The following is a 65,981-nucleotide window of genomic DNA, read 5'->3' as shown; positions in this document are numbered from 1 at the left end:
AGAAATCGGGACCCTGCTGCGCTACTTGTTTTACAAACAGAGCTGGGGCTTACTGAAGAATTTTCTAGGATAAAATTGGGAAAGCTCATTTCCTCGAGCTGCCATCGCTGTACAGACTATTCCACGGCACAGAAATACCTCCGATTCCAATCCTGCAAATGTTTATGCACAGGACAACTTTGGTAGTGTTAGAAATCTGGATCTAACTGTAATTAAACCCAGATGCTAGTGCCCGCTGAGCGGGGAGAATTATTCCCAAGCTACCTGCAAGAACCCACAAGGCATCTTCTCATGTTTGCGGGTGCCAGCCTCCCAATCCACTCCTACGTTGGACTGGACCCTGAAGAACTCATACACTCTGTATGCAGTTATTTTTCTTAAAGCTCCCTTAATTTCCTCCAAGCAAGGTAAGAACTAAGTTGAAATACAACCTAGTGAGGCAGCTGTTTCTACAGTCAGAAAATACTACAACAGCCTCAGAAACGAGCGTCCCGTTTCCTGCGATTTCTAAAGACGGACGTTAGCGCTCTTGAAATCACTGAAGTTCCTTTCAAGTGAGAACCCAGGAGCTGATGCTGCAGCATCACAGGATTCGTGCCTCTTGGGGAAAAGAACCACAGAACAAGTTAAAAATACAAACGTGCTCAATAACACCCAATTCCTGACATTGCTCTTGAGGCCGATCATCACTAAAATTTGAGAAAAAGGAGAAACTTTTAAATTCCACCCTTGTTTTAAGCCTCACCTGCTCTGCTCTCCCCCTCCTACCATTTCCCCTACCAGCTTGATTTCACCAACAAACTTTCCACTCAATTCGAGTCTTCTGACAGCATGAGCAGACTCTCCAAAACATTTGTTGGCGTGGGGGTGGATAAGAAAACGATAAAGAGAATGCAAAAGGTTGAAAACTCGGCCCTAGATCAGGGAAAAGCTTAACGCACGTGAAGAAGCGCACTTCGTTTTAGAAACCTTCTACGTTTTAAGAAAGAATTAGTCATTTTCAGCCTATCGTACCTGAAGAGGATGACTGAAGGAACGCAAAGCCTTAATGCCTGGCTTTTGTTTGTGTGGGGATGGCTGCCCTGGCAGGCAAAGCTCTTCCAGGTCTAAGGACACCGACAGCATCTATTCCCCATCACAAGGCTACCTGGCCGACCGAGGTGATGGCAAACAAAAGCTGTTGGCTCTTGCAAAGCGGATTTTTTAAAACATTTTTTTCTGAACCGTCCAGCTACAAATAACGGGATCAATGAGAACAAGGGGAATTGCAAGGAAGCAATGGGAGAACCCGGATAAAAACCCTGGAGAGCGAAGTTTAGGAGAGGAGAGCGCGGTCCTGTCCCTGATGGGAGGAGGTAGGGATGTAAATCACACCAAAGGGGATGTTTCCACCTCACCTGTGCCCCCCACCCCCCCCACACCCACCCGAGACAGCGGGGAGAAGCCTGCAGGCCCTGGGGGGGGGGGGGGGCGGGAAGGGTCGTGTCGTCGCCCCCGCCCCCCCCCCCAGGACCGACCTTTCCCTCCTCCCCGCTCCCACACGGGCAGCACCGCCCGGCCCCACGCGGGAACCGACGGCCACGGGGGGGGGGGGGGGATGGTTAGCGGAGGCGGGGGGGGGGGGGTGAAGGGGCAGGCGGGCCGCTGCCGCCATTTGCAAACGCGGCGAGAACAAAGCGGCGGCGGCGGGAAATGGGGGTGGTGGTGGGGGGGCTGGAAAGAGAGCACGGCGCGACACCCCGCTCCCCCCCCCCAAAACCGGGCGCGATCCCCCCCCCAGCGCGAGGGGCGGCTCCGGGGGGGGGGGGGAACCTGAGGGGACACACACCCACACGTAGCGCAGTAGCGCAGACCCCCCCCACACACACCCCTTCCAATTCCTGAGCCCCCCCAGCCCTCCCCTCACTCACCCCCGGCCCAACGGCCGCCCGCCGCCATTTTGTCTCCACAGCACAATGGGCCGAGCGGGAGGGAGGGAGGGGAAGGAGGGAGGAGAAGGGGGCCGGGTCACCGCCGGCGCGGCCCGCGGCTCGCCGCCACCCCCCCCCACACACCTCAACCCCCCCCTTACCCCCCTCCTCCGCTGCTTTGCCCCCCCCCCCCCCGCCCCTCACACACACATACACACAACCCCCGCCCCGCTCCAAAACACAGGCCTACCCGCCCTCCTCCGCGGTCCGTCCCCCCGGGGTTGGGAAAGGCAACGCGGTTCCTACCGGCGGCGAACCGGGGTGGGGGGGGTGTGTGTGTATGTGTAATGGAGGGGGGGGGTGGGAGGCCTCCTGCTCCTCCCTCAGCGGCGGCGGCGGCGGGGCCCGGGCCTGGGCCTGGGGCCTGGGCCTGGCCGCGGTGCGGGGCGCGGGGGGTGCGGGGTGCGCGGATGCGGCGGGGCGCGAGACTGCAGCGCGGGGGGCGGAGCCGCCGGCCGGCGGGGGGCGCGCGGCTGTGCGCGAGGAGGGGAGGGGAAGGGAGGGAGGGAGGGAGGGGGGGGGCGGAGGAGGGGGCTGCGGGGGGCGTGCGCGCGTGTGTGTGTGTGAGTGAGTGAGTGTGAGTGTGAGTGTGTGTGTGTGTGTGGCTGGCGGAGGGGCGGGAGTAGGGAGTCACGTGGAGCGCCGCGGTGGGAGCCAATGGGTGAGGCCGGCGGGAGGGTGACGGAGGTGGGAGGTGCTTTGGTGGGACGGGGGCGGCGCTGCGCAGGCGCGGAGAGAGGGACGGGGGGGCGGGGGCGGAGCGGGACCGGTGGGCTGAGGGGAGCGGGCTGAGGGGGCCGGTGGGCTGAGGGGACCAGTGGCCTGTGGGAACCAGTGGCCTGAGGGGAACAGTCTGAGGGGGCTGGTGGGCTGAGGGGAGCGGGCTGAGGGGGCCGGTGGGCTGAGGGGACCAGTGGCCTGTGGGAACCAGTGGCCTGGGGGGAACAGTGGCCTGAGGGGAACAGTCTGAGGGGGCTGGTGGGCTGAGGGGAACAGGCTGAGGGGACCAGTGGCCTGAGGGGACCAGTGGCCTGAGGAGACCAGTGGCCTGAGGGGACCAGCGGCCTGAGGGGACCAGTCTGAGGGGGCCAGTGGCCTGTGGGGACCAGCAGCCTGAGGGGAACAGGCTGAGGGGGCTGGTGGCCTGAGGGGACCAGTAGCCTGAGGAGACCAGTGGCCTGAGGGGACCAGTGGCCTGTGGGGACCAGCCTGAGGGGACCAGCGGCCTGAGGAGACCAGTGGCCTGAGGGGACCAGTGGCCTGTGGGGACCAGCCTGAGGGGACCAGCGGCCTGAGGGGACCAGTCTGAGGGGGCCAGTGGCCTGTGGGGACCAGTGGCCTGAGGGGACCAGTCTGAGGGGGCTGGTGGCCTGAGGGGACCAGCCTGAGGGGACCAGCGGCCTGAGGGGACCAGTCTGAGGGGGCCAGTGGCCTGTGGAAACCAGTGGCCTGAGGGGACCAGTCTGAGGGGGCTGGTGGCCTGAGGGGACCAGCGGCCTGAGGGGACCAGTCTGAGGGGGCCAGTGGCCTGTGGGGACCAGCAGCCTGAGGGGAACAGGCTGAGGGGGCTGGTGGCCTGAGGGGACCAGTAGCCTGAGGAGACCAGCGGCCTGAGGGGACCAGTCTGAGGGGGCCAGTGGCCTGTGGGGACCAGCAGCCTGAGGGGAACAGGCTGAGGGGGCTGGTGGCCTGAGGGGACCAGTAGCCTGAGGAGACCAGTGGCCTGAGGGGACCAGTGGCCTGTGGGGACCAGCCTGAGAGGGCTGGTGGGCTGAGGGGACCAGTGGCCTGTGGGAACCAGTGGCCTGAGGGGACCATTCTGAGGGGGCCGGTGGGCTGAGGGGACCAGTGGCCTGTGGGAACCAGTGGCCTGAGGGGACCAGTCTGAGGGGGCCGGTGGCCTGAGGGGACCAGCAGCCTGAGGGGACCAGCAGCCTGAGGGGACCAGCGGCCTGAGGGGACCAGTGGCCTGTGGGGGCCAGCCTGAGAGGGCTGGTGGGCTGAGGGGACCAGCAGCCTGAGGGGACCACAGCCCTGAGGGGACCAGTCTGAGAGGGCTGGTGGCCTGAGGAGACCGGTGGCCTAAGGGGACCACAGCCCTGAGGGGACTGGTGGCCTGAAAGCACCAGCCTGAGGGGACCACAGCCCTGAGGGGACCAGCCTGAAGGGACCCGTGGCCTGAGGGGACCAGTCTGAGGGGGCTGGTGGCCTGAGGGGACCACCCTGAAGGGACCAGTGACTTGTGGGGACTGGTGGCCTGAGGAGAATGTGGGGCACAAAGGGTCCTGGGGTGCAGGGGAGGGCAGCCCCTGAGGGGCTGAGCGCAGGGGTGCCCACCCTCGGGGCCCTGAGGCCTCGGAGGGGGCAGCGGGCCAGCTGCCCGCCGTGGAGGTGAGCCCTTCGGGATGGGGAAGGGCTGCCGCTTGGATTTGTGCCGACGTCCACCGACATCCCGCCCCCGGGGCCGTGAAGCTCGGGGCAACCAAGAGCAGGGTTTGGCCGAGAGCTCGCTGTCCCACATAGAAAGACAGGAGTCGCCACGATATAGGGTTGATCTATAGCAGGGCACGAGTCCTATAGGCGCAGGGGACATCGATGGGTGTCTGTCACCTTCCATGGAGCAGCCGCCTGCGATGTGTTGGTGTGGCGGCAGAGGGTGCCACCCAGCCACGGCCACAACTCGTTAGAGCGGTAATGGTCGTGGCAGCTGGAGGGACCGGGAAGAGATGAACAACCTCGCCCCGTACTAACTAACCCGGCATCAAGCTCCCAGAGCTTTGGGGGGCAGGATGAGGCCCCGTGGTCGCGGGGGCAAGTTCCTTCTCCCACCATAACATAGAAGGGGAACGATCTCAAAGACATCTTCTGCTTTTGTTGAACTCAAGTATGAACTTAAATGATCGTAAATGTCCAAATGAACGCTCGCTCCTTAAAAAAAAAAAGCCTGTTAAACCTCTGCCGGAGATGGCCATCTTCTGTGGGTCAAGGATTATTTGACAATACCTCGTACTTAGTCAAAAAACCCAAGGCAGCGAAGCCCCAAACTCTGAAAATAGGAAGCGGAGCGTTAAGTTGTGCACTGAAGGAAGCTGTAACGGCCCGTTTTTGGGGCGAAAGCCAGCTGTATCAGTCACACGGACCGTCACGCTCTGCTCTTTCTCCAGCTGTTCTGCACTGCCGGGCAGAAAAACGCTGCGGAGACGAGCAGAAGCCACAACGAAGAGGAACTAATGAGCGCGGTTGGACCAGCGGCACCCCGGAGGTTCCCTCCACTCCCAACGCCTCTCCGAAGGGCTGCAGAGAATTTGGTAAAGGCTTTGCCGTGATGTCAGAGCCCCGTGAGGTCAGAAGGAAGCGCGCGGCGGAAGCGAGGTCCAAACAGGCACTTTTATTTGTGGTTGCAACGCTGACATCAATGGAACCGTCACACACGACATCAGGAACGCGCGCGGACGCTCCTGTCGGAGGTGCGTCCTTGCATAGGAGCCCCGGTGCATAGTAGCGGTAGTTAATGCCTCAGAAATACATTAAAAAAGAAGGAATTTGTTTTGCAGAACATCAACCCTGCAGTTTTTAGCTTTTTTTTTTTTTTTTTTTTTTTTTAGTTTTTTTTACTTGCCCTGGCCCGATTCAGGGAACGGATTCGGAGCATGCGCGGTTTATAGGGACAAAAGTTGCATTTCAGTACTGAAAAGGGCGCGATTATTCCCAAAGACAGACAAATTAATGCCTTTAAATACACAGCTTTACGCGGGAGACATGCTCCAAGTGCACGGATCGCTCCACGCTTGCAGAAACAAATAACCCAAGTCCCAGAGTGAAGCCTTTCCGGACACTAAAATCCCGCTGGACAGCTGCCCTCGCCCGAGTGGCTCTGTTTTTTTCCAAAACCTCCTCATTTACTGGAAGATTTGCCTCTCTGCTTTCCGAAGCTCTCGGTGAGCACAGCGCGTGTAGTTTTCAGCTTTGAAAAGCCGGCTGCTGCTTCGGCTTACTGGAAATGGGAATCCCTAATTCCACTCCTCAAATACCGAGTTTACAGAACGCAGCGGAGCCAGCCCCACGGCCCAAAGAACACATTTTGCTAAATTTATTCTCTACTTCAACATTTGTATTTCCAGACCTAAAAACCTCTACTGTATATGGGCTGTTTATGCAAATAAATCGAGTTACTGATGGTCCTCTGCTATTTCGGACAGCGTTTCCACAACGAAGGTGTCTCGATACAAAAAGAGAACAGCTAAAGTCGAGGAGCGAGAGTAAACTTAACCCTCTACACAAAAATTTCAAACAGGAAATAAAACAAACCACCTCAAAACCTACACAAGGATGAGAGAGGAAAAAATTAAAATAATTCAGGACCAGCATCAGGCTGCAGAAAATATTTTCTCATAGGTGCTCGTATAGCTGTAAACTGAATGTATTCCCGTAATTATTCCCTTAGTTATTCCCCCTGCCCCAAACCAAGAGGATTCTCCTCTTTTTAGCTTTACCTCTACCTTTGCCTTTTTAGCTCTCCCCCCGCGCATTGGATTGGCTACATCGTGATGCGAGGAAAAAGGCGCTTTAGAGAAACGATGGCGTTTGATTCCAGCAAGCGTAGATCTACACCTGCGATCGGCTTAGGGAGACGTCAGCGGTGCTGCGCCGCCCCGGGCCAGGGCAGTTACATCTCAGTGTGCTGCCAGGTAGATATTTCAAAATCTGTCACAAAAATAGTACTGGAAGAGATCAAAATAACGGCTACAGAACTGAAACAACTACTAAAAGCAAAATATACAAAACCCCCAAACCATTTAATAATTCAGATAGAAAACACTCCTTGTATCTTACAAAAATACTACCCGGATCTAAAGATTACTAAGAAATATGTATAAAAGAAGCAAAATATATCCTTCAGCACAAATTAAACGTGGCTAAGCAAACGTTTGCATTTTTTAAGGCAGGGAGGTGCCTGTGACCCCACAAGCCTCCCGCTGTTGCTGCCCCCCAACCCTGTGCTTTGGTAGCTGTTAAATTGTTCACCAAAGCCTGAGTGCATTTATTTTTAAACAAATTAAACCACAAAAAGGTACAATTTGTGGTGGTGACTATACCCGGCTGAGCCTCCTGTTGCTCAGAGGACACTTCGGCAGCTGCGCATATCAGAGGAGGTGTTTTATTTTGTTAAAATTTAAGTTTAATATTTGTGGTTTAGTGACATTTAACCCCCTTCAATCTATTTCTCAGAAACCTTCCCTTTTTTCTCCTGACAGGAGCTGCCAAAGGTCTGGACCTTCCCACTAGAAACAGCAGTCAGCTACAAGTCCAGATGCTGCCGTGGCATCTAAAGGACATAAGGCAACCTGTTGTTTGTCATTTGGTTTGCTTAAAATTACCTAATGTTAAGCTAAAAAAAAAATAAAATAGAATATATATTTATATGTATATATACATTACTCCTTCACCATGCCCGCAGGTGGGGTCTTCCTAAATTTGTCACACAGGCAAAGCATTTTGTTCAACAGTTAGGGAAGGCTTTACTGTAAATTTTTTTTTTAAATATATAATGCAGGTTTTTTGGGGGAGGAATCGGTAGAAGCCGTCAGTCCTAGAAAGATGCAATAACTGTACAGAGCGTCCGTCCGTCCGTCCGTCCCAGGTTGTATCCAAACACAAACCCCTGGTTCAGTGGGATACCCAGCACAGCGCCCTAACGCCCAAGTCCTGCTCATTAACCCCTCATTTCCCTCCACCTTCACCCTTCGCAGGTGGCTACAAGAACACTAATTGGCATATTCCTAAGAGAATTAATTGTCTAAACATGCCCAGCACAACCCCAAAGCAGGGCCCTAAGGCGTCTCCAAAGGGTGGCGAGAGAAGCAAGGTGATTTCAGCATGTTTCAGCTCTCTGGGTAGGAATCAACTACTGCAATTAAATATTGGGGGGGGGGGGGGGGGCTGCAAATAAAAACCAAGTCGAGGAGCTGCTTAAAGCCATCAGCTTGTTCGCTGGGCACCGCAGCACCTGGATTTACCCAGGCACTAAGGGACAGCCAAACACAGCTGACCTGAAGGTAACGTCATCTTTTTTTTACCAGTATAAAATAAAATTACTAAATCCAATTAAACTCACTTCGGTGTCGGTCGACACCCTGGAACACGGAACTTTGCCCTGTGTCAGAGGCATTTCTGCGCTGCTTTTATCGGCACCTGCGCTGGCAGGATTCGGCCGGGAACTCCCCAGCTCAGTATTTGAGCTGGCTGGGGACCAACGGGATGTTAGCTGCGATGAGTTCTGCGGAAGCAGACACGCTAGAGCGGTCTTCGTTTAGCAACCCCGACGATTTAAGGTTGAATCATTAACAATAACCCATTCCACTCTTTAACGAACCCCTCTTCTGCTGCTTGCCCACCGCAGGGGTAAAGGAGATGGTGGTTCGAGCTTCATTAACGAGATTTCCAGGCGGGACAAACGATGCTGAGCGCTGGGCGTTATCCTGCAGCTCTGCTCCCGAAGCGGGAACAGGACGAGGAAGCACGGAAAGGACGAGGGCAAGCTCTAGGCGTCAGGCTGACCTTTGTTCGTCTTCTTCAGGAGCTTTTTCAGGTCGGGTGACATAAAATAAGGCTTTTCGGCCGAACCGTCGTTACGCTCCAGGTCTTCCACTGCAAAGAGAACCCCCCCCCCAGCCCCGCACAGCAGTGCGGGGGGGACAGACACACAGGTTGGCGTGGCAGGAGTCATAGCAGATGCAGCAAGGAGCCTAAAGGCAGAGAGATGCCAGAGGAGCAGCCTTCCTGCTCGTCTAATAATCATCTTTGACAGAAATAAAAGTCTTTCGGCTCATCGCGGGTAGGGGGTATTTTGTCCCTGTGTCACAGCTAAATACCCCTAGCTGTACAAACCACCGCAGCAGCACCTTTCCCATTTTACGGGGACCATCACGCTCTGGAAACAGGCCGCTATTATTTAGAAGAAAGCAGAGCTTTGGGTGGGGTTTTTTTTTTTTCCAGGGGGGGCAGTGGGAAAGTTTAACAGTGCCATAGGAAAAGCGGTCTCCTCGGCGCGCCACTCGAGCTCTGCCAGCCTGGAGCGCGGTTCCCCTCCTCTACGGAGCCAGGCAGCGCGGCTCTCCCTGCTCTTTGTGCAGCCGAAATGGCTCATGACGCGAGCGCAAAGCAATTTCGCTCGGTATTCGCTTGGCGCTGCTCGCCGGGTGCGCGACGCCCTTGTCAACACGCCATGCATACATAATCGTTAGGTGTATTCCCAGCACCGAACACGCTGCTCGGCCTCTCGCTGTTCAAAGCAAAGCAGCTGCGCCAGCAAGATGTGGTAGGAAAATCACAGCCACCAAAAAAACCCCACCAAAACCAAACAAACCCACAAAGCACCAGCTTCAGAGTTGACTGAAAGCGCCTTGGGATATTTTGAGAGGGATTTCAGTGTTTCTCTGTAATGAAAATACAAGCGTTAACACTACAGCTTTGTCCTAAGAGGGCACGACTCGAAAGACGGGCCTCTCTGTCTGCACGAGGATTTGTAATAGGAGATCTGGCCACAGCTACCCGGGCTGTGTGCCGCCAGAATGGCATTTTTTAAAATCTTGATCGTTTCTGGACTATCAAGAGGAGAAAACAAGGTGAGGATCCAGCCTGTGTTTGGCTGCCATTTCTTTAGGGGCCGTAACCCTCACCAGCTGCCTCCCAATCAAACTTATGATTTTTTTGGTCTGATTTCTCTAGCTGTAGAGATGCCGCAATACGTTCCCGGTGTAACACCCGCCAGCGCAACGCACTATCTCCCCGCAGCCTTCCAGCCCGTCAGAGGTGCTCACACCGCTCCTCCAGACATCGCCTTCCCTTGACGGTCCCTCGGCAATTCAGAGTTGCCGTAGCCGGCTTGGGGACTCGCCTTCCACGCAGGCTCCATCTTCCTTCCCGCAACCACCCCAGCCTGCAGGTCTTGGCAAGCGTCTCCACCTACACTCTGCGTTAGCGTGGAAAAGTCTTTGCAGCCCCCCAGCTCCTCCGCCCCGTAGGAGCCCGGACCAGGCAGAAGCCAAACCATCAACTCAACCACCTCAGGGCGGGGAAAAAGCAGAGCCCATCAGGCAGCTCCCAGGACGAGCCACCACCTCCCTGCAGCCATTAAACCTCTGTGCAACCAGCAAGAGAAACCATTTTAAATGAGGGATGCTGCCAGTTAAAGCCCTCTGAGTTTTAACGGCTTGCAACCGGCGACGGCTCTTTTCGGCTTCCCTAAACCGATGGCGCGAGGAAATGGAGTTTTTGGCTGTGAAAAGGGCAAGCTCTGTTTTGTGAGGAAGGCCCGGCTGATGCAACAGACTTAAAAGCAAAAGATCTGCAATCTCACAAAGAAGTCTTTTTAAGTGCGCCAACCCGGTTTTGCATAGAAAGAGTGGGCGAGGAAAGAGGCTCGTTGCTCTTTGCTGGGGGCAGAACAAAGAGGAAAGCGCGGAGAGACCAGTTTTCAGGCTGTCGAACCCACTCAGCCCGTCCTACAAACCACTGCCCTGCAACACGAGGTACCTCCTGCGAGCAGAGGGGCTCTCCCATCCTTTTCACAGCTGGCGGTTAGGAACAAAGATCTCCGCTTCAACGCGAAACACAACTATATATCGGCACCCGTGCGTGTCCAGCCGGTCCCCAGCCGCTCGCCGGAGCGGAGCGCTCCTCGCCAGGCGCTACTGGGACACGTGGGACCCCAGATTAACTCTAGGTGACACTCTAGGTTTGTTCTCTCGATACAAGAATATTCATTATTGGGCAGGAAGGTAGATTTGATACAGCATCGGGCACTGAGGAATCGGCACCCCCTCTACCCTCAAGGCTTTGAAGGACATCCAGGGGAAAGACTTGCACCGTGGCTGCCACCCGCAGGCTTAGGAGAACGCTGCTTGGGTTGGGGGGCCGAGAGCATCCTGCAGCCCCCCCAGGCACGCAGCCTTCCTCCCGGGGCCAGCCCCTAGCCTTGGCTATCGGCGCTTTTGGAAGGCTCTAGGTTCCCCTTCAGCAGGATCTCACTCAGCTCGGGGGACATGTAGTAAGGCCTCTCGGGAGATCCATCGTTCCTCTCCAGATCTTCACCTTTTCACAACCCCAGGAAGAAGCGGCCGTGATGGGGAAGAGTGAAAAATAGCAGTGAAAAAGAGCCAGGGAGAGGCAGGGCAGAGATGAAGGACGGAGAACATGTGAAGAGAGACACGAGGGCGAGAGGGGAAGGAAAAAAAAAGAAAAAAAAGAGGGAAAAAAAAAAAAGGAAAATTGAAGTTAGTTGCAGTTAGGTTCCACCAAGACCAAAGCACCAAAACAGAAAGATCAAGAGAGACCGCAGGAGACCCAAGGACAGGCTCTGGGTTTCCACTGCTAGCAGGCAGGGGGGAAGCAGATGCTGGTAAGAACGCAGGTAGGAGTCGGTAAAGGAAAAAGCGGGAGAAAAACCACACAGAGAGGCCACGGGAATTTGGAGCAAACCCCAAATCTGGACAACTCTGGGGTTCAGCCCCAAAGGGAGGGAGGTTTTACTACCACGAACTCCTGCCCAGCGGAAGACGGACACTCCGAGCCGGACACTTACAGAAGCAGAGGAAGAGGGTGTCCACACACATGCCGTACACGCTGAAGAACCCGTGGGCAATGAGGTAGGAGCCCACGATCACCGTCTGAAAGAGAAATTGTGTGGTCATGCCACGACCTGACATCTTGCAAAGACCACAAAACCCCGATCCCTTATCCGGGAGGAGGAAACCTGCTGAATCCCCTGAATTCCCCAAGGAAAGGAGGAGAAGCGAACAGGGCAGGACTGTTCAGACCAGCCCGCTTCAGGACAAAAGGCCTCAGCGACGACGGTGGATGGAGGCCAATCTGGGCAGCACGGGAAGGGCGAGACGCCTCTTCGTGGCTGGCTGAAACAAAGGGCTTATTTCGACGGGGACAGAGAAAACACCTTCAACAAAGAAGGTCCTTCAGAAGCAGTGAGCGGAGGGGTGTTTTTAAGGCATTTGTGTTAAGAATCTCTTTCCATCGCTTCTAAATTCCCCAAAAAGACGAGAAAGGGGCTCACCAGAATAGGGACCCAGTAGTAATTTAGGGGCGGCGCTGTGTCTTGGACGAGCTTTATCCGCTGGGTGAAGAAAAAGAAGGCAAGGATTCCTGGAAAAACAAATGATGAAAATCACTGTGGGATGCCGGGCAGAAGACAGACAGCAAACAGGTGGTGGGAAGGAGATGTAAAACAGGAGGGAAAGGAACGATCTCACGGGAGGGGTGAAGATAGCGGAGGTTTCGGGAAGGCGTAACTGGCTATGAAAGCCTAGAGCAGCCATACAGCCCGAGGATAAACTTCCACTCCCCAGCACTTACCGACGCTTCCCACGATGAGGAGTTTACCGAGGAAGAAGAGGAAATCCGTGACTTTATCTAAAACTGCCACCCTGGAAACAAGAGAGAGATGAGCATCCGCTCCCCACCCCAAATTCAGAAGGAAGCATGGGAGGAGGTGGCCAATGTGCACACCCGTTGCAAACATGGCATAAAACGCCGTGAAAGCCTGAAAACAAGGCAGGCAGATCAGGGTTGATCTTTGGCAGCGAGAAGGACTTGGAAATAACCAAGCCTGCTGTCCAGAGCAGAGCCCTCGCACCCACCAGGATCTCACCTAATGATGTTCCTCATCAGCAGGAAGAATGCGTTCCTGGCGGAGGTGCAGAAATTGGTGCCATAGACGGCAATCTAGGGTGGGTCCCGGAAAAAAGAGGCAGAGAAGAGAGAAATGGAGCCGCACTGAATTTACCACTAAGAAGAGGGTGCAATTAATCCCATCTTTGAGTAAAACTCGGATAAATCCCACCCTGGAAGTGCGTTTGTCATCCACTGACAGGCCAGGCATCGCAGACACCGAGAGCTAAATCTCCACACCCCGGTGTCTCTGAGAAGGTCCCTCCCAAAGTCAAAGCAACACGGCTGAAGTCAAGGCTTTCCAGTGAAACAGCTGGGAAATGCTGAAAAGCCTCATTTACCCATGACGTTGGGAGACACGGTTCTCAACAGCCACCGAAAGAAATCGCCAAGAGTCCTGAGATGACCCCACTGTAGTCATGACCCTTTGGGCGTTAATGTTGGGAGACTCTTACCATGATGTATGCGTTTCTATTGAGGAATTTGATGAATTTTTCCAGGCACCAGAAGCAGCACTTCAGGCAGCTCAGGAGGAACTTGGCAAACTTATTATCTGCAGCTGGAGAAATGCCACGGGAGAGCATTTCAGCTCAGTGAGCAGCCAAACCGAGACACGCCTTTCCTCACAGAAGCAACTTCAAGGTCCCAACGAGACGTCCCACTGCCCCGTCACAGGCTCCCCCCACCTCTACGCCCTCTTTTCAGCCTCCCTGGGAGGCCAACACTGCTGCAGACAGCGGGATGAGCCTTGCATGCTCTTCCCACGCTTCTGCTCGCTGTTTACATTTCACGATCGATAGAGTCACACGGCCAGACACAGACTTCCCTGGAACCCGTACAGACACCCAGGACTGGTTGACTTAGCGCGGCAGCCGTGGCACATCCCTCGCCTCCTGCCCTGTGAAACATCTCTTGGGGAAAGAGAGATGGCTATGGGATCCCAAAAGGAAAATCTCGATTCTCTACCGAAATACTGAAATTATTCCCCTGGATGTTAGCCCCGAGCTCTGGCACCAAGGAAAGCAGAAGCAGCCAACCTAATTCATCTACTCATTTGCCATTCCAGCTTCGCTACCTTTTAACCTGTGGTCCAGATACTCCAGTGTGACCCTGATGACTTGGACGATGGCGAGGATCAGAGAGCCAAAGGCAAGCGAGCCGGTGTGGTACCTGGGAAAGATTGCTCCGGTTAGAAGGGGACAACCTCAAGAAGCTCGCAAGTCCTCCTCAAGAGGGACATACCGGAGCGCACGGCCGAAGGCAGAGAAGAGGGGGAAGGCGGGCATGTCGTCGGGTTTCTTGAAGGCCCAGTAGTACGACGCGAAGGCCCCTGCCAGCGTCACCTGGCCCAGTGCGATCACGAAGTTGGCGAGCCAGAAGAACATGAAGACGTTGAAGAACTGAAGGATGATGAGATACTTGTGGTATGCCGTCTCGCCCCCGTAGAATGCGAAGAGGCACTGGGCGTCAGGGCACAGCTTGGTGACGTTGCTCGTGTTGAAGGTCTAGAGAGGACAGCAGAGGCTCATGCACTGCGGTGGCCGGAGACGTGCCACAGGGCGGACCGATGGCATCTTTTGGTCAACCCAAAGCAATCTCGACTTTCAGAAGACATTATCCTGCTTAATTTTTCAGTAGCATTTGCTCAGACCGAAAAGTCAGCTTTGTGCACACAACAGCTTGAAGAAAAATAACGACATGACGTAAACGAGTTCAGAAAGGCGGAATTTCACTTGGAAGAGCTTGCAGGCTCGAATAGCCACCAGAATGTTTTTCACGTAATAAACAATCTTATCTCTGACAGATTAAGCATAGCATTTGTATGAGTTTCCCAACGCCCTCACCTCCGGCTTGCAGGTCTGCCCGGAAAACTGGCACGCAGACTCGTTAAAAACCTTATAGATCGCCTCGTTGGAGGTGGAGAGGAAACTGCAGAGCAACGGTTAAGGAGAGATACGCTTTTGCAAACCCCAAACCCTAATCCTAACTCAGTTTTGCTCTCACCAGCCTCCTGCAATTGCTTTTCTATGCCAGGTTTTGTTTTAAGTTAAACTTAGAGACTTAAGCCGGCAGTTTTGCAAACGGATGTGTCACTAATCCTGTGAGATGTTCAGCGGCCTGGAAGACCTTTGACATCTGAGCAGCTTCCTTCCTGGGGAGCAGAGGCGCAGGGAAGGGGAAGAGGAGGAGGAAAGGATACACGGCGGTGCTGGCCCAGTAGGCGATGCAGAGACACAGCAAGAAGAAGGTGCACAATGGGAACAGCAGCGACATCATGATGTGACCGACAGCTCTGCCGAGAAGATGGTTAAGACCCAGTCAGAATCCTCGTGGCAATGGGAGGACCTCAGTGGCCGGAGCCCAGCCGTCCCCGAGTCCTCCCACCGCGACGGGTGACAACGGCCACCTCTGCCTGGGGACGGGGGACACCCGGACCTGCTCGCCTCCTTGATGAGCGCGATGGCAATGAGGATCCTCTTGCGGAGGAAGATGAGCAGCAGTATGATCACCACCTCCACGATGCACAGGATGATCACTGGGAGGAGAAGGGGAGCCCCAGGTAGCGCGAGGGCATGGACGGTGCCCAATGGCCACCTTTGCCTTGCCAAGCAAATCCGTCACGGCACCGAACACTCCTCAGGGGACATCCATCACCCCGGGTTCACGTGGAAAAGCAGCACCCACCCCGTGGCCGGTCATCCCAGCCATAAGCTCAGGCCCGTAGCAGAGGTGGCATCAAGAAAAGCCACCTTCCTTAGCCCAGCTCTTTGCAAAGGGCCATGAAGAGACTGAGAAGACCCCAAATCTCCGTGCTCTCCCCTTCCCAAGCCCTGTCCCTCAAAGGGACCGGGGCTGGGGCACATCCACCGTGTCCCGTCCCGCATCCAGAGGAGGACGGAGACTTACTGAACGCCAGCCACGTCTGCCGCAGGTGGAGGTAGACGCGTAGGTCTGTCTGAAATCCCAGGTCCTTCAGGGAGACATCAGAACCCGCTTCCCCTTTTAGTTTTGCATATTCCATGTAACAGTGGAAGATTCCTGCGGTGAAAAGGAGAAAATTGTCATATTTACACTGAAAAGCAGAGAGTGAGATGCCGGCAGGCTCTGCTCAACCCCACTGATGCCGATGTTCGGATAGAAGACACCTGGAAGGATGCTGTGTACGAACTTCCTTCGTGCAAAGCCCACTTAAAATAGGGAAAGAAAAATGGGGAAAGCCAGGGAGAAGGTCCCGATCACCCGCTCACCGTAGCCCAGCACCAGGATCACCATCACGATCATCACCCAGACCATGATCCCGGCCAGGAAGCGGAGCAGGACAATGAAGATGAAGCTGGCCACCATCGCAATCACGAGGCCTCTGCGGGAGGAAGGCAGCAACGCGTCAAAAAACCAGGCGATGCCACCCCCTCCCCACCGCTTTCCTCCATCAGTCAGCTTGTCCTTTCTCCTTCCTCAAGCTTTAATGATGGGGCAGCCTTAAAAATGGGAATCGTTGATGGCGGAGGGGACAGAGCGCGAGCAGGATCCCAGTAAATTTGCTCCAAAACACCCTCTGGCATCTCTTGTTTTGTCTGAATGGAAATTATGCAAAGGCCAGGGGAAAAAAAAAAAAAAAAAAAAAATCGGTAATTCATGAGCTTTGCCTCATGCTTGAGCATGGCACCAAGCCCGCGGCCGGCATGGCAGAGCATCGGCCCTCGCGGGCTCCAGTCCAGCTGCCCGCGGGAAGGGATGGCCGTAAAGCGTAGCCCGGCCCCTGCTCACATTATTATCCAGTACCAGGAAACCGTGTAATCTTCAAAGATCTTCATAGCCAGTTGTCTGGTTTCCAGGACCACGTTTGCTTTCCTGCAACACAAAAATAAAACGCGAATGAAGCGGAAGCCGGGGGAACGAAGCGGAGGAGCATCAGCCTGGGCTCAGCCCCAGCGAGGCTCTGCCCGCGCCCGCTGCCTGTACTCGCGCTGCCTCAATGGCCCCTTGTCCTCCCCTGCCAAACGGCCCTCTGCCAGACTCCCTGAAAACACGAAAATTCAACAAGACCGAGGATGATTTCCCGGCACTGTTTTGCTTCAAGCTGACCCCGCTGCTTTCCCTTCATCCTCCCTTCCAGCTGCCATTTCAAACACGGGATATGAGTTTTGGTGGAGGATTTTGTGCAAACACAGGACCAGGGCTCCGTGACGGGGCTTTCAAGGCTCTTCTGCAATATAAATCGCTAAACAAATGTGGTGCAGAAGTGCCGGCAGATAAAACCACTCGATTCTCTTCCAGGTGAGGCAGCAATAACAAAGCAGCTCGTTAAGAGTCTCCCCCAGGTACGGTTGCATCCCCGCCACGTTGCCGTCATCACCACACGTGCTCGCTCTCGGGACCGCCCCGGCAAAGATGGAGGTGACCGGCGAACCACGGCACCTGCCCGGCGTGAAGGGTGCGAGGACTCACTTGGCCCCTTCCAGAAGCTCCGTGACGTTCCTCCGGCGCCCGCGGCCGTCGTCGTAAGTGGTCTCGTTACCGACCATGATGACGCCCTTCTTGGCCCGGATGGCCGGGAAGCATCGCCGCGCCACTGGGTGAGAGGAGGGGAAAACTCAGCGTCGCAAACCTCAGCGGGGGAAACGAGCCAAAACCCCCTCCCCGTGGTCACAAACCTACACTGGATGCCCAGAAACCCCAAACAGGAGCCTCCGACCACCCCCCAGAAAATCCCAACAGCCAGCCTGCCAAGCGCCCGCTTCCCCTGACCGCGACGAAAGCGAGCGGGCTTGTTAATCGGCTCATCGCAGCTCGTTAGCCCTCCGGACGTACGTGGGGTGCTGGGGATAATCATGGCTGGGCACTCTTTGTCCTTCAGCACCTCAATGGGAGCCTGGATGGGGACAGACAAGCTGGACATTAACGCTCTGGGCAGGAATTACTGCGCCAGGGAACGCCGGCATCGCCGGGGCCAGCGGGGGAATGCCGACACCAACCCACCTTCTGCAGGTTTTTGAACTCGGGGACGCAGAATTGCCGGTAGTACTCCAGCTCGCTGGGCGTGCGGGAGCCGTAGGCGCTCAGGTACGTCTGGTACCGGTCCGGGCATTTGCTGACGCAGATCTAGATGGGAGGAGAGGACACGGAGTGGGGGGGCTGTACATGAAGGCAGGAGCCCCCTCCACGGGGACGCCGCAAACTGGAGCTTCCCCAAGGAGAAGCACGGCATCGGGGAGCCGCGCCTGGCGCAGCACCTCGAAGCCAGGATTGGTACCTGCGTGGTCGGGCACTGAAACTCCAGCAGCACCAGCGGGCTGGCACACTTCACGATGTCGAAGTAAAAGAGGAAAGGTTTCTTCCTGCAAAGCAAACCAGGCAGAAAAAAAAAAAAAAATCCCGGTTTGGGGAACCGCCTGCCCTGGGAGAAGCGATGGGAAGCACCCGCATCCCTCCGCCTGCTCGGGAAGGGGGATGGAGGACCCCAAAAAACCCCAACCCCCCAAAAAAACCAGGAGCTGCAAGCTGCTACGATGCTTTTCTGCACCTCCCAGGAGCGGGCAGGGTCTCCGCCGCTCCCTGCAGCCAGAGGAGAGAGCAGGCAGCACGGGCAGGGCCAGCGGCCCGTCCCGGCGCCGCGGGGTGCAACACCCCAAGGTTACGGTCTCTCCGGCGACGCCAAGGCGGCGGCGAGCGATGGGCGCGAGCCGGGGCACGTACTCGTTGGGGGTTCCCTGTTGCCCGCAGAACTGCCCGCGACTGTCGGTCGGGTAGATCACCTTCCGGGGGTCCCCGTGGGTCCAGGCTGAGGAGGGGGAAGCAGAACAACGTGGCTGTGGTTACCCCCGCAGCCCCCGCTCCCTTATTTCCCCCAACCCGTCCCCATCGGGATGAGCAGGAGGACGCGACGCCCCTCGGCGCAGGGTTTTGCCGGCCCAGACGGCCACAAGCCGACTCTTCCCTATTGCCGAAAACTTGCCAACGCAGCAAAAACCGGCACAGACCCTCCCGGTACTCACCCACGACACCCACCACCACGTAGCCCACGATGGCGATGACCAGCAGGACGCAGCAGATAATGTCCGTGCAGCCCCTGCCAGCGGGAAGAGGAGCGTTGGGGACACGGGATGGGCCACGGCACCGCCGAAACCGGCACCTCCCGAGAGGCTTCCCTTACCTGTCGTAAATGGGACCTTTGAAAGTCGGGTCATATTTCTGCGGCGTCCCTGCAGAGACAATGAAGGAACGGAAAACCAATTTGGGGGATGGCTGGGATGGGAGGAAGGGGCTCCTCATCCTCCTCTCGCCACCACACACAAAAAGAGAAGCAGAGGGAGCATAACGCTTTAACCAAAAGCCTCAGGATAAGCAGAATCGGGAGGGAAATAATCTCCAGATGCCATTTCCCTCCGTTCGTGCCTCTGCTGTCCAGGCGTGGAAACAATTATTCCCTTGGAAAACTCGTTTCCACGCGGTTCTCTCCAAAAACGTTTCCCTGTGTCTGCCCAAGATACCCAAAATCCCTCGGAAGCACCGAAGAGCCGCGGAGGCAGAGCGGGGCTGGGAGCCGCAATGTCAGTGGCGGGGGGGACCCGGCGGGTTTCGGGTGCCGCAGAACCCCGGCACGGCCGGAGCAGCACGGGCAGCCGACGCCGCGGCTCGCCGGAGGGACCTGCCTTGGTCCCACGACGGCGCTGGGCTCCTGCCCGGCGGATACGGCACGATCCTTTTTCCCCTCTTTTATTTTTAGGGTGGGAATTCAGCCAGCGAAGGCAGCGCAGCCGTGGGAACAGGCCGGTGCCAGGAACACGGCGGCTTTGGGGGTGCCTTTTGGGGGGGCCCCCACGCTGGGGACACGTCTGCTTTGAGGTGCTTTTGGGGGTGCTCGGAGCAGCCCCAGGGCAGGGACGCATCTGCTTCAAGATATTTTTGGGGGTGCTTGGAGAAACCCCATGCCGAGAACACGGCTGCTTTGGGGGTGCCTTTTGGGGCGGCTCAGAGCAGCCTCACGCTGGACATATGCCTGCTTCTACGCAGTTTTGGGGGTGCTTGGAGTAACCCCATGCCGGGGACATGTTTGCTTTGAGGCATTTGTGGGGGTGCTCAGAGCAACGCCATGGCAGGGACACGGCTGCTTTGGGGGTGCCTTTTGGGGGGGGGGGCTCAGAGCAGCCCCAAGCCGGGGACACATTTGATTCAGGGTATTTTGGGGGGGCTCTGGGAGCTTGCTCCCCACAGAGCGTCCTGCTCCCAGCCCCGGCGGATCCCTAATCTCCACGGAGCAGCCGAGCCCCCGCCCCAGCCCTTTCCAAGAACCTACACCCCAAAACGCCGGCATGGGGCAGGGGGGTCATTGCTGCGGGGTGGGGGGACGGCAAGGAACGATTGAACCCCAGGGACCCCCCCCCCAAAAAAAACCCCGGGGCCGGCGAAGGGACAGCCGGCTCCGGCGGTAACCGGGGCGCCGGCCACGGTGACGAGCCGCCAACCCCGGGAACCTGTTTGTCCCAGTCGTTAAGCATTAACCGCCAGTGCCAGCGACGCCGTTGTGCTGGTTATGCCGGTACGCGGCGAGGGTGGCCCCCCGGCACCGCGGCCCCCCGGCCTCCCACGGCTGGGGGGGAAAGCAACGCAGCGAGAACGGCAGCTGCTTTTGGTTTTGCTTTGTTTTGCCTTTTTTTTTTTATCCTCCCCTTTCTCTCCCATTTCGTGTTTGTTTTTTCCTCCTTTATCTGCTGCAGTTCAACTTCCTCCGTCCGGAGTCGCGGCGAGAGCGGCCGCCGACGGTGACCCCGACCCGCGGCGAGCGGCCGCCGACGGTGACCCCGACCCGCGGCCGGGCTGCCGAGCCCCACGGACCATCGCTCCCCGGCAGCCCCCACGGGACCCCCCGCCCCGGCCACGGCGAGCGGTTGCCGAAGCCTTACCGTGCTTGCCGTAGTAGTCGTCCCCTTGGCCCCCCATGCCGGCGAGCGCTCACGCCTCGGCCCCCGGCCCGCGGCAGACGCGCAGCAGCCCCTACACCGCGGCCCTCGCCGTATGCGCCGCCCTGGGCGTGCCGTCGCCCGCCTCCGGTTAAACACACCAGAAAACCACCCTCCGGTGCGCAAACATGGCTTTAAAGGCGCAGCCGCTTCGCCGCGACCCTCCGCGCCTCGCTGTTTTTCCGGCCTTGCAAAACACCGGCTGCGGCACCGGCTTCTCGCAAACCGCCGTGGAGCCCGGCGGCCACCGACGTGGCACGGCGGTCACCGGCACCGGGGAGGGGGTGGTCTGGGCCTGCCAAACCCGGCACAGCGCAAAGGTCGGGAGCGCGCACGGGCAGGCGGCGAGAGCCGCCGGTTTCAACCGGCAAAGGGCACGAGGTCGGCGATGCCAGTGCCGATGCCCCTGCTCGCGGCGACGCCGAGCTTCCCATCCCCACCCCAGGGTTATATTTAGGCGATAAATAAATAACCGGCCAGACGCGCCGGCTCGCGGTCAGGAATAGCACGCTGCCGCCCGGCACGGCCACGGCTCGGAGGGTCGCGGTCAGGCGGCACCGCGGCGTCGCTGCCGGCGCTCATAGGCTGCTGGTGATGTCAGGGCAGACGGGATTTACACCCGCCGAAGCGGCTCGGGGAACAAAAGCCGAGGCTGGGGAGGGCTGGGCGGACCCCCTGCCCAGGAAAACCAGTTGGGACGCGGCATCCCCCCCCCCCCCCCCCCGTCCCCGCATATGGGGGGCATCTGGTGGACGGCTGGCCCCTGGGTCCCACCGGGAAGGGGACACGGTGCCGGCTCCAGCGTCCCCCTCCTCTGCAACCCCCTCGCTGGGGCCGGAGCAGCCCCCCGGGCTTGGGGGCCACCAGGACCCCCCCCCCCCCGGCACCTCCCGCACCCCCACAGCAGGGACTGTCCCCTCACCGGCTGCCCCGGCACGGAGCCGGGAAGGGTCCGGCACCGGCACCTGCCAACACAAGCCGAAGCCGAGGGACGCTCTGAGCCCCCCGGGCACAGCCCGGAGCCGCGCGGCCCCCCCAGCCCCAGCCGGGCCCCCCCATGCCCAAGCGAAGCCCACTCCCCTGCGGGCAGTGGGGTGCTGGGACCCCCAGGCACGGCACGGCGGCTGCTTAGGGTGGGGGGTCCCAGGGGCTGGGACAGGGGGTCCCCAAGCATGGGGGTCCTCAAGCCCGGTGGTCCCAAAAACCTGGGGGCCCCCAAGCCTGGTGGTCGCAAAACTGGGGGGTCCCCAAGCCTGGGGGGGGTCCCAAAACCCCGGGGGTCCCCAAGCCTGGTGGTTGCAAAACCAGGGGGGTCCCAACACCCTGGGGGTCCCCAAACCTGGCAGTTCCCAAGCCTAGGAGTCCCCAAAAATGGGGGGCACCAAGCCCAGGCATCCCCAAAACCCTGGGGGTGACCAAAATCTGGGGATCCCCAAACCCTGGGGGTCCCCAACACCGCACCCCTGCGGGTCCCCAAACCCTGGGGGTGCCCAAAACCTAGGGGTCCCCAAGCCTGGTGGTTGCAAAACCAGGGGGGTCCCAACACCCTGGGGGTCCCCAAACCTGGCAGTTCCCAAGCCTAGGAGTCCCCAAAAATGGGGGTCCCCGAGCCCGGGCATCCCCAAAACCGTGGGGGTACCCAAAATCTGGGGGTCCCCAAACTCTTGGGGGTCCCCAAGCCCTCGAGGGACCCCGGGCGGGCTGGGGGATGGGAGAGCGGATTAGGGGACCCCCGTAGGTCCCGGCCCCGGGGGCTGGGCAGCCGGGGGGGGGGGGTGCCCGGTGCCGGTACCGTAAGCGCCGTCCGGGTCCTTCCTGCCCGCGGCTCGCTCCTCCATGGCGGGGCGGAGATCTGCGGGATGCTCCGGGATGCTCCGGGCGGTTCCCCCCCCCGCCCCCCCCGACCCCGGGGCGTTGCGCCTGCGGCTGCGGGCGGGGCGGCTCCGGGACCGGCCCCCGGTCGCTCCGCCCCGATCGCTGCTCCGGGGGGGGGGCGAGGGCGGCGGGGACCCCCAGGGTGGGGGAACCGGGGGTCTGGGGTCTGCAGGGACCCCCCCGGGGGGGGATGAGGGATGTGGGGTCTGCAGGGACCCCCAGGGTGGGGGATCCGGGGGTCTGGGGTCTGCAGGGGACCCCCCCGGGGGGGGATGAGGGATGTGGGGTCTGCAGGGACCCCCAGGGTGGGGGATCCGGGGGTCTGGGGTCTGCAGGGACCCCCCCGGGGGGGGATGAGGGATGTGGGGTGCTGCAGGGACCCCCAGGGTGGGGGATCCGGGGGTCTGGGTGCTGCAGGGACCCCCAGGGTGGGGAATCCGGGGTCTGGGGTCTGCAGGGACCCCCCAGGGTGGGACGAGGGATGTGGGGTGCTAGAGGGACCCCCAGGGTGGGGAATCCGGGGTCTGGGGTCTGCAGGGACCCCCCAGGGTGGGACGAGGGATGTGGGGTGCTGCAGGGACCCCCAGGGTGGGGGATCCGGGGGTCTGGGGTCTGCAGGGACCCCCCCGGGGGGGGATGAGGGATCTGGGGTGCTGCAGGGACCCCCAGGGTGGGGGATCCGGGGGTCTGGGGTCTGCAGGGACCCCCCGGGGTGGGATGAGGGATCTGGGGTGCTGCAGGGACCCCCGGGGTGGGGGATCCGGGGGTCTGGGGTCTGCAGGGACCCCCAGGGTGGGGAATCCGGGGTCTGGGGTCTGCAGGGACCCCCCAGGGTGGGGGAACCGGGGGTCTGGGGTCTGCAGGGACCCCCCCAGGGGGGGATGAGGGATGTAGGGTGCTGCAGGGACCCCCAGGGTGGGATGAGGGATCTGGGGTGCTGCAGGGACCCCCAGGGTGGGGGATCCGGGGGTCTGGGGTCTGCAGGGACCCCCCCGGGGGTGGGATGAGGGATGTGGGGTGCTAGAGGGACCCCCAGGGTGGGGAATCCGGGGGTCTGGGGTCTGCAGGGACCCCCCGGGGTGGGATGAGGGATGTGGGGTGCTGCAGGGACCCCCAGGGTGGGGGATCTGGGGGTCTCGGGTCTGCAGGGATCCCTAGGGTGGGGGATCTGGGGGTCAGGGGTCTGCAGGGACCCCCTGGGGTGGGATGAGGGATCTGGGGTGCTGCAGGGACCCCCAGGGTGGGGAATCTGGGGGTCAGGGTGCTGTTGGGTCCCCCCCCAGGATGGAATGAGAGACCCAGGCACCCAAGGGTGCACGCACACCCCCCGGGGGGGGGGCGTTGGGGGACCCAGGCTGCTCCAGGACCCCCCCCCAGGCTGGGTTGGGGCACCCAGGTTGCTCCACAGACCCCCCCCGAAACCCAGGATGGGCGACCCAAGCACCTGGGAGCTGCCCAGCCCCCCCCCCCCCCATCCCAGCCTGAGGGTCCCTTGGGTGGGGGGGGTCCCAACCCACGTCCCCCCACAAGACCACCCAGCTTGGCTAGACCCCCCAGGCCCATAGGTGGGTGCCGGCCCCCCCCCCCCGCCGTGGGTGTCTGTGGGGCGGGGCCGTCCCCTTTAAGGGCCCCCACGCACCCGTGGGCGCAGCCGCTCACCTGGCGCAGGTGACGGTGACGGTGACGACGCGGTGGCTGCCGGGGCCCCGCCATGGCCGCCTCTGCCCTCTTCATCCTGGACCTCAAGGGGAAGGTGAGACCCCCCCCCCCCCCACCGCCGCCGCCGCCGCCCCAAAGACCCCCCTCCGGGGGGGACACCCCGTTGTCCCCCCTCTGGCCTTGAAGGTCAGCCAAGGTCAACGGCGGAGCCTGGCGGTGACCCGCCGTGACCCCGGGGATGGGGTGAGCGATTTTGGGGGGTGGGTGGGGGTACCCCCCACCTCTGACACCCCCCCCCCCCCCCCCCCCCCGCAGCCGCTGATCAGCCGCAACTACAAGGGGGACGTGGGGCTGGGGGAGATCGAGCACTTCATGGGGCTGCTGCTGCAGCGGGAGGAGGAGGGGGCCCTCACCCCCCTCCTGACCCACGGCAAGGTCCATTTCCTCTGGATCAAACACGCCAACCTCTACCGTATCCTTACGGAACGCCCTCCCCACGGACCCCCCCCCTCCGGTGTTCCCCCCTTTCCTTAACACCCCCCCCCCCCCACCAGTGGTGGCCACCACCAAGAAGAACGGCAACGCTTCCTTGGTCTACTCCTTCCTCTACAAGGTGGTGGAGGTGAGGTTTGAGGGGGGCTCGGGTCCCCCCAATTGGGGGAGCTCCTCTCCCTGGGGGGGGGGTGTGTGATGGAGGCGCTCCCCCCCCCCCGCCCAGGTCTTCTGCGAGTACTTCAAGGAGCTGGAGGAGGAGAGCATCCGCGACAACTTCGTCATCATCTACGAGCTCCTGGACGAGCTGATGGACTTTGGCTTCCCGCAGACCACGGACAGCAAGATCCTGCAGGAGTGAGCGGGGCTGGGGGGGGGCCGGAGGGGGCGTCGGGACCCCCCCACATCCCCCTCACCCCCCCCACCCACCGCAGGTACATCACGCAGGAGGGTAACAAGCTGGAGACGGGCAAATCCCGCGTCCCCACCACGGTCACCAACGCCGTGTCCTGGCGCTCCGAGGGCATCAAGTACAAGAAGAACGAGGTCTTCATCGATGTCATCGAGTCGGTGAACCTGCTGGTGAGACGGGGAGGGGGGGACGCCTGCAAACTGGGGGGAAGGGGGCTGTTGGGGTCCTGCTGCAGCAGGGGCTGCTGCCGGGTCCGTGGTGGGGAACCGGTGATGGGAATGGTGATGGTGGTGGGATTGGTGAGGGGGTCGATGATGGTGATGCTGGGGTGATGGGGACGATGGGGATGATGGGGATGGGACCAGTGATGGGGCTGATGATGAGGGTGGGGATGGAGACAATCGTGGTGACGGGGATGAGGGTCGGGGTGGTGATGGGGATGAGGATGGTGACGTTGATGGGGACGGGGACGGCGATAGCGATGGGGTCGGTGATGGGGATGGGGACGGTGACGTTGATGGGGACAGGGACGGTGATGAGGATGGGGTTGGTGATGGGGACGGTGACGTTGATGGGGACGGTGATGGTGATGAGGATGGTGCCGGTGATGAAGCTGGTGCCGGTGCCCACAGGTGAGCGCCAACGGCAGCGTGCTGCTGAGCGAGGTGGTGGGCACCATCAAGCTGAAGGTCTTCCTCTCGGGGATGCCCGAGCTGCGCCTGGGCTTGAACGACCGCGTCCTCTTCGAGCTGACCGGGCGTGAGTGCCGCCGGGTGGGTTCGGGGACAGGGGGGTGACGCATCCCCGTCCCCTCGCCGCCCCCCCGGACACCGTCCGTCCCTCCCCAGGGGGCAAGAACAAGTCGGTGGAGCTGGAGGACGTGAAGTTCCACCAGTGCGTCCGGCTCTCCCGCTTCGACAACGACCGCACCATCTCCTTCATCCCCCCCGACGGAGACTTCGAGCTCATGTCCTACCGCCTCAACACCCAGGTGGGGGCCGGGCCCACCCGAGGGGGGGGACACACACACGGGGGGACACGGGGGTGACCCTTTTCCCCCCACCCAGGTGAAGCCGCTCATCTGGATCGAGTCGGTCATCGAGAAGTTCTCCCACAGCCGGGTGGAAATCATGGTCAAGGTGAGACGCCGGGGAGGTCGCCGCCGCCGCCGCCACGGGGGACCCCCAGGCGCCCCTGACCCCCCCCCCGCCCCGCTTCTCTCCCCCCCCCTCCCCAAGGCCAAGGGCCAGTTCAAGAAGCAGTCGGTGGCCAACGGGGTGGAGATCGCCGTGCCGGTGCCCAGCGACGCCGACTCCCCCAAGTTCAAGACGAGCGTGGGTTCCGCCAGGTACCTCCCGGAGAGGAACCTCGTCATCTGGACCATCAAATCCTTCCCGGTGAGGTTGCCCACCCCGCTCATCCCCGACGCCGGGGTCCCCCCTCGTCGGGTTTTCCCCCAGCCGGCCGCCGCGGCGGGTGGCCCGGCACCGTCCCCAGCCCCGCGGGTGCCGCGCAGGGGGGAAAGGAGCACCTGATGCGCGCCCACTTCGGTCTGCCCAGCGTGGAGAAGGAGGAGGAGGAGGGTCGCCCCCCCATCTCCGTCCGCTTCGAGATCCCCTACTTCACCGTCTCGGGCATCCAGGTGCCACCCGGGGAGGGGGACGTGGCCCGTGGGGTCCCCGGGGAAGGGGGTCCTGTGTGTTTTGGGGGGGACATGGCCCGTGGGGTCCCCGGGGAAGGGGGTCCTGTGTGTTTTGGGGGGGACATGGCCCGTGGGGTCCCCAGGGAAGGCGGTCCCGTGTGTTTTTGGGGGGGGACATGGCCCATGGGGTCCCCGGGGAAGGGGGTCCCGTGTGTTTTGGGGACAGGATGGAGGGGACGTGGCCCATGGTGTCCCCGGGGAAGGGGGTCCTGTGTGTTTTGGGGGGGACATGGCCCATGGGGTCCCCGGGGAAGGGGGTCCTGTGTGTTTTGGGGGGGGACATGGCCCATGGTGTCCCCGGGGAAGGGGGTCCCGTGTGCTTTGGGGACAGGGTACGGGGACACGGCCCCTTGCATCTCCGTGGGGGTGGCCTGTTTTGCGGGGGGGGGGAGGGCAATGAATGTCCCCTCTGCACCAGGGGGAGCTGGGGGGTTGTCAGGATGCCCGAGGGTGGGTCGGGGTGCCCGGGAGGGGTGTTGGGGGGGGTGTCCATCCCCACCTGCCCCCCTCCAGGTGCGGTACATGAAGATCATCGAGAAGAGCGGGTACCAGGCGCTGCCCTGGGTGCGCTACATCACCCAGAGCGGGGGTGAGTCCGGGACCCCCCCAGGGACCCCCACGGACACCGCCCCCCCCCCCCTCACCCCTGCTTTTCCTCTTACAGACTACCAGCTCCGCACCAGCTAAGGGCGGGGGGGGGCTGCCCGGACCACCATGGACACCCCCCCCCTCCGGACACCCCCCCCCGCGCCCACCCTCCTCCTCCTCTGTGCCTATAAAGATGGAGCTGAGACCACCGGCCCCGTGGATCTGTTTTGGGGGTGGGGGTGGGGTGGGCCCCACCGGTGGGCACGGCGCGTTTACCCTTTTAAGAGCGGGGTGGGGGCGGGGCTGTCGGGAGGGGCGGGGCTGTCGGGAGGGGCGTGGCGGGGCTGCCGGGAGGGGCGGGGCCGTCGGGAGGGGCGTGGCGGACGTACCCACGTGACGGGGGAGCCGGAAGCGGCGGTCACGTGGAGGGGGAGAGAGAAGATGCCGGAGCCGGAGCTGCGGGTGAACGCGGCCTTCGCGGAGCGCTACGGCCGGTACCGGCGGCGCGAGGAGCTGCAGCGGCGTGAGAGGGGCGGGGCCAGGGGGGGCGGGGCCGGGGGGGGACCGGGAGGTGGCGGGGGAGACACGGGGGGACCGGGGGGGGGCGGGTTTCCCCGCCCCGCGGTGCCGGTAGCTGAGGGCTCCCCGCAGTGCGGGACCGTTACGGGGACACCGGCGGCGGCTCCAGCTCCGAGTCCGAGTCCGAATCCAGCGGGGACGACGTGGTGAGTGGCGGAAGCTCTGTCTCCCCCCCAAAATCCTGGGACCCCCCCCCCCCAAAAACCTGGGACCCCCTCCAGACATCTGGATGTCGTCCCCCCCCCCAAACTCCTGGGGTCCCTGCCCAGATGCCTGCGTGCCCCCCCCGGACCCCCCCCAAACTCCTGGGACCCCCCCCCAGACTCCTGGGCACCCCCACCCTCCCGGACTCCCCCTAAATGCCTGGTACCCCCGCCCAAACTTCTGGGTCCCCCCCCCAGACATCTGGGTGTCCCCCCCCCCCCCCAAACTGTTGGGGCCCCTCCCGGATGCCTGGGTCCCCCCCCAGACTCCCAGGTCCCCCCCAGACACCTGCATCACCCCCCCCCAGGACATCTGGATGTCCCCCCGTCCCCTCCAAACTCCTGGGACCCCCCCCAGACATTTGGTTCCCCCCCTCCCTGGGCATCTGGGTCCCCCCCCAAACTCCTGGGACCCCCCCCCCCAAACTCCTGGGTGTCCCGTCCCCCCCCCCAGGCCCTCGACCCCCGCCTGGAGCGGGATTTCTACCGCACCCTGGCGCTGCTGAAGACCCGGGACCCCCGAATCTATCGGCAGGACACCACCTTCTACAGCCAGCAAGGTACCGGGGGGGGGCATCTCCCCCCCCAAAACCCCTTGGGGGGGTCCCCAAAACGGGGGCGGGTGTCCCCAAACCCCGTTCCCTCCGTCCCCAGACTCGTCGTCGGGGAGCGATGCCGAGGAAGAGGAAGATGAAGGGCGCCCGGCGAAGCCGATGTACCTGAAGGATTACGAGAGGAAGGTGGTGCTGGAGAAGGAGGGGTGAGCAGGGGGCCTTATTTTGGGGGGGGGGGGGGGGGCCTTATTTTTGGGGGGAGGTTATGTCCTGGGCTGAACCCCCCCCCAGGCAGGCTCTGACCCTCCTGCTTTCCCCACAGCAAATACGTGGACGAGGAAGATGAGGAGGATGAAGAGGCAGCAGCCGAGCGGAGGAAGGTGGGTTTGGGGGGGGGAGGGGGCTGCATGTGACCCCCCCCCCAAATTACTCTGACGCCCCCCAGCACTGACAAACACCCCCCCCCCCCAATTTCTCCCCACAGCGAGTGGCCTCCAGGAGCTACGTGGAAGAGCAGCGGGAGCTGAAGGAGAGGTAGGGGGGCTGTGACATTTGGGGGGGCTGCCATGCTTCGGGGGGGGTCCTCGGCACCGAGGGGGTAACCGTGTGCCCCCCCCCCGGCAGCTTCCGAGCGTTCGTGGCCGACAGCGAAGAGGAGGAGGAGGAGGAGGAGGGGGGGTCTGCCCTGCTCCGGCGGCGCAGTCAGACGGCAGAGGAGAAGGTGAGGCTGGGGGGGTGGGGTGGGGGGGACACAGGGGGGTTTTGGGGTGGGGGGGCCCTCGGGGCTGACGCTGTGTGTCCCCCCCCAGGAGCGGGAGGAGGAGGATTACATCCGCTGGCTGAAGGGGCAGGGGGAAGCCCCCCCGGAGCCGCTGCAGGACCTGGTGAGAGGGCTGAGGCCGGGCACACCTCGTGGCAGCGATGAACCTGGGATTGCAGAGCGCTGCGTGTCCCTCCCATGTCCCTGTGTGTCGTCCCCCCCCATCCCTGCGTGTCCCCCCCCTCACGTCCCTGAGCCCCCCCTTGTCCCCACATCCCCCCCCCTGTCCCGCAGGTCCCCCTCCAGCAGTACTGGACCGACCCGGCGCTGGACCCCGGCGAGCGCTTCCTGCGGGATTACGTCCTGAACCAGGGCTACCGCGAGGAAGAGGAGGAGGAAGAGGATGCCGAAGGGTAAGCGGGGACCCGCCCCCGACCCCCCCAAAAACCCACCGCACCCCCCTCACCACCCCGTGTCCCCCCACCCAGGGCGTCCCCGCTCCGGCTGGCCGATTCCTCGGACGAGGGCGAGCTTTTCCTGGCCAAGCAGGAGGATTTCGAACGTCGCTACAATTTCCGCTTCGAGGAGCCTGACGCCGAGCAGGTGGGGGGGGCGGCAAAATTTGGGGGGGGTGGGGGGGTATGGTTTGGGGATGAGGCACGCTGACCCTAAACCCCCCCCCCCCCAAGGTAAAGACGTACCCCCGGAACATCCCCACCTCGGTGCGACGACGGGACGAGCGGCGGAAGGAGAAGCGGGAGCAGATTCGGGAGAGGAAGAGGAAGGTGAGGGGGTGAAGCCGAGGGGCGCAGGCAGCGCCGCGTCCGACTGCCGTGTGTCCGTGTCCCCCCCCCCGGCACCGCGTCCGTCCGTCCGTCCGTAGGAGAAGGCGCGGAAGCAGGAGGAGCTGAAGCAGCTGAAGAACCTGAAGCGGGAAGAAATGGCCGCCCGGCTGGCCCGGCTGCGGGAGGCCACCGGCAACGCCGTCGTCGGCTTCACCGAAACCTTCCTGGAGGAAGACTTTGACCCGGCCCGGCACGACCGGCTGATGGCGGTGGGTGCCCCCCCCCCCCCCCATGCCCCCCACCGTCTCCCTGTCCCCGCTGACCCCCCCCTTCTCTGCTCTCCCCCCCCCCAGGAATATTTCGGTGACGATTATTACGGCCGAGGGGAGGAGGAGAAGCCGCAGTTTGAGGAGGAGGAGGGGCTGGACGGTGAGTGGGGGGGCTCGGAGGTGGGGGGGGACGACTGTCACCCCCCCTATCCCCGAGGTGACGTCACTGTGTGTGTGTGTGCCCCCCCCCCGCAGACGACTGGAACTGGGACGCCTGGACGGGCCGGGAGGAGGGGGGGGGGCGAGCACGAGCCCCACTGCGAGGACCCCGATTTCGTGGTACGTGTGTACCCCCCCCCCCAGGCTGAGGCCGGGAGGAACTCATTACAGGGATAGGGCGGCACAGGCAGGCCCCCCCCCCACTCCCCTCCTTTCTGCCCCCCCCCCCCCCCCCCCCCCCAGATGGATGCGGACTACGACCCGGCGGCCCCCCTGGCCCCGAAACAGCGGCAGCCCCCGGCGCTGGGGAAGAAGCGGCGCAAGACGCGGTTCAGGGAGGCGGTGGAGCGGGAAAAGCCGGCGTTCGACCCCGGTGAGTGCCGGGACCCCCCCCCCCCCCCCCAAGTCCTGGGACCCCCCCCAAGTCCCTGAGACCCCCCCCCCAAAACCCCTGAGACCCCCCCTCCCCGCAGCCACCAGCACCTTCGAGCAGTACCTGGACGAGTTTTACCGCCTGGACTACGAGGACCTGGTGGGGGACCTGCCCTGTCGCTTCAAGTACCGCAACGTCCTCCCCTGCGACTTCGGCCTCACCACCGACGAGGTAGAGTCCGCCCGGACGCCCCCGGGGGGGTCTGTGCCCCCCCCCCGGGTTGTCTGTGCCCCCCAACTCTGCCCCATGTCCTTCCCCCCCCAGATTCTGGCAGCTGATGACAAGGAGCTGAACCGCTGGTGCTCCCTGCGCAAGACCTGCATGTACCGGTGAGGGGGGGGGGGGGGGTGTTTCTTTTACCCCAAACGGGGGGGGGGGGGGGGGCCTGTGTGTGCCCCCCCCCCCCCCCCGCTTTGGGGGGCTCACCGCACTCCTCGCCCGCAGGTCGGAGCAGGAGGAGCGGCAGGATCAGGCCAACTACAGCCGGCGGGCGCAGAACGCCTGGAAGAAGCAGCAGATCTTCAAATCCCTGGCAGCCGCGTACGTGGTGGGGGGGATTTGGGGAGGGGGGGGGCGCACCGGGGGGCTTGGGGGGGGTACACAGCCCCCCCCTCACCCCCATCCCACCCTCCCCAGGCCGGAGGAGCCGCAGCCGGCGCCATCGGCCAAGCCCAAGCTGGGGAAGAAACGCCGGGACAAGCGGAAACGGTCGGAGGAGCCGGAGGCCTCGGGGCCCCCCCCCCGCGGCGGCCCCCCCCCCACCCCGGGGGGGCCCGGCGCCGGGGTTCGGCACCCCTGGGGCCGGCGGTTCGCCTGGGGGGCCGGGATTTCACCGGGAAGCGGTTGGAAGCCTTCGGCCTCAATCCCCGACGTCTCCGGTACCGGCAGCTTCTCCGGCAGCGACGCAAAAAGGTGGGGGGGGGGGGGGGGGAAGGAAGGAAAGCCCCCCCGGCCCTGATCCGGCGCTGGGGGGGGGGAACGGGACATACACGCGCGGTGACGGAGAAACACCGTAACGCGCCACGCTCTGGTTCAAGTTCATCTTTAATCCGGGGACGTGGGAACGGACGGACAGATGGACGAGGGGGGGTCCTGAGTGGAGAAATAAATAACGCCCCCCCCCCTCGCCATGAGCAGCGTGTCGGCCAAAAAAACACCACGACGGGGTTGGGGGGGGTCCCTGTGCCGGGAGAAGTGTTGGGGGGGGCTCAGCTTGGCCCCCCCCCCCGCCACCGCCGGGATTCGGCAAATGCCGGCCCTGAGCTCCGGCCCCGGCGCGGCGCAGTAGTGAACCAAAACCCTGAGGGGGGGGGGGGATTGTCCCCGCGGCCCCCCCCCGCAAACCGCGGTGATGCCACGCCGGGGGGGGGGTCTGATCCAGTGTATGGGGGGGGGGGGGGGGGGGGGGAGTAAGGGGGGGGTCAGAGGAAGACAAACTCGTCGGCGCCGGGTTTTTTGGGGCGCTTGCCGGCGCGGGGGGGCGGCGGCGGCGGGGGGGGGCGAGAGCCGAGCGGCTCCAGGCCGTGGTCCTGCGCCTGACCCTCCGCCACCGTGAAGATGGGGTAGCGTTCCGGCGCCGAGGGGGGGGGTCAGGACCTGGAAAGGAGGGGGGGGGGGATAAAGGGTCAGAAAAAAGGGGGGGGGGACACCCCAAAAGCCGCCCCCCCCCCCCAGCAGCGGGGACTCACGCGGGTGAGGTCGGAGCAGAGCTCGTCCAGGTCCGGCCCGGCGGCGGCGTAGAAGCCGATGGTGCAGCTGGGATCCATCTTCCCAAAGGCCATTTTCCGGGGCGAGCTGCAGTGGAAGGACTTTGGGGGGGGGGGGGCAAAAAAAAAAAAAATAATTTGGGGAGGGTAACACCCTCCTGGGCCCCCCCCCCCACCCTGTTTTATCGGGGTGTGTGTCCCCCCCAGCACCCACCTGCAAGGGGAAGTTCTCCCGGGAGGTGTCGACGAAGGGCTGGCAGTAGTGCGGGTCCAGGTAGAGCAAGAAATCGTCTGGGGCGACGCGGGGGGGGCCAAAAATCAGTCGGTGCGTCGCGTCCCCCCCCCGCCTCCAGCCGCGTCCCCGACCCACGCGGCACCGCCGGCACCGGCACGGCTACCTTGGAAGCCGACGAAGTAGAGGGAATGCCGGGGTTTGCCGCCGATGATGCCCACGCAGGATTTCAGCTTCAGCAGCTCCTGGAGCGGGGCGGGGGGGGGTCGGCGGCGGCACCGGGACCCGTTTCCCGGCCCAACCGGGAGGAAGAACCGGTGCCGGCGGCGCGGCAAAGCCCCCGGCCCGCCGTGGTTCCCCACCTTGACGCAATCCACGTAGACGGGGTTCAGGGTCTCCCCCCCCAGGCCGCACCGGCACCAGGACGACGACGGCGCGGCGCTGCCCCGGCACCGTCCGCTCGGCGTCCCCCTGCACCAGGCCGGCGACGTCCCCTTTGTAAACTGCCAGAAAAAAATAAAATAAAAAAAAGGGGTCGAGGGCGGGGGGGGGGCTCCTCCTCCTGGATCCCCCCCCCCCCCCGCCAAAATCGGGGAGGGGGAAGCCCCCCGCGTCCCCCGCGCCGGCACGTACCGGTGCAGTCCTGAGAGACGTAGACGGAGAGGCCGCCGGTCTCCGGGCAGGTTTCCACCGCTCTCCTGCCACGGAAAGGGGATGAATCCCGGCGAACTGCCCCCCCGCCACCAAAACGAGGCAGAGGGACCCCCCCCCCGACACCCCCTCCCCGCTCACCGAAGGATGTGGGCGACGATGGAAGGGCCGTACCAATCCCCGGCTTTTTTCCCGGCGTTCCGACCCAGCTCTACCAAACGATGGATGCCGAAAGGCGCCCGCGGGTGGTCGGCGAACCAGGCCACGATGGCGCGGTGCCGCCGCTCAGCCTCCCGCGGGGTCCCTGCCCGGCCCGGGGGGTCCCCGCGTCCACGCCGGGGGGGGCTTCAGTCCATCCTGGGGGGTCTCGCGTCCGTGCCGGGGGGTCCTGTGTCCATCCTGGAGGGTCTCGTGTCCGTCCTGGGGGCTCTTGTGTCTGCACTGGGGTGTCCCGCGTCCATCCCAGGGGGTCCCGCGTCCATCCCGGGGGGTCTCGTGTCCCTCCTGGGGGGTCCCGCGTCCCTCCTGGGGGGTCCCGCGTCCCTCCCGGGGGGTCCCTCGCTCGCCGGGACCCAGCCGCCGTCTCCACCTCCGGCATCGCCTCGGACCACATCCAGTCTAGAACGGAGAAGGGGCCGTCGGCGGCGGCGGGGTGACGCGGGGACCCCCCCGGGGGTCTCGGGGGTGGCGTGTGTGTGTCGTGTCCCCCCCCCCAGCCCCTTACCCCTGCCCAGGAGGTGCAGGACGAGCCCCTGGGCCAGCAGCATCTGTGCGGTGCGCAGCATGCAGCCCCAGCCGCAGTCCGTGCTCCAGGGGGTCCCCGCCAGCGCCGGGAAGCCCCGCCGGTACGTCAGCCACAACCGGGAGGAGAAATCCCGCTGGAAACGGTCCAGCTCCTCTGCGGGGGGGGGGGGGGGAGAAGAGAAGAGATGAGCAGGGAACTCTCACCACCACCACCCCCCCCGGGGGACCCCCGTTCCCGCTGCGGCGGGGGGGGCCGGGAGAGGAGAAGAGATGAGCAGGGAAGTCTCGCCCCCCCCCCCCGGGACCCCCGTTCCCGGTACTCACCGTCGGCGCGGGCGGTAGGCCCGCCCCAGGAGGTGGAGGGGGGAGAGTTTGTTGTGAAATGGGTCTTGGGTCGCACCGTCCAGCCTGGGGGGGGGGGGGGGGGGGTGTGTAAAAAAAACGGGAGCCGGGGGTCCCCGTCCCCCCCCCCGGTGCGTCCCGCCTCGCACCGTATCGGACGCTGTTCCAGGCCGAGAGGAACCGGCCCCGGGCCCCGTCCTCGGCCGCCGGGGGGGTCCCGCCGCCGCCGCCCCCCCCCCGCCTCCGCCGCGGCCCGCTCGGTGCCGAGCTCATGGCGGCGGCGGCGGCGCGCGGGGAGGGGCGTGTCCCCGGCGGGGTGGGCGGGGCCGCAGCCGGGCGGTACCGGGATCGCGGCCCTCCGCCGCCACCGCCGGCGCCGCCATCTTTGTCGAGGGCGAGAGGGGGGCGGGGGGGAACGACGCGCGGAAGGGCGGAAGTGGAGGCGGAAGGGGCGGGGCGAAGGGAGGAAGGGGAGGGGAGGAGGGGTCGCCGTGGTGACGGGGGGCGGCTGTCACTGGGGGGGGGGGGGGGGGGCAGAGGGCTTCCCCCCGCACCGGGAGGGGTCCCGGCCCCACGGAGGGGTCCCGGCCCCATAGAGGGGGTCCGAGCTCCATAAAGAGGGGTCTCGGCCCCATAGAGGGGGGTCTCAGGCTCATGGAGGGGGGTCTCAGCCCCACAGAGGACTGCTGGCCCCATAGAGAGGGGTCCAAGCCCCATAGAGAGCGGTCTCAGGCCCATGGAGGGGGGTCCCGGCCTAGAGGGGGTCCGAGCTCCATAAAGAGGGGTCCCGGCCCCATGGAGGGGGGTCTCAGGCTCATGGAGGGGGGTCTCAGCCCCACAGAGGACTGCTGGCCCCATAGAGAGGGGTCCGAGCCCCATAGAGAGCAGTCTCAGGCCCATGGAGGGAGGTCTCAGGCCCATAGAGGGGGGTCTCAGCCCCATAGAGGGGGGTCTCAGCCCCATGGATGGGAGTCTCAGCCCCACAGAGGACTGCTGGCCCCATAGAGAGGGGTCCAAGCCCCATAGAGAGGGGCGGTCTCAGGCCCATGGAGGGGGGTCTCAGCCCCACAGACAGCAGTGCTGGCCCCACAGAGGGGTGCTGGCACCATAGAGAGGGGGTTCCCAGCCCCGTGGAGAGGGGTCCCAGCCCCACAGATGATGGCTGCTAGCCCCACAGAGGGGTGCCAGCCCCATAGAGGGGGGGTCCCCAGCCCCGTGGAGAGGGGTCCCAGCCCCACAGATTGGGGTGCCAGCCCCACGGACCAATGTGGGGCCGGTGCCGGCGCAGGCGCCGTGGGACCAGGGAGCCTCAGGCTCCGGCCGCCCCCAACCACAGGGGCCCCCACCCCATGGCAGCCGTGGGGCTGTGTCCCGTCCCGTCCCCCCCCCCCAAACCCCCCCGCCCCATACCGGTGTGGGGCTGGGTGCCGGCGTGGGTGCGCCGGTGCCGCGGGCGCCTTTGGCAGCGCCGAACCCAGCACCTGCCCCCGCCCGGGGGGGGTTCCCAGCACCCACGCTGGGGGGGAGCCCTGCCCGGTCCCCCCCACCCACGTGGGACCCACACGTCCGGGCCCCACAGCCCCCCCACCCCATGGGACCCACACGTCTGAGCCCCACTGACCCCCACCCGTGGGACCCACACGTCCGAGCCCCACAGCCCCCCCACCCGTGGGGCCCGTGGGAGGATTGGGGATCCCCACGTGGAGCGAGGGTGCAGGTTGGGGCCTGCCCGGACGGACGGACGGACGGACGGACAGGACAGGGGGTGGCGGTGGGGGGGGGGCGGGGGGGCCCGACCGGTTTGGCAGTGGGGCTGCCCCACGTGGCACGGCGGTGGGTGCTGGGGTGGGGACCCACGATGGGTGGACGGGGGGGGGGGGTTGGGGGCACATCTGGGGGGGGTTTGAGCACATCTGGGGGGGCTGGGGAACGTCTGGGGGGGGGTCCCTGAGCACATCTGGGGGACCGGGCAACATCTGGGGGGAGCGGGGAACATCTGGGGGGTCTTGAGCACATCTGGGGGCTGGGAATATATGGGGAGGCTGGGGCACATCTGGGGGGGCTTGAGCACATCTGGGGGGGCTTGGGAACATCTGGGGGGGGTCCCCGAGCACATCTGGGGGCTGGGACACACCTGGGGGGCTCCTGCATTGCTCAGGCAGGTGATGGGGGGAGTTTCGGGGGTCGCAGGGGCCGCTCCCCCCGGGGGGTCCCGCAGTGGGGTGGGGGTGGGGGTCGGGGGGGCGGAGGAGCGGCTCCGCCCCCCCCCCCCCCCCGGCCCCGCCCGGCCCCGCCCGCCCCACCGGAGCCAGCGCGGAGCGGCGGAGCGGAGCCGGGTCCCACGGTGAGTCCGGGGGGGGGGCGGGCAGGGAACCCCCCCTCCGATCCCCCCCCACGCGGGGAACGGACTCGAGGGGGGGGCGATACCGAGGCGGGGGGCAGTGGGGAAACTGAGGCACGGAAGGGGAGCGGGGGGGGGCCCGCGCTATGGGGCGGGGGGGGGGCCTGGGGGGGGCCTATTCCGACCCCCCCATACACGGAACGGGGCCCCCCCAGCCCCGTCCGGCATTGGGGGGCGGCACCGGGAGCCCCACGGCTGCCCCACGGCGGGCGTGGGCGAAGCCCGCCCGACCATATCCTCCGCTCCCGGACCTCCGCCCCACGGCTCCCCGGACCCCCAGTATCCTGCCCCCAGCTCCCCGGACCCCCATACTGGTGCGCCTGCATCCTGCCCCTCCCCAATCCTCATCGCCCCCGAGTCGAAGTCCCAACCGAGTCCATCCCCCTCACCGTTATCCTGCATGCCCCCACGGCTCCCCTGACGGCATTACTCCCTGCCCCTATCCTGGCCCCCCAGCTCCCCACCAACCCCAGTATCCTGCCCCACAGCTCCCCGGACCCCCAGTATCCTGCCCCACGGCTCCCTGGACCCCCATTATCCTGCCCCACAGCTCCCTGGACCCCCATTATCCTGCCCCACAGCTCCCCGGACCCCCAGTATCCTGCCCCACAGCTCCCCGGACCCCCAGTATCCTGCCCCATGACTCCCCGGACCCCCAGTATCCTGCCCCACGACTCCCTGGACCCCCAGTATCCTGCCCCACAGCTCCCCAGACCCCCAGTATCCTGCCCCACGGCTCTCTAGACCCCCCGTATCCTGCCCCACGGCTCCCTGGCCCCAGTATCCTGCCCCACGGCTCCCTGGACCCCCCACGTACCTGCCCCACCGCTCCCAGACCCCCAGTTCCGCCCCGGTACCTGCCCCACGGCTCCCGGACCCCCAGTATCCTGCCCCACAGCTCCCCGCTCCCCCGGACCCAGTATCCTGCCCCACGGCTCCCTGGACCCCCATTATCCTGCCCCACAGCTCCCTGGACCCCCATTATCCTGCCCCACAGCTCCCCGGACCCCCAGTATCCTGCCCCACAGCTCCCCGGACCCCCAGTATCCTGCCCCACGACTCCCCCCCAGTATCCTGCCCCACGACTCCCTGGACCCCAGTATCCTGCCCCACAGCTCCCCGGACCCCCAGTATCCTGCCCCACGGCTCTCTAGACCCCCCGTATCCTGCCCCACGGCTCCCTGGACCCCCAGTATCCTGCCCCACGGCTCCCTGGACCCCCACTATCCTGCCCCACAGCTCCCCAGACCCCCAGTATCCTGCCCCACGGCTCTCTAGACCCCCCGTATCCTGCCCCACGGCTCCCAGACCCCCAGTATCCTGCCCCACGGCCCCCCAGACCCCCAGTAACCTGCCCCACGGCTCCCCGGACCCCCAGTATCCTGCCCCACGGCTCCTGCCCCCCCGTCTCCTCCTGTGGGGCGCCAGGTGGGACCCGCCAGCGCCGTGGGGCCCGGCCGCGCCCATCTCACCCCAAATATTTGGGCAGGTCCCCCCCCCCCCCCTTTCCCCGGGGGGACCCCGCGGCCGCCCCCGACGCGCCGCCGCTCGCCCGGGCCCGCCTGGGTGGGTGGGTGGGTGGGAAGGCGCACGGCGGTGCCCCCGGGGCCGGGGGGCAGGACCCACGGATGGGGGGGGGGGGGTCCCCGGGCAGGCACCACCGACGCGCACCATCCCCTTCGGGGGGTGGGGGTGTGCCGAGATCCCCGGGGCGCAGCTGCGGCGCGAGCCCCCCCCCTTCAGGGCGCACGCCTGCGAGCGCGCGGATGTTTTCGCAGAGGCCTTTCGGGGCGCACGCTCGCGAGCTCGCATCCACGGGGGACCCTTCGGGGTGCACGCCTGCAGGCGCACGCTCGCGCGCAGGCCAGCTGGGGCTCACGCTCGCAAGCGCGCGCGTGCGCGCTAAACCCTTTCGGGCGCACGCTTGCAAGCGCGCACACGCGCACAGACCGTTTTGGGTGCATGGCTGCAGGCGCACACACGTGCACAAAGACCCTTTTGGGCGCACGCTTGCGAGCGCGCACACGCGCACAGACCCTTTTGGGTGCACACCTGCAAGTGCACTTATGTGTGCAAACCCTTTCGGGTGCACGCTTGCAAGCACGCACATGCGTGCAAACCCATTTGGGTGCACGCTTGCAAGCGCGCACACGCGCACAGGCCCTTTCGGGTGCACGCTTGCGAGCGCGCACGTGCACACAGACCCTTTCAGGTGCACGCTTGCTGATCGCGCACGTGCACACAGACCCGTTTGGGTGCACGCTTGCAAGTGTGCACACGCGCACAGACCCTTTCGGGTGCACGCTCATGAGCGCGCACACCGTTTGGGGCGCACGCTCGCGAGTGCGCGCACGCGCGCAGACCAATTTGGGTGCACGCTCGCAAGTGCACAAATGTGTGCAAACCCTTTTGGGCGCACGCTCGCAAGCGTGCACACGTGCGCAGACCGTTTTGGGTGCACGCTTGCGAGCGCACACATGCGTGCAAACCCATTTGGGTGCACGCTTGCAAGCGCGCACACGCGCACAGGCCCTTTCGGGTGCACGCTCGCAAGTGCGCACATGCGCCCAGACCCTTTTGGGTGCACGCTCGCGAGCGTGCACGTGTGCAGACCCGTTTGGGTGCACGCTCGTGAGCGCGCACATGTGCGTAGACCCGTTTGGGTGCACACTTGCAAGTGCACATGCACGCAAACCCTTTTGGGTGCACGCTCGCAAGCACGCACACATGTACAGACCCTTTTGGGTGCACGCTTGCAAGCGTGCACATATGTGCAAACCCGTTTGGGCGCACACTGGCAAGCGTGCACACGCGCGCAGACCCTTTTGGGCGCACGCTCGCAAGTGCACACACGTGTGCAAACCCTTTTGGGTGCACGCTTGCAAGCGTGCGCATGCACACAGACCCTTTTGGGTGCACGCTCGCAAGTGCACACACGTGCACAAAGACCCTTTCGGGCGCGCGCTCGCGAGCGCGCACGCCGTTTGGGGCGCACGCTTTCGGGCGAGCGCGCCGAGGCTGACCCCCCCCCCCCCCCCCCCCCCGCCGTGTGTTCCCCCCCCCTCCCCCCCCAGCTCTCCCCGCCATGTAGCCCCCGCCGGCGGCTCCCCAGCATGGCGCCGGGGCCCTTCGCGGAGGACGCGGTCCTCGCCCTCCACTACAACTACACCGGGAAGCTGCACGCCGGGCGCTACCGGGGGGGCCTTCGCCCCGAGACCCTCCTCTTCCTCCTGGTGTGCGGCTTCATCGTGGTGGAGAACCTGGTGGTGCTGGTGACCATCTGGAGGACCAAGAAGCTCCACTCGCCCATGTTCTACCTGCTGGGCAACCTCACCCTCTCCGACCTGTTGGCCGGCGTCGCCTACACCGCCAACATCGTCCTCTCCGGCGCCAACACCTTCCGGCTGACGCCGGCGCTGTGGTTCCTGCGGGAGGGCGGGCGTCTTCCTCACCTTGGCCGCCTCGGTGCTGAGCCTGCTGGCCATCGCGGTGGAGCGGCACCTCACCATGGCGAGGGTGCGGGTGGCGCGGGGGGACAAGCGGGGTCGGATGTGGTCGCTGGTGGCGGCCAGCTGGGGGGTCTCGGCGGCGCTGGCGGCGTTGCCGGGCCTGGGGTGGAACTGCCTGGGCGACCTGCCGGCGTGCTCCACCGTCCTCCCGCTCTACTCCAAGCGCTACGTCTTCTTCTGCGTCGCCGTCTTCCTCGCCATCCTCCTCGCCATCGTCGTCCTCTACGCCCGCCTCTACCGCGCCGTCCGGCGCTCGGCCAGCCTCCGCCCGTCGCCCAAATCGCCGGCGCTGCTCAAGACGGTGACGGTGGTGGTGGGGACCTTCATCGCCTGCTGGTCGCCCCTCTTCCTCCTCCTGCTGCTGGACGCCTGGTGCTGCCCGCGGGCGTGCGCGGTGCTCTACCACGCCGACTACTTCTTGGGGTTGGCCATGGCCAACTCTTTGCTCAACCCCCTCATCTACACCGGCACCAGCCGGGAGATGTGCCGCGCCGTCCTGCGCCTGCTGCGGGGCGGGGGGTGCCGCCGCCGCCGCGGGGGGGGGACGGACGCGCGCGCCGGCCGCGGCGGCGGCACGTTGGGGGTCCCCAGTCTGGGGGGGGGAGCGGGGAGCGGGAGCCCCTCGGGGAGGTCGTCGGCCAGGCGGAGGGGGGGGACAGCGGCGGGGGGGCGGGGGACACGAGTGGGGGGGCGGGGGGGGACGGAGGGGAGGCGGGGGGGGCACAGGGGTGAGGGGGGGGGAGGCGGCGGGGGGTCCCGGCATCGTCACGTGTCCCCCCCGTGTCACCGTGTGCGTGTGCGTGTGTGTGTGTGTCCCGGCGCTGGGGGGGCTGGGGGTCCCCGTCTCCCCCCGTCCCCCTGTTCCTGTCCCCCCCCCCCCCCCCGGTTTTGTAACGAGTTTTTAATAAAAGGCCTTTTTTTGGAGAGACCCCCCCCCCGCCTTGCTCGGTCGTGTCCCCCCCCGCCGCGGACTGGGACAGTGTGGGGACGTCGGGAGGGGGCACGGAGAGGGGGGGACACCCACGGGGGACACTGGGGGGGGGGGGGCGAACCCGTGGAGGACACTGGGAGGGGGGACACACTCATGGGCGACACTGGGAGGGGGCACTGGGAGGGGAGGACACAGCCACAGGTAATACTGGGAGGGGGCACTGGGAGGGGTGGGAGGGGGGGGACACCCCCGGGTGGCACTGGGAGGGGGCACTGGGAGGGGGGGGACACAGCCACGGGGCCACTGGGAGGGATACTGGGAGGGGGACACACACCCACGGCTGGCATTGGGAGGGGGCACTGGGAGGGGGGGAAAAACCACAGGGCACACTGGGAGGAGACACTGGGAGGGGGGGACACAGCCACGGGGGACACTGGGAGGGGGCACTGGGAGGGGGGTTGACACCCGTGGAGGACACTGGGAGGGGGGGACACACTCATGGGGGGCACTGGGAGGGGGCACTGGAAGGGGGGGGACACCCACGGGTGACACTGGGAGGGGTTACTGGGAAGGGGGAGGATACTGGGAAGGGATACAGACTCACGGGGGGCACTGGGAGGGGGCACTGGGAGGGGGGTTGACACCCATGGAGGACACTGGGAGGGGGGGACGCCCACGGGTGGCACTGGGGGGGTTACTGGGAAGGGGGAGGATAGTGGGAAGGGATACAGACCCACGGGGAATACTGGGAGGGGGCACCGGGGGGGTCACGGGTGACGCCGGGACTCCCCGCAGCCGCCGCCACGGGGACGCCCCGTGCGACACACGCCCCGCCCTCCCCCTTTTCCCCGCCCCGTGACGTCACGGACGGGGCGGGGCGCGCGGGGGGGTGGGACCAGCTCCTCCCCCCGCCGAGACTCTTATTCTGGCGGGGGGGGGCGGGGCGGGGCGGCGGTGACGTCACGCGGGGGTGGGCGGGGCCGCCGCAGGGACTCTTACCGCGGCGGGGGCTCCGCGCGCTGCTTAGTCACCCCCCCCCGCCCCCCCCCTCGGCCCCCCCCCCTTTTCCCCCCCCCGCCGCCTCCCGACGACGACCGGGGCCGCGTCCATGGCCGGGTGAGACCCCCGGGACCCCCCCGAACCCCCGGGACCCCCCCGCGGGAGGGTGGGGGGTGGGGGGGGGGGGTGGGGGGGGTCTTGGGTGCTTGTAGGAGTTCTGCGCCCCCCCCCCCGGCAAAACTGGGGGGTGGGGGGCATGGGGTCTGCAAGGGGAAAGGGAGGGGGGGCTGCTGGGGATCCCCCCCCCCCCGTGTGCCTCAGTGTCCCCGGTGGGTGCCGGGAATGATTTGGGGGGGGCTGACCCCGTCCCTGAAGCCCCCCCCCCCCCACTTCCCCTTACCTCAGTTTCCCCAGTGGGTGCCCCCCCCCCCGAGACCCTCCCCCGTGCCTCAGTTTCCCCAGCATGTACTGGGGCTGATCGGGGGGGTTCCCCCCCCCCCGCCAGTTTCCCCAGCATGAGCCAGGCATGATTTTGGGGGCGGGGGGGTGTCCCCTTCCATCCAGCCCCATTACCCCCCCCCCCCCCCCCCCAGTTTCCCCAGCATGTACTGAGGCTGACTGGGGGGGGGTTTCATCTCTCCCCCTCCCCATGCCTCAGTTTCCCCAGGACGTACTGAGGCCAATCTGGGGGGGGGCTCTCTCCCTGCCTCCCCCCGTGCCTCAGTTTCCCCAGCACACACTGAGGCTGATCTGGGGGGGGGGTCTCATCTTTCCCCCCCCCCCGCGCCTCAGTTTCCCCAGCATATACTGAGGCTGACTGGGGGGGGGGGTCACCTCAGTTTCCCCAGGACATACTGGGGCTGATCTGAGGGGGGGGTCTCATCTTTCCCCCCCTCCCCACGCCTCGGTTTCCCCAGCACGTACTGGGGCTGATCTGGGGGGGGGTCTCATCTCTCCCCTTTCCCCATGCCTCAGTTTCCCCAGCATGTACTGGGGCTGATCTGGGGGGGATCTCTCCCCCCTCCCTGTGCCTCAGTTTCCCCAGGATGTACTGGGGCTGATCTGGGGGGGGTCTCATTTCTCTGCCCCCCCTGTGCCTCGGTTTCCCCAGCACACACTGAGGCTGATCGGGGGGGGGGGGTCACCTCAGTTTCCCCAGCATGTACTGGGGCTGATTGGGGGGGGTCTCACCTCTCCCCCCTCCCTGTGCCTCAGTTTCCCCAGCACGCACTGAGGCCGATCTGGGGGGGGGGGTGTCTCATCTCTCCCCCCTCCCTGTGCCTCAGTTTCCCCAGGACGTACTGAGGCTGATCTGGGGGGGGGGGGGTCTCATCTCTCCCCCTCCCTGTGCCTCAGTTTCCCCAGGACGTACTGAGGCCGATCTGGGGGGGGGTCTCCCCCCGCCTCCCCCCCGCGCCTCAGTTTCCCCAGCACGCACTGAGGCCGATCTGGGGGGGGGGGGGTGTCTCATTTCTCTGCCCCCCCGCGCCTCAGTTTCCCCAGCACGCACTGAGGCCGATCGGGGGGGGGGGGCTCTCTCCCCGCGCCTCAGTTTCCCCATGGGCTCCCACGCCCCCCCCCCCCCCTCCCTAACCCCCCCCTTCTCTCCCCCCCCCCCCCCGCAGGTTCTCATCGCCCGCCGCCCCCCCTTAGCCGCCCCCCCGCGCCGCGCCGCGGTGGGGGGGATGCCGGGGCCATGTCCTCCCCGCCGCCCCCCGAGTGCCAGGCGGAGGTGACCCCCTCGCCGGGGGGGTCGGGTTCCTTCCGCTACAGCCTGGAAGAACACCCCAAGGCCGCTTTGGCCATCATGAACCAGCTGCGGCTGTCGGGACAGCTCTGCGACGTCACGCTGCGGGTCCGGTACCGTCGCGACGTCCCGCCGGCGGATCTCCCGGCGCACAAGGTCGTCCTGGCGTCGTCCAGCCCGGTGTTCAGGGCCATGTTCACCGCGGGGCTGCGCGAGGGGGGGATGGAGGTGGTCCCCATCGAGGGGGTGCACCCGCGCGTGATGGAGCGGCTGGTGGAGTTCGCCTACACGGCGTCCATCTCGGTGGGCGAGAAGTGCGTCCTGCACGTCATGAACGGCGCCGTCATGTACCAGATCGACAGCGTCGTCCGCGCCTGCTGCCATTTCCTCGTCCAGCAGCTGCACCCCAGCAACGCCATCGGCATCGCCAACTTCGCCGAGCAGATCGGCTGCCTCGAGCTGCACCAGAAGGCCCGCGAGTACATCTACATGCACTTCGCGGAGGTGAGGGGCGGGGGGGGGACACCCACCCCCACCGGCTTCTGACGCCGTGGGGAGCGGGGAGGGAGGGGGGCACGAACCCCGAGGTCGTGGGAGGGGGAATTGGGGGGATGCCCCCTCCCCTGGCTTCATGGTGGGGGGCAAAGAGTGGGGAGGGACCCCCTCAGGGGATGGGGAGGGGGAATTGGGGGGGATGCACCCCCTCCCCTGAGGGCCGTGGGAGGGGGAACTGGGGGGAGACCCCCTCCCTGTGATGTTGGGGAGGGTGTCAGGGAGTAGTAGGGACCCCCCCCAGGGGATGGGGAGGGGGAATTGGGGGGATGCCCCCTCCCCTGGCTTCATGGGTGGGGGGCAAGGAGGGGGGAGGGACCCCCTCAGGGGATGGGGAGGGGGAATTGGGGGGAGACCCCCTCCCCTGAGGTCGTGGGAGGGGGAATTGGGGGGAGACACCCCTCCCCTGGCTTCATGGGTGGGGGGCAAGGAGTGGGGAGGGACCCCCCCAGGGGATGGGGAGGGGGAATTGGGGGGATGCACCCTCCCCTGAGGTCGTGGGAGGGGGAATCGGGGGGATGCACCCCCTCCCCTGAGGCCGTGGGAGGGGGAATTGGGATGCCCCTCCCCTGGCTTCATGGTGGGGGGCAAAGAGTGGGGAGGGACCCCCCCCGGGGGGGGAGGGGGAATTGGGGGGATGCACCCTCCCCTGAGGTCGTGGAGGGGGAATTGGGGGGATGCACCCCCTCCCCTGAGGTCGTGGGAGGGGGAACTGGGGGGAGACACCCTCCCCTGGCTTCATGGGTGGGGGGCAGGAAGTGGGGGGGAGGGACCCCCCCAGGGGATGGGGAGGGGGAATTGTGGAGACCCCTCCGCTGAGGTCGTGGGAGGGGAATTGGGGGGAGACCCCCTCCCTGAGGCCGTGGGAGGGAACTGGGGGGACACCCCCTCCCTGTGATGTTGGGGAGGGTGTCAGGGAGTAGTAGGGACCCCCCCCCCCAGGGGATGGGGAGGGGGAATTGGGGGGATGCCCCCTCCCCTGGCTTCATGGTGGGGGGCAAAGAGTGGGGAGGGACCCCCTCAGGGGATGGGGAGGGGGAATTGGGGGGAGACCCCCTCCCCTGAGGTCGTGGGAGGGGGAATTGGGGGGATGCACCCCCTCCCCTGAGGTCGTGGGAGGGGGAATTGGGGGGAGACCCCCTCCCCTGAAGTCGTGGGAGGGGGAATTGGGGGGATGCACCCCCTCCCCTGAGGTCGTGGGAGGGGGAATTGGGGGGAGACCCCCCTCCCCTGAGGCCGTGGGAGGGGGAACTGGGGGGAGACACCCTCCCCTGGCTTCATGGGTGGGGGGCAAGGAGTGGGGAGGGACCCCCCCAGGGGATGGGGAGGGGGAATTGGGGGGGACACCCCCTCCCTGTGATGTCGGGGAGGGTGTCAGGGAGTAGTAGGGACCCCCCCCAGGGGCTGGGGTCAGGGAAATGGGGGGACACCCCCCCACCATTATTTGGGGGGGGGTCAGGGAGTAGCGAGGGACCCCCCCAGGGGCTGGGGAGGGGGCTGAGAAGTGATCCCCCCCTCACTTCATTTAATATGGGCTCTCGGGGGGTGTCACAGAGCTGGGGGGCCCCCCACTCCATCAGTAGGGGTTTTTGGGGGGGGTGTCACAGAGCTGGGGGCCCCCCCACCCCATTTAACATGGGGACACTGGCCGTCGGGGGTGTCAGAGAGCTGGGGGGGGCCCCCACTCCATTAATACAGACTGTTGGGGAGTGTTTGAGAGCTTGGGGCCCCCCAACCCTATTTAATACAGGCTGTTGGGGGGGGTGTGACAGAGCTGGGGGGGCCCCCATTTAATACAGGCTGTTGGGGGGGTGTCAGAGAGCTGGGGGGTGCCCCCACTCCATTAATACAGGCTGTTGGGAGGCGTCAGAGAGCTTGGGCCCCCCCATTTAGTACAGGCTGTTGGTGTCAGAGAGCTGGGGGGCCCCCCCCTGCTATTTAATACAGGCTGTTGGGGGGGGTGTCAGCTGGGGGGGCCCCCACTCCATTAATACAGGCTGTTGTGTCTGAGAGCTTGGCCCCCCCCCCCCCCCCCCTTATTTAACGTAGGCTGTTGGTGTCAGAGAGCTTGCCCCCCCCCCCGCTATTTAATACAGGCTGCTGGGGGGGTCATAGATTTGGGGGCCCCCCCTCCATTAATACGGGCTATTGGGGGGGTGTCACGGATTGCCCCCCCCCCCCGAAGGGAAGACAGGACCGAAGCCGACCCCAAGCGGAATCGCCCGATCCCTCGCACTGGGCGCCAGCGAGGGGTTGCTGGGCTGCCCGCTCCCCCCCCCAATTTTTTTTTTTTTTTTTTTTTTCCCCCCCCCCCCCCCCCCCCAGGTATCGAAGCAGGAGGAATTCTTCAACCTCTCGCACTGCCAGCTGGTGACCCTGATCAGCCGGGACGAGCTGAACGTCCGCTGCGAGTCGGAGGTTTTCCACGCCTGCATCAACTGGGTGAAACACGACTGTCCCAACCGCCGCCTCTACGTCCAGGCTCTGCTCCGCGCCGTCCGCTGCCATTCCCTCACCCCCCACTTCCTCCAGATGCAGCTCCAGAAGTGCGAAATCCTCCGCTCCGACTCCCGGTCCAAGGATTACCTGGCGCAAATCTTTCAGGATTTGACCCTCCATAAACCCACCCAGGTCTTACCCTGCCGTACCCCCAAAGTGGGGCAGCTCATTTACACGGCCGGCGGATATTATCGTCAGTCCTTGAGTTTTTTGGAAGCTTACAACCCCCGGGACGGGTCGTGGATCCGTTTAGCCGATCTTCAGGTTCCTCGGAGCGGTCTGGGGGGTTGCGTGGTGGGGGGGGCTTTTTTAACTTAGCCGTGGGGGATCGGAATGAAATATTCCCCCGACGGAAACCGGAACTCGGCGCGCCATCGTTGTTATAACCCCATGACCGACCAGTGGTCCCCCTGCGCCCCCATGAGCGTCCCCCGCAATCGCATCGGGGTGGGGGTCATCGACGGCATGATTTACGCCGTGGGGGGGTCGCACGGATGCATCCATCATAGCAGCGTGGAGAGGTAAGGGGGCTGCGGCGGGGGGGGGGGAAAAGGGGCTGGAGGTGAATCGGGGTGATAACACAAGCACTGGGCTGCCCTTGGCGGGGGGGGGGGGCAAATCTGCCCGGGGGGGGGGGGGCGCCAAATCTGCCCCTGGGGCTGGTAACACGAGCCCTGATCTGCCCTGGGGGAGGGAGGTTTGCCCGGGGGGGGGGGGGGGGCAGATCTGCCCCTGGGGCTGATAACATGAGCCCATGTCTGCTTTGGGGGGCCAGATCTGCCCCTGGGGGGGCCCAAATCTGCCCCTGGGGCTGAGAACACACCAAACCCTGATCTGCCCCAGGGGGGCACAGATCTGCCTGGAGGGGGGCACAGAGTGTAATAACACACTGCTCTGCCCTGGGGGGGGGGCACAGATCTGCCCCAGAGCCAAAAACAGAAGTCCAGGACTGCCCCGGGTGGGGCGGTGGGGGGGCACAAATCTGCCCCGGGGCTGGCAATAAACACATTAGTTACCCCTGGGGGGGGCGCAGATAACACAAACCCAGCCCTGCGGGGGGTCCTTAGGGGTCTTATCGGGGCCTGCACCCCCCCATGGGTGCCGGGACCCCCCCCCCGTGATTCAGACCCTGCTGTGTGTCGTGTGTGTGTCGTGTGTGTCCCCCCCCCCAGGTACGAGCCGGAGAGGGACGAGTGGCAGCTGGTGGCCCCCATGCTGACGCGCCGGATCGGGGTGGGGGTGGCGGTTCTCAACCGTCTCCTTTACGCCGTGGGGGGGGTTCGACGGCAGCGCCCGCCTCAGCTCCGCCGAGTGCTACCCCCCCGGGGACGCCTGGAGAGCCATCGCCCCCATGGCCACCATCCGCAGCGGCGCCGGTGAGGCCGGGGGGCGGGGGGGGGGACACGACACGACACATACGCACGTTTTGGGGTCCGCGGGAGGGGGGATTAGGGGCATCTGACCGACTCCGGTTTCCCCCCCCCCCCCCTCGCCCCCGCAGGGGTCTGCGCCCTCAATAATTGCATTTACGCCATGGGGGGCTACGACGGGACGGACCAGCTCAACAGCACCGAGCGTTACGAGGTGGAGACGGACACCTGGACCTTCGTGGCGCCCATGCGGTACCGGCGCAGCGCCCTCGGCGTCACCGTCTACCAGGGCAAGATCTACGTCTTGGGTAGGTGTTGGGAGACCGCGGCGGGGGTGTTTCTCAGGGGTCCTGCCGTGTCCCCCCCCCCGCCGCCCCCCACCCCATCTTTGCCGTTGAAGCGGGGGCGGCGGGGGGGAGAAACCGAAACGGTTCCCTTTTCCGCAGGGGGCTACGACGGCCACACGTTCTTGGATTCGGTGGAATGTTACGACCCGGTCGCCGACGCCTGGACGGAGGTGACGCGGATGACGTCGGGACGCAGCGGGGTGGGGGTGGCCATCACCATGGAACCGTGCCGAAAACAAACCGACCGAACCGATTGTCCGTGCTAACCCCGGCGCCGCCGTGGTGGAGGGGTGGGGGGGGTCGGGGTGGGGGGGGAAAAACCGGCCGCGGCGCAGCCGCGGCGCAGCCGAGGGGGCTGCGGGTTTTTTTACCCACCCTCCTCCCTTCTCCTTTTCCCCACGGCGGCGGGTAAACGCGTGGCGAGGGGGGGGGGGGGCCGGGATGTTGGCCTGCCGCCCCTGCGCCTCACTTGGCCACAAGGACAGCTCACGGGGGGGCCGTGGCACCCCCAAATTCCCCCCTCTCCCGGTTTTGGGGAGGAGGGGGGGGGGCAGCCGGATTCGCACCCACCTTCCAGCCCGGCAGCCGATTGACTGGTTTTAATGATTTCCAAATCCCGTTGTTACATGAATAAAAGAGACTTTTGTGATTAAGTTGGGGGGGGTCAGTACCGCGGGGTCGAGGGGGGGGGCAATTGGCGTGCGCCCATCTCTCGTACGTCACCGTGCCTGTTCCCCCGCATCCGACCACGTCCGTCGGACCAGGCCTCCACAAGTAATCGCTGACGAAGCAGCGGGAATGGCGGCTGCCGTCGATGTCGATGGGCTGGGCGATGTCGGGGCCGTAGTGGGACTTTGGGGGGGGGGGAAGAACAGAGGGTTAAGGGGGGCTGGAAACAAGATGGGGGGGCTGGAAATAAGGGGGGGGTGAAGGGGGACATGGGGGGGACACTCACTGCCTTTGATCTGCGCCGGCTCGGCCTCGTAGTCCCAATCGATGCGGCTGATCTTGTAGTAGAGCTGCGTCACGTACCTGCGGGGGATGGGGGGGGGGCTCAGAGGTGTTTTGGGGTCCGTGTCCCCCCCTTTACCTGTCCTGTCACCCCCCCCCCCCCCCCACTCACGTGGTGGAGGGCACGGTGTCCTCTTCCCGCTCCGTGTCCTCCTCCAGCCGCCGGCTCTCCTCCCGCAGCTCCTCCAGCTCCCGTCGCAGGGCGGTGGGGCAGTGAAGGGAGACGACTGCGTGTCTGGGCACCCCCCCCCCCCGCAAAAAAAAGGACAATGGGAATCCCCCCCCCCCCCAAAAAGGATATCTATTGCCGGCCTGCAGGCTGGCACCGGCTTCCCGCGCCCGAACCAGCTCCTCTTCCAGGTCTTGCAGCCTCCGGAGCAATCGTTGGAGCTCGCTCTCCCTTTCCGGAGTCTTCGCCACACGTCTCTCCGGGCCGCCTGAGCTTCTGGGGACAGCAGGGTATTCGGCTTTTAACCGGAGGGGGGGTAAAAAAAAGGACACGGGGGGGGGGGGACACGACGGGACTCACCTCTGACGAGCTGGGCGGCCGTGGCCTGCGAGGCCAGCAGTTTGTCGTCCATCCGGCTCCGTTTGTCCAGGCTGCGGCGCAGGAGGTTGTCGGCCCAGTCGGAGAGCAGAACCTTCAGCAGCTCCTTGCTCACCTCCTCCAGCTCCTCCATCCGCTTGCTCAGCATGGTGGGGTGCCTGGGGGGGGGGGGGGGGGCCAACAGGCTGGCACCCCAAAATTTGTGTGTGTGGGGGGGGAAAGGTGTCACTGAGGTGAGGGGGGCAGGGGGAAGCGATGCTGAAGGAGAGGAGACGGGGCTGGGGGGGGGTAAAGGCCTTGGGTTGGGGGGGGGGAGGTGAGACTATGGGGGGGTGAGATTTTTTTGGGGGGAAGAACCCTGGGGGCGGGGGTGGGCGGCAAGTGAAACAGGGCCCCTGGGGGGGGTGACAGGGGCCACGGTTTGGGGCGGAGGGAGGCCAGAGGGGGGGTGACAGGCCCCGGGGGGGGGTGACAGGGGCCACGGTTGGGTGAGGGAGGCACACAGGGGGGTGGAAGGCCCGCAGGGGGGGTGCTGGGGGCAGCGGTCGGGGAGGAAAAGCAGACAGCCCCCCCCCCCCCCGTAACCGTGCTCTCCCGTACGCCGGATCGGGGGGGGGGGAGGTGGTGTTACCGGTGCGCGCGCGCCGCCGTTTGAAACCGGGCCGGCTCTGCGCATGCGCCGCCCCCGCCGACGCGCAGGCGCACTTGGGCTTTGGTGGAAGCCGGCGTTTGGAGGCGGCCGCTAGGGGGCGGTAGAGGAGGGGCGTGGGGAAACCTTCTGGCCGGCTCGGAGGTCTTCGGGGTGGCTCCTCTCTATGGTCGGGGTAGGTTGGGCTGTGGGACCCCCCCATGGCCTGGGCCTCGTCCTTGGGACCCCCCCGGGGCTGTGGGACCCCCCCCGCACCAGGGCCTGGGCCCTGGGTCCTTCGGGACCACCGCGGGCTGTGGGACACCCCCCTATGCCTGAGGCCCTGGGCCTCGGGACCCCCACCCCCCCAAAGGCCTGGTCTGTGGGACCCCCCCAGGGGCCATGAGACCCCCCCCCGCGGCCTCATTCTGGTCCCTGGGACCCCCCCGGGGCTGTGGGACCCCCCCCAGGGCCTGGGCCTGGGCCTCGGGACCCCCCCCCCCCCCCACCTAGGCAGTGGGACCCCCCCAGGGGCCATGAGGCCCCCCCAGGGGCCTATTCTGGATTCCCTGGGACCCCCCCCGGGGCTGTGGGACCCCCCCCGCAGGGCCTGGTCCTGGTCCTTGGGACACCCCCCCCCCCCAGAGCAGTGGGACCCCCCCAGGGGCCCATGAGACCCCCCCCCTGGGCTCCCGGCCTCATTACTGTCCCTGGGACCCCCCCCGCGGGCTGTGGGGACCCCCCTCCCGCAGGCTGGTCCTGGTCCTGTGGACACCCGTCCCCCCCCCCCCCCCCCAGGCCTGTCTGTAGGACCCCCCCCCCCAGGGGCCATGAGACACCCCCCCCCGGGGCCTCATTCTGGTCCCTGGGACCCCCCTGGGGCATGCCTTCCCCCCCCGTGGTGGGTAGGACCCCCCCGAGCTCCCCTCTGCCCCCCCCGCCCCTCGCCCCCCCCCCCAACCCACCCTGACCCATTCAGCAGGCTCTGTGCCCCCCCCAGACCCCCCCCAGCACAGACCCCCCCACACTCGGTCCCTTCTCCTCTTTATTCGAGCTGATGGCGGAGGAAGGAGAAGGGGGGTGGACGGGGGGGGGGGGGAGAGAAACCCCCAGGGGATGGGGAAGGGGGGGGGGGGGGGGGGGCTGGCGAGCTGGGGGGGGGGATGTCTCCCCCAGGGCCCCCCCCCGGGGGTCCCCGGCCACGCTATTCACAGTATGTACAGACCCGCCACCGCGTACAAAAATAAAAGCTCTGCACGCCCCCCCCCCCCCCCCGCCGAGACCCCCCATCCCGCCGCTACAAGGCCACGTCGTGGGGGGGGGGGGGGGCACAGGCCAGGCCTGACCCCCCCCTACCCCCCCCAACCCCCCAAATTCTTTTTGGGAGTATATCCCCCACAACCCCCCAAACACCCCCCCCAGCACCATTGCACATACCCCCCCCCCCCGGCCGTGCCCCCCCCCCCAAATAAGGGAACGCCCAGCCCCATGCTTTGTCAGTACAGTGTCAGAATGGGTACCCCCCAAAAAAGCTGTTTGGGGGTCTGCCCCCCCCGACTCTCCCACCCACCCCCCCTTCAAAGAGGAATTTGGGGGGGGGCACCTTGTTATTGCTTCACCTCTATTGGGGATTTGGGGGGGGGGGGGGAGACGCCCCCCCCCATTATGGCCTGGACCCTCACCCTGCACAGACAGACCCCAGCAGGTTTGGGGGGGTCCATGAGAGCCCCCCCCCAATCGAGAGGGCTCCACCCCCCCCCCCAGGAGGGCTGGGGGCAATTTGGGGGGGGGGGGCCAACCCCAGGAGGATCCCTGTGCAAAAAGGGGGAGCGAACGGAAGACTTTGGGGGGGGGGAGGATGCACCCCAAAATTAGGGGGTGGCCCCCCCCATATCCTTCCCACTCAGGCTTCATTTCCCCCCCCCCAGCCCCCAAATTGCCCCCCCCCGGGGTCCATCCTCCCTCTGGATAAATGGCTTTTGGGGGACAGACCTGGGGGGGGTCCCTGCCGGCCCCCCCCGAGCCCCCGAGTTTATTTGGGGGGGGGGGCATCTGTCCGTTTTTCCCTTTTTCCTCCCCTGGGGGGGGGGGGGGGGGCATTTTATCTCTTTTTTTGTCTTTTCAAGTTTTTTAAAAAATACAATAAAAATTCCCTCTTCCCTCCCCCCTGCCCCCCCCCAAATAAACCCCATCAAATTAAAATCGACTTTAAAATAAAATTAAAATAAAATTAAAATAAAATAAATCTGAGTTCTGCTCCGGGAGGGGGGGGGGGGGTGTCCTGTACCTCCCCCCCCTCCCCAAATAATCTACAAGGAGGGGGGGGTTGGTTCACCACTCCCCGACAGCGTATCCCCCCCCCGAGTCCATTCCGCTCTTCCTCCTCCTCCTCCTCCTCCTCGGGGGGTCTCCGGCCTCCCGGGGGCTGCTCCGGGGGGGTAACGTAGGGTTGATGAACGAGCCGGGGGGCGTTACAGGACGAGGGGGGGGGATAAACGCCGGGTTCCTGCCCTTCCTCATCCTCTTCCAAGGTCAGGTCGAACTGGAACCGGTGCTGGGGGGGGGGGGGAGGGGAGGGGGGGAGGGGGAGGTTGGGGGGGGAACGCGGGTCTGGGATGTGGTACCAGTCCCGGTTCTCCTCCAGCGTCTCCAGGATCTCCTGCGCGTCCGGGTGCACCAGGTCGGCCCACGTCTCCCACAGCGGGTGCACGATGTAGTCGATGAAGCCCACCTTGGGGGGGGGGACACACAGGGGTGACGATGGGGGACAGCCCCCCCACGCCCTCCCGGGGGGGGTCACTGGGGATGGGCACCGAGGGTCCCCGTCCCCATGGGACACCCAGTGTGGACAGGGGTGGCCCACGAGGGTCCCACCATCCCACATAGACAAACCCAGTTGGGGACACTGGGGTGGCACCGAGGGTCCCCATCCCCATCATAGGACAACCCCGCCTGTGTAACAACCGGGTGGCAAACCCGGTGGTCACGGCCTGTCCCCCCAGGAGTGCCCAGTGGTGGGGACACTGGGGTGGCACCGAGGGTCCCCGTCCCCATCTGGTACCCAAGGATGCTGCGCAGGGACATTGGGGTGGCACCGAGGGTCCCCATCCCCATAGGACACCCAGCTGGTTGGACAAACCGGGGTGGCAACCGAGGTCCACGCTCCCCATGGACACCCAGTTTTGGGACACAGGGGGTGTTTGCACCGCGGGTTCCCCTCCATGGGACGCCCAGCTGGGGACATGGTGTTGTCGCCGAGGGTCCCCGTCCCCACACGCCGCCTCAACCTGGAGCCGACCACGACCCAGGACCACCCGGTGGTGACCCCGCGGGGTGTCATCGTCCCCATTCCGCCCCCCCGCCCCGTACCTGGGACTTCTCGACGGAGGCGGTGTGCTTGTCACACATGGGGCTGATCTCCATCCCCCGCTCCCGCTCCCTGTCTCCCTGCCGGAAAAACTCCTCCATGATCCGCTCCGTCCACTGCCGGTACAATGCCAGCGGCTTCGTCGGGTTGCTCAGATCCGCGCAGTGCACCATGTTCCTCAGGACCTGCCGAAATCCCGCGGGGGGTCAGATCGGCGCCCCCCCCCCCCCCCGCCCCGCCGGCGCCGTGTCCCCCCCCCCAGACCTGGATGCGATCCGTGTAGTTGTCCAGCAGCAGCACCCCGGAACTCGTCACCTTCTTGGTCTCCACCATCGTCTTGAGGTCGGCCAAGAGGCTCATGTGCTTCGACATGTCGGTGGCCAGGACCTGACGAATTCAGGGACGAGGGATGTGGCCCGTGTCCCCCCTCCGAGAGGTGGGGGGTTTTTTTTTTTTTTTTTTTGGGAAGGGGGGGTCTTACCATGTCGATGACCATCTTGCGGAGGGTCTGGCGCTGGCGCTTGCTGAGGTTCTGGAAGATGTCGCAGTTCTCCTCCTGCAGCAGCTTGAAGCCGACGGCCAAGTGATGGTTCTCCAGCACCGACTCGTCGTTGTACATCAGCGCCAGCTCCGAGTCTGGGGGACGGGGACACGGGGGACGGGGACGCGGTGAGGGACCCCCACCCGCCCACCGCGCACGGCACGGCTCGGCACGGCTCGGCTGCGGGTGGGAGAGACGATCTGCGTGGGCAGGACGGCGTGCAAGACGACGGGCACGTGCAAGACGACAGGCACGTGCAAGACAACAGGCGTGTGCAAGACAACAGGCCTGTGCAAGACGACAGGCGTGTGCAAGACGACGGGCACGTGCAAGACAACAGGCACGTGCAAGACGACAGGCGTGTGCAAGACGACAGGTGTGTGCAAGACAACAGGCCTGTGCAAGACGACAGGCGTGTGCAAGACGACGGGCACGTGCAAGACAACAGGCACGTGCAAGACGACAGGCGTGTGCAAGACGACGGGCACGTGCAAGACAACAGGCACGTGCAAGACGACAGGCATGTGCAAGACGACAGGCACGTGCAAGACAATGGGCACGTGCAAGACGACAGGCATGTGCAAGATGGCGTACATGCAAGATGGTGTGCACACGAGATGGTGTGCGTGCAAGACAACCGGCACGTGCAAGACAACGGGCACGTGCAAGACTGTGCGTGTGCAGGATGATGTGTGCATGCAAGACAGCGTGCCTGCGCGAGATGAGATGCGTGCGCAAAACGGTGCATGTGTGCGAGGTGTGCGTGCAAGACAGTGGGCATATGCAAGGCTGCGTGTGCAAGATGATGTCTGCGTGATGGTGCGCGCGTGCAAGGTGACGTGTGGATTGCACGGGACAGGGGCCCATATATGACTAGATGGTTGCAGTGGCAAGAGAGTCTGCATGCAAAGACAGCGTGCATGTGCGAGATGACGTGCGTGTGCAAGATGACGGGCATAGGCGAGGCAGTGTGTGTGTGCAAGATGACGTGTGGGCAAGACGATGGGGCTTATGCACGATGGTGCATGTGTGCAAGAGGACACGCCTGTGCAAGATGATGGACAGATGCAAGACGACACACATGTGCAAGATGACACGCGTGTGCAAGACGTTGCACGCGTGCGAGTCGGCGCGCACGTGCAGGACGGGACATGCTTGCAAGGCAGCTCACGCACACGAGACGGCACGCGTGTGCGAGACGGCACGCGTGTGCGAGGCCCGCCCCTGCCCCGGGGGTGTCCCGGGGCCGCCCCCCCCGCCCCAGTCGCCGCACTCACTGGTGTTGATGAGGAAACTGGTTGGAGACGCCGGGGTGGTCGACGTCGTGGATGGCGGCGGCGAAGAGGGCTGCCAGGATCTCCAGGTCGGTGAACACCGCCTGCGGCACCGGGCGCCCTCAGCACCCGCCCCGGCACCCCAAAATCCCACCCCACCCCCCCCCCCCCCGGCTCCCGGCTGGGGGACCCCAAAACCTGGGGACCCACAGATCTCGGGAGTGCGGCGTTCAGGGGTCCCAGCACCCAGAGATCCTGAGCGCTGGGGACCCCGGTGTCTGTCCGGGGACCCCCCCGACACCTCAGCATCCCAGCACCCCACTAGTTTAGGATCCCGGCACCTGGGGACCCCGATATTTCAGGACCCCGACATCTGGAGACCCCGGTGTCTGGGGACCCCGGCATTCAGGGACCCCGGCGTCTGGGGACCCCGGCATTTCAGGAGCCCAGTATCTGGGGATGCCAGAATCTTGGGACCATGGAATTTGGGGACCCCAACATCTTGGGACCCCAATATCTGGGGATCCTGGCATCTGGGGACCCCAGGATCTCAGAAGCCAAATTATCTGGGGACCCTCACATATGGGGACCCCGGCATCTTGGGACCATGGCATTTGGGGACCCCAACGTCTGGGGACCATGGAATTTGGGGAGCCCGGCATCTCAAGAGCCCCATATCTGGGGACCCTAACATCTGGGGACCCTGGCATTTGGGGACCCCATCACCTGGTGTCCCCAGCATCTCAAGACCCCCCCCCCCCCCCCAGATCCACCCCCTCAACCACCCCAGCCCCTCCACCCCCCCCCCCCCAAACCAAACCCCCATCACCCAACCCCTCCATCCACCATGGGGATGGTCCCACCACCCCACCATGGGTCTCACCACCCCGCCATGGGTTCCAACAGACCCACGATGGGTCCCACCACCTCACCATGGGTCCCACCACCCCACTATGGGTCCCACCACCCCACTATGGGTCTCACCACCCCACGATGGGTCCCACCACCCCACCATGGCTCCCACCACCCCACTATGGGTCTCACCACCCCACCATGGGTCCCACCACCCTGCCATGGCTCCCACCACCCCACTATGGGTCCCACCACCCCACTATGGGTCCCACCACCCCATGATGGGTCCCACCACCCCACGATGGGTCTCACCACCCCACTATGGGTCCCACCACCCTGCCATGGCTCCCACCACCCTGTGACGGGGTCCCACCACCCCACGACGGGTCCCCCCCCACCCCGCGACGGGTCGGGGGCTCACGTCGAGGGCGGGGGTGGCCAGCAGGACGTGGGTGGACTGCATGACGTCGGCGGCGTGCAGGCTGTTGTGGTAGGCGACGTCGGCGTGGTAGTGGTCCTCCAAGGTCAAGGTGTAGGTCAGCAACGTCTCCACCGGGATCTTGAAGGTCTTCACCAGCTCCCGCTCCTGCGCCGGGGACCGGAGTTGGGGGGGGGCGACGGTCAGCCCCCCACCCTCAGAGGACCCAGGTGTTGGGGAGGGGGGTTTGGGGAGGGAATTGGGGGGGGTCCATACCTGGAATATCGTGTACATGATGCAGCTGAGCGAGCGGTTGTTGGAGTATTCGGAGACGCGGAAGATGTTCAAGCCCCACTTGTTGAGGCTGTCGAGCTCCTGGGGGGGGGGGCAGGGGGGCGGTGGGTACGGCACAGACCCCCCACCTTGTTCCCAATCCCCCCCCCCCCCGCCCCATCACGCCGGCGAACCCCGTCACCTTGCCCAGCAGGTCCTCGCGGTCGGTCTTGACGCCGAAGCGGGGGACGCTGGAGCCGCCGGGGCCGGAGCCGGGGGGCAACTTCTTCACCCCGCTGATCTGCCCCATGGGGGGGGGCTGCCGCCGCTTCTTCTCCCGCTCCTTGGGGCCGGGGGCCGGGATCTCCACCTCGTGCTGCTTGTCTGGGGGGGGGGGGGGGGGGGGGGGGGGGCCGGTCACGGGCAACGCCATGCCTGGGAGCCCCCCCCCCCACCCAGCCCTGGCGTGCGAGGGAGCGTGGACGGGGGGGGGCGGTGTGCGAGGGATGGTGTGGGAGGGGGGGTGCGTGTGAGGGAGGGTGTGCGTGTGCAAGGGATGCGTGCAAGGGATACGCATGCATGGGGGGGGTGTGTAAGGGATGTGCCTGTGCAGGGGATGCACGTGTAAGGGATGCGTGCGAAGGATGCACGCGCGTGGGATGCGTGTGCGAAGGACGTGTGTGCAAGGGATGCGTGCAAAGGATACACGTGCGTGGGATGCGTGCGTGCAAAGGATAGACGTGCAAGGGAGCACGCGCGAGCATGCACGTGCATGGGATGCACGTGTAGGGGACACACGTGAACAGATGGATGCTTAAGGGATGTGCAAGGGATGCTCGTGCAAGGGATGCTTGTGCAAGCAAAGGATACAGGTGCATGGGATGCGTGTGCAAGGGATGCTCGTGCGAGGGAGCACGCGTGAGCAGGACGTGCACCGGCTGCACGTTTAAGGGATGCACGTGCGAGGAAGCGTGCACGAGCGTGCACAGGGCTGTGTGTGCCAGGGCCCTGCAGGCTGCCGGGGGGGTCGTCATCCCGGGCTCCCGGCTACGGGGGTCCCTGGGGGTCCTGGGGGGGGTTCTGGGGGTCCCTGGGGGGCTGGCGAGGGTCCCTGGGGTCCTGGGGGTCCCTGGTGGGCTGGTGGGGGTCCTGGGAGTCCCAGAGGGTCCCTGGGGGGGTGGCGGAGGCCCCTGGGGGTTCTGGGGGTCCGGCAGGGGTCCCGGGGGGGCGGGGGGCTCACCGAGGAAGGTGCTGGAGATGTACTCGGAGACCTGGTTGCCGGAGCGGCTCATCTCGGAGAGGTGGGTCAGCTCCCGGTTCAGCATCCTCTTGAACTGGGGGGGGGCACGGGGATGGGGGGTGAGAGACGGACCCCACATCGCCCCCCCCGGCCTCCGGGACCCCCCCCCCGGCCCTCCTCCCCAGCCTTGGGTGCCCCCCCGCCCTCCCCAGGCTTTGGGCTGTGACCCCTGGAGAGGGATGGACACCCCAGGCGGGGGGGGGGGGTCCCAGGCTGGAGAGGCCACCCCCGTCCCGTCGGCCCCAGGGGACCGGGATGGGGACGGGGACGGGGACGGGGATGGGGACGGGGTGAAGATGGACAAGAGTGGGATGAGGAAGGGGACAGGGAGAGGGTTGGGATGGGGACGGGGATGGGATGGGGACAAGGATGGGGACAAGGATGGGGATGAGGAAGGGGACAGGGACAGGGTTGGGATGGGGACCGGGATGGGATGGGGACAAGGATGGGGACAAGGGTGAAGATGGACAAGAAGTGGATGAGGAAGGGGACAGGGACAAGGGCATGGGATGGGGACCGGGATGGGGACGGGGACAAGAGTGGGATGAGGAAGGGGACAGGGACAGGGATGGGATGGGGATGGGGACAAGGATGGAGACGGGGTGAAGATGGGCAAGAAGGGGATGAGGAAGGGGACAGGGATGGGATGGGGACAAGGATGGGGACAAGGATGGAGATGGGGATGGGGACAGGGGTGAAGATGGACAAGAAGGGGAGGAAAAAGGGGATAGGGACAGGGACAAGGGCATCGGATGGGGACAGGGATGGGGACAAGCACAAAGATTGACAAGAAGGGGATGAAGAAGGGGACGGGGACAGGGACGGGATGGGGACGGGGACGGGATGGGGATAGGGATGGGGATGGGATAGTGATGGGGACAGGGATGGGGACAAGGACGAAGATTGACAAGAAGGGGATGAAGAAGGGGACAGGGATGGGATGGGGACGGGGATGGGATGGGGATAGGGATGGGGATGGGATAGTGATGGGGACAGGGATGGGGACAAGGATGGGGATGGTGACGGGGACAGGACAGGGATGGGGACAAGGGCGAAGATGGACAAGAAAGGGAGGAAGAAGGGGACAGGGACAGGAACAAGGGCGTCGGATGGGGACAGGGATAGGGACAGGGACAGGGATAGGGACAGGGATGGGGACAGGGACAGGGATGGGGACAGGGACAGGGATGGGGACAGTTCCAGCCCAGCTTCACCCCAGGGAACCCCAGAGGCCCCACACAGGCCCCCTGCCACCGCGGCGCTGGGGGGGGGGACACACTGGGAGCCGCCAGCGCTTCCAGCCGCTGTCCCAGCCCCGAGGACCCTCCCCAGCCGGGGGCACCCAGGGGGGTCGTGTCCCCCCCCGGGGGGTGCTGTGGCAGCGAGGGGGGGCTGCCCCGTGCCCCCCGAGTCCTCGCTGTCCTTGAGCGGGGCCCGGATGCTGCCCCCCCCCCCCCGCGGTGACTCATCCCTCGGCAGCGGCTGCGGGGCCGGGGGGGGGGCCCCGGGGGGGGGCACAGGGCCTTCACCACCACCGCCCCCCCCCCCCGCCCTGGGCACCCCCAGGCTGAGCGGGGCTGGGGGTCCCCACCTGTGTCGTGTGCCCCCCCCCTGCCCCCGGGGACCCCAGACTCCGGGCTCCCCCACCCTGGGGACCCCCCCAGCGCTCGGGGAGGTGGGGACCCAAGTGTCTGAGCTGCCTCCCCCCCCCCCCCAAAACCCCCAGACCCCATTGCCCCCCCCCGGGGGGGTGTGTGTGTGTGCCGACCCCGCCCCTCCCTCTGTCCCGAGGGGGGGGGGGGGGGGCCTGCTCCTTCCCCCCCAATTACCCCCAGGCCCCCCCCCAATTGCCCCCAACATTGAGGGTGGGGGGCGTGAAGAGCATCACCCGCATCCCTCCCCATCAGCCAATCAGGACCCTCCGCCTAATCTCCATGGCAACCGCAATCTCCATAGCAACCGCCCCATCCCGGTCCTTGCTGGGGGGGGTTTAACCCCTGCTGTGCCACGCAGTGGGGGGGGTATCCTCCAGCCCCCCCCCCCCAGGGGACCACCCTCAACTTGCTGCCCCGTGTCATGAGTTTGCCGGGTCTCTGCGTGATGGCGCAGCCCCCCCCCGCCCCAAGCCACAAATTTGGGGGGGGGGGGGGCTGTCCGTCCCCTCCTAATGCAGACCCCCCCCCCCCCGCCCACGACGGAGCCATGCGCACCCAAATAGACCCCCCTGCACCCCCCCGAGCTGGGGGGGGACGGACCATGCAGGGAAGGGAAAGGGGGGGGGGGGGCTACACCCCGAGGGCTGACTCAAGGAGTCCCACCATGACATTGGGGGGGGGGGGGGAAGAAGGTCAAACGTGCCCCCTCCCCCTTCCCGGTGCCCCCCCCCCCCCTTACCTGATCCCACCAGCCCACCAGCCAGGGCTTGGCGCAGGTCTCGCAGAAAAAATCCACCAAGGGCATTTTCCGGCCGCGGGGGGGTCGGCCGGGGGCACTGGGCCCCCCCCCGCCGCCCCGAAGGAACCGGGGGGTCCCTGCTTACCGGGGGAGGGGGGGGCTGCCCCCCCCTCCCCGAGCACCCCTTACCCGCAGCCTCTTAAGGCCCGGGGGAGGCTGTGGGGCGCGGGGGGGGCCCTTGGCATGGTGGGACCCGGGGGGGGGGGGGGGAAAGCAGGCCCCCCCCCGGGTTGGGAGGGCACCCGCCAGCCCACCCACCCCCCCCCCCGGCGCTGCGCCTGGCCGGGGGGGTCCCTCACATCTGCCCCCCCCCCCCCCCCTAAGCGGATCACACCAGAGGCCTGAAGGAAGACCAGCACCCGTCCCGGTCCTAGCAGACCCGCCCCCCCGGGAGGTGGGGGGCGTCAGTCGCGGTAGCACCGGCACAATGCAGGTGGCGGGGGTGGGGCCGGGGTGGGGGCGGCACCCCGGGCAGCGACCGAGTGGGGGGGGTGGGAAGGATGGGGAGGGGGCGGAGGGATGGAAGGGCTGGGGGGGGGGGCTGGGGGGCGTCCTGGGGTGGGGTGGAGGGTGCGGGGTGTGGGGAATGGTGCGGGAGTTCGGGGGGCGGGAGCGGGAGTCCGGCTAGGGTGTCTCGTCGCGAGTTGAGGATGCGGGGGATTTCGGTTGAGTGAATGTCAGTATGGCCCGTCAGCGCGGGGGGGGACAAGGCGGAGGACTGGGGTGTGTGTCTCGGGGGGGTCCCGGAGGGTTTGCGGGGGAGCCTTGGGGTGCCCGGGGCGGGGGGGGGGGACACCCGGAGGGTCCCGTCTGGGCTGCGGAGGCCGCGGAGCGCCGGGCGGGGGGGGGGGGGGGCCCCTGCACGCTGCCTGCGGGGGCTCGACTCGTCCTCCCCCCGGCCCTGCCCACGCCCCCCCCGGCCCCCCCCCGCCCCTTCTGCCCCCCCCAGCCCTGCCCACGATTCCCCCCCGGCCCCCGCCCAGAGCCAGGGGGGGACCAGGCGTTGTGGGAGGGGGGGGAGAGTGCTGTTGGGGTCCCATGTTGTGGGGGGTGGGAACAGACAACTAACCCCTGGTCCCCCACCGGGCCCGCGACCCCCCCACTGTGAGGTGACCCCCACGAGGACGCCGCCGCCTGGATAAGGACCCACAGGGGCAACCCCCCCCCAACGGGCCAGGAACCCCCCCCCGACCCCCCCCAACGCCGCCGCCCCCCCATGCGGGACCCCCCACAGGTTCACCCCCCCACGGGCAGAGCCCGCCCCCCCACCCCCACGCTTGGGTGGGGACCCGAACGGGGTGGCAGGGCGGGGGGGGACGTGGGGGACCGGCGGTGGGGGGGGGCACCATCACTGGCACCACAGCCTGCAGCACGGCTACGGCGACCGCGGCACCACAGACATGGCCACCGGGCCTTGCCGCCACCGCCCGACACACGTGCAAGCACCACCGGCGACGCCCATCGCTGCCCCCCGGACGAGCCGGCAACCACCAAAACACGCAAAGGAGCACAACCGGCGTGACCGGCACCCGACACCGTGCGATGACGGCAACACAGCACCCGCGGCACGCCACGACAACCGCCCGACACTGCCGCACACCGATGATGACCCCATACCAACACAAGCCCACACTGCCCGGAGCACAACCGCCGTCTGTGCACCGCACCGGCCACCACCAAACGCCGACACAAGCCGCACTGGCCAATGACACTGGCGCGCACACCAACACAGTCTGCCCAAAGTCAACGCTGGGCACAGCAACGACCCACCACCGACACAAACGCACCGACAAGCACGGTCACAACCGCTGGCCACTACACCAACGAACCACAACCAACAACCACCCGCCGGACACCACGGCTCGGCACCCACCGCACCGCGCCTGGCCACACCAAACGCCAGACCCCCACGACATACCGGCCCGGGTGGCGCGATCCCCACTCAACCCTTCCTGTGCAACAGCACCACCATACACTGTCACCGAGGATCTGCCAACCACCACGAGTCTAGTTCACCATCTGGTCCACCCAGGCACAGCCGGGTCCACCCCAAACACCACAGCCGGGTCCCACCCAACCAGGCACTGTCCCCTGCCCACAATCTGGGCCATACCGCCATGGGGTCCCCCGTCCCCGCGCCCATGAAGTCCGCCGCCACAACCACCCGTCCAGGGGGCCACCGCGCCAACTGCATCCCGCACCGCCGCAGTACCCAGGGGAGTGCCCCATCGCATGCCCCTCCGGCGTTCCCCAGCACGACGCTCCATGACCCTGCGCACCATCCCTCCGCGGGTCCCTGTCCCCCTCCCACCCGTCCGGACCTGTCCCCAGGGTAAATCCCGACGGCTCAGCCAGTGCCCCATCGTGTCACCATCCCAGTCCCTTCCCCACTGCACAGGGGCCCTCCGCCTCCCTGTCCCCAATGTCACAAGCGGTCAACCGTGTCCCCATCCCGCAACCATGTCAGGAGCCCATCTGTTACCTGTCCCAATGACGGTTCATGCGGGCCTGTCCCCATCCCCGTCCCCATGTCACAGGGGTTCCGTCCCGTCGCCCATCCCCGTTCCCATGTCAAGGGGGTATCGTCCACGTCCCATCCCGTCCCCATGTAACAGGGGTCATATCTCCAATCTCCCCGTCCATCCGTCCATCCCATCCTCAGTCAACAGCGGGGTCCATCCCATGTCCCCATCCCTGTCCCCATGCACAGGGGGGTCCCATCCCTGTCCCATCTGCCCCTGTCACAGGGGTCAGTTCCCCGTCCCCATCACTGTCCCCAGGTCAAGGGGGTCCATCCCGTTCCCCCCCATCCCATGTCACAGGGGTCCTCATTCCCTGTCCCCATCCCCGTCCCCATGTCCACAGGGGTGTCGTCATCCCTGTCCCCAATCACGTCCCCATGTCACAGGGGGTCCGCCACACCCAAGTCCCATCCCGTCCCCATGTCATCATGCGGGGCTTTCATATGTCCCACCCGCCCTGTCAAGGTCCCAGTCATTCCGTCCCCTGTCACAGGGGGTCCGTCTCCCGTCCCCTCACCCGTCCCCAGCCAGGGGTTCCGTTACAACCCGTCACAACCATCCCCGTTCCAGTCTCATCCCGTCACATCGGAGGTCCCAGTCAAGCCCTCCCATCCATCCCGTTCCCCATGTCCACAGGGGGTCTCATCCCTGTCCCATACCCATCCTTCCCCATGTAACCGGGGTAAGCACGTCCTCACCTCAATTAGGGGGACCCCTGTCCCCATCTTCAAACAGGGGGCCATCCCGTACACACCATCCCTGTACCCATGTCACAGGGGGTTCCACTCCCCTGTCCCATCCTGTAACCCAATGTCAACAGGGGGTCCGTCCTCCCGTCCTCCTCCCGTCCTCATTGTCACAGGGGGTCATCCCGTACCCCCATCCGTCCCATGTCACAGGGGGTCAGCCCGTCCATCCTGTCCATCAGGGCCATCGCCCATCCGTCCCCATGTCACAGGGGTGTCCCCGTCCAATCCCGACCCATGTCACAGGGGGTTCCTCACAGTCCCCATCCCTGTCCGCATGTCACAGTGGGTCTGCATCCCTGTAACCCATCCACTGTCACACCATGTCAACAGGGGTCGTCACGTACCCCATCCCTGTCCCCATGTACAGGGGGTCACACAGTCCCCGTCCCCAGTCACAGTCCTTGTCCCAACCACTGTCCAGTCAAGGGGGTCCGTCCCGCCGTCCCCGTCCCAGTCATGGGGGTACTCACCCGTCCATACCCGCCATGTCACAGGGGGTCTCAACCCCGTCCCACTCCCCGTCCCCATGTCAAGCGGGGAGTCAACAATCACAGTCCCAGTCGGTCCCCAGTCCCATCAATCCACATGTACGGGGGTCCGTTCCACGTCAACATAACCGTCCCCAGGTCACAGGGGGTCACATCCGTCCCAATCCTGTCCCCATGTCACAGGGGTCGCCATCCTGTCCCCATCCATGTCCCCCATGTCACAGGGGTCGCCCTACCTCCCATGCCCTCAAGGTCGTCCACTCCATCCTGTCCCACTGTCCAGGGGGTCCACCGTCCTCATCCCATCCCCATGTCACAGGGGTCCTCCCCGTCCCCATCCCTCACACATGTCAACCGGGGTCCGTCCCCGTCCAATCCAATCC

The 65,981-nt window shown here is 65.5% G+C and overlaps 9 protein-coding genes across 13 annotated transcripts in view; 4 read left to right on the top strand and 5 right to left on the bottom strand.

Moving 5' to 3' along the window:
• The window catches only part of LOC115338380 (interleukin enhancer-binding factor 3-like), a 17,167-nt gene extending 15,134 nt beyond the window's left edge, over window positions 1–2,033 (bottom strand). Inside the window, 1 exon segment of the mRNA XM_030006947.2 lies at window positions 1,911–2,033. The gene's annotated coding sequence lies outside the window, so the exon portion shown is untranslated.
• A 3,310-nt stretch (window positions 2,034–5,343) lies between these two features.
• On the bottom strand, window positions 5,344–22,517 carry LOC115338381 (choline transporter-like protein 2). Of its 4 annotated transcripts, none has more exons than XM_030006948.2 (22): window positions 22,407–22,517; window positions 18,808–18,856; window positions 18,650–18,723; window positions 18,351–18,435; window positions 17,908–17,992; window positions 17,634–17,756; window positions 17,466–17,526; window positions 17,103–17,226; window positions 16,422–16,505; window positions 15,902–16,014; window positions 15,561–15,692; window positions 15,090–15,189; window positions 14,854–14,946; window positions 14,498–14,582; window positions 13,896–14,158; window positions 13,729–13,823; window positions 13,109–13,212; window positions 12,634–12,707; window positions 12,339–12,409; window positions 12,040–12,128; window positions 11,554–11,638; window positions 5,344–11,063 (listed from the first exon to the last, which is right to left on the bottom strand). In XM_030006948.2, exons 1-22 carry the CDS (start codon window positions 22,450–22,452, stop codon window positions 10,942–10,944), a joined length of 2,157 nt encoding a protein of 718 aa, XP_029862808.1. In that variant the 5' UTR covers window positions 22,453–22,517; the 3' UTR covers window positions 5,344–10,941. The 4 variants fall into 4 exon arrangements, with proteins under 4 accessions (XP_029862808.1, XP_029862811.1, XP_029862810.1 ...); XM_030006951.2 differs by having other exon boundaries at window positions 5,344–8,618; XM_030006950.2 differs by lacking the exon at window positions 22,407–22,517 and adding an exon at window positions 20,558–21,015.
• Window positions 22,518–24,023: 1,506 nt separating this feature from the next.
• AP1M2 (adaptor related protein complex 1 subunit mu 2) lies at window positions 24,024–27,587 on the top strand. Of its 2 annotated transcripts, XM_030006957.2 has the most exons (13): window positions 24,024–24,242; window positions 24,464–24,620; window positions 24,703–24,770; window positions 24,867–24,997; window positions 25,075–25,222; window positions 25,685–25,811; window positions 25,901–26,043; window positions 26,120–26,191; window positions 26,291–26,449; window positions 26,569–26,694; window positions 27,268–27,343; window positions 27,419–27,480; window positions 27,513–27,564. In XM_030006957.2, exons 1-12 carry the CDS (start codon window positions 24,201–24,203, stop codon window positions 27,439–27,441), a joined length of 1,272 nt encoding a protein of 423 aa, XP_029862817.1. In that variant the 5' UTR covers window positions 24,024–24,200; the 3' UTR covers window positions 27,442–27,480; window positions 27,513–27,564. The 2 variants fall into 2 exon arrangements, with proteins under 2 accessions (XP_029862817.1, XP_029862816.1); XM_030006956.2 differs by having other exon boundaries at window positions 24,026–24,242; window positions 27,419–27,587.
• Window positions 27,588–27,700: 113 nt separating this feature from the next.
• Window positions 27,701–32,267, top strand: KRI1 (KRI1 homolog). Its single transcript, XM_030006955.2, is given in 19 exon segments — window positions 27,701–27,865; window positions 27,994–28,067; window positions 28,579–28,684; window positions 28,779–28,884; window positions 29,001–29,058; window positions 29,163–29,212; window positions 29,303–29,399; window positions 29,488–29,562; window positions 29,733–30,041; window positions 30,128–30,223; window positions 30,322–30,492; window positions 30,577–30,652; window positions 30,748–30,787; window positions 30,789–30,831; window positions 30,955–31,084; window positions 31,185–31,315; window positions 31,409–31,473; window positions 31,589–31,684; window positions 31,781–32,267. Coding segments are annotated over 19 exon segments (2,127 nt in total). The 5' UTR covers window positions 27,701–27,783; the 3' UTR covers window positions 32,103–32,267.
• A 298-nt stretch (window positions 32,268–32,565) lies between these two features.
• On the bottom strand, window positions 32,566–35,270 carry ATG4D (autophagy related 4D cysteine peptidase). The gene is given in 12 exon segments (XM_030006958.2): window positions 32,566–32,735; window positions 32,829–32,952; window positions 33,065–33,141; window positions 33,249–33,327; window positions 33,445–33,489; window positions 33,491–33,585; window positions 33,716–33,780; window positions 33,875–34,005; window positions 34,008–34,351; window positions 34,458–34,631; window positions 34,802–34,885; window positions 34,969–35,270. Coding segments are annotated over 12 exon segments (1,512 nt in total). The 5' UTR covers window positions 35,093–35,270.
• A 1,840-nt stretch (window positions 35,271–37,110) lies between these two features.
• On the top strand, window positions 37,111–43,336 carry S1PR5 (sphingosine-1-phosphate receptor 5). Its single transcript, XM_041121957.1, is given in 4 exon segments — window positions 37,111–37,163; window positions 40,295–40,657; window positions 40,659–41,305; window positions 43,318–43,336. Coding segments are annotated over 3 exon segments (990 nt in total). The 5' UTR covers window positions 37,111–37,163; window positions 40,295–40,333.
• Window positions 42,664–49,827, top strand: KEAP1 (kelch like ECH associated protein 1). The gene is given in 7 exon segments (XM_030006959.1): window positions 42,664–42,776; window positions 44,285–44,910; window positions 47,284–47,978; window positions 48,630–48,729; window positions 48,731–48,833; window positions 48,959–49,135; window positions 49,274–49,827. Coding segments are annotated over 6 exon segments (1,797 nt in total). The 5' UTR covers window positions 42,664–42,776; window positions 44,285–44,355; the 3' UTR covers window positions 49,441–49,827.
• On the bottom strand, window positions 49,542–50,880 carry SPC24 (SPC24 component of NDC80 kinetochore complex). The gene is made up of 6 exons (XM_030006953.1): window positions 50,715–50,880; window positions 50,487–50,652; window positions 50,298–50,390; window positions 50,113–50,206; window positions 49,846–50,026; window positions 49,542–49,642 (listed from the first exon to the last, which is right to left on the bottom strand). Exons 1-6 carry the CDS (start codon window positions 50,878–50,880, stop codon window positions 49,542–49,544), a joined length of 801 nt encoding a protein of 266 aa, XP_029862813.1.
• A 1,982-nt stretch (window positions 50,881–52,862) lies between these two features.
• LOC115338390 (cAMP-specific 3',5'-cyclic phosphodiesterase 4A) lies at window positions 52,863–62,166 on the bottom strand. Its single transcript, XM_030006960.2, is given in 11 exon segments — window positions 52,863–54,091; window positions 54,730–54,912; window positions 54,992–55,114; window positions 55,209–55,363; window positions 56,546–56,561; window positions 56,563–56,646; window positions 57,816–57,980; window positions 58,089–58,187; window positions 58,288–58,469; window positions 59,326–59,419; window positions 61,780–62,166. Coding segments are annotated over 11 exon segments (1,668 nt in total). The 5' UTR covers window positions 61,846–62,166; the 3' UTR covers window positions 52,863–53,590.
• Window positions 62,167–65,981: the final 3,815 nt, after the last annotated feature.

The sequence above is a fragment of the Aquila chrysaetos genome, unplaced genomic scaffold, assembly GCF_900496995.4.
Source record: "Aquila chrysaetos chrysaetos unplaced genomic scaffold, bAquChr1.4, whole genome shotgun sequence".
Lineage (NCBI taxonomy): Eukaryota > Metazoa > Chordata > Aves > Accipitriformes > Accipitridae > Aquila > Aquila chrysaetos.
The sequence above is the reverse complement of the archived record's forward strand: the minus strand, read 5'-3'. Positions and strand labels throughout refer to the sequence as shown.

Bases quoted from the DNA above. Each gene is read 5' to 3' on its own strand.
- LOC115338381 (XM_030006948.2), bottom strand. From the start codon at position 22,452: ATGGAGGAGCGAGCCGCGGGCAGGAAGGACCCGGACGGCGCTTACG. The intron at 17,757-17,907 runs GTACCAATCCTG...CCTCCCATCTAG, and splicing joins TTCAGTGCCCGACCACGCAG to ATCTGCGTCAGCAAATGCCC. The intron at 14,159-14,497 runs GTGAGGGCGTTG...TGTCCTCTCTAG, and splicing joins GGCAGACCTGCAAGCCGGAG to ACCTTCAACACGAGCAACGT.
- AP1M2 (XM_030006956.2), top strand. From the start codon at position 24,201: ATGGCCGCCTCTGCCCTCTTCATCCTGGACCTCAAGGGGAAG. The intron at 26,695-27,267 runs GTGCCACCCGGG...GCCCCCCTCCAG, and splicing joins TCACCGTCTCGGGCATCCAG to GTGCGGTACATGAAGATCAT. The intron at 27,344-27,418 runs GTGAGTCCGGGA...TTCCTCTTACAG, and splicing joins CTACATCACCCAGAGCGGGG to ACTACCAGCTCCGCACCAGC.
- SPC24 (XM_030006953.1), bottom strand. From the start codon at position 50,880: ATGCTGAGCAAGCGGATGGAGGAGCTGGAGGAGGTGAGCAAGGAGCTG. The intron at 50,207-50,297 runs GTGAGTGGGGGG...CATCCCCCGCAG, and splicing joins GACACCGTGCCCTCCACCAC to GTACGTGACGCAGCTCTACT. The intron at 50,027-50,112 runs GTCCCCCTTCAC...CCCCCCCCAAAG, and splicing joins GCAGTGAGTGTCCCCCCCAT to TCCCACTACGGCCCCGACAT.